We start from the raw sequence: 72,089 nt of genomic DNA on the forward strand, positions 1-72,089 counted from the left end.
AGATAACTGTGTACATTTCTCACTCAAAATTAAAGGAATCCACAAAAAACCTCCAAACACTCACAACATTCTGACTTGTAAATGAACCAAGTATTTTATGCAAACAGTTATGACATAGAACTGGGTATCACGTTAGTTTCTGTATTAAATGCCGCTGCTAAAGAAAACCATTTCAAGGTTGTCTAATAATGTAATTTTGTTTAAACTGTATTAAATTATGTATTTAATATGTATAGTGTAACTTTTTATAACTGTATGTTAAAGACCCAAAGAGAAGCTAGTTATTCAGAGCATATAATTAATATACAATACTTGAAGCAACAAAAATAGCAACGCAGTTGAGAGAAGCCCCTTGGGGCAAGTTGCACACGTTTAAGCAGATTGCTGCAGATTGGATTTGACTCTCAGCCAAGCTTGCAAGATGACAGAGAATTAACCTTTAAATCCCCCTTCTTACCTAAAGAAGCCTTCATGCAAGGATACGTTTATTTCTTACTCAAGGACGCCCTATATATGTCCTTGTACATCTATTATGTAAGTACAAAATGTTTAAAATGTAATTATAGTAAGTAATACTTGTAAATAGAGTTCTTAACTTATTCATATGAGTGCATGTGAAATGTTCATAAATACACTACAACCATCTCTGCTGTTTTGGTGTCCACATCAAATACTTACTAGAAATACTTTCTACGCCTACAGTGAGAAGTACTTACCAACAATATACTTTATACAACATTAATTTACTCAGATTAACATGAAAACTTAATTTTAAAAAGTATGACCCTTGTATACAAAGTAATTTTCACCAGACAGAAAAAATATTGGCATAGTACTTTTTCATGTGCAGTCTGTTTCTTTGGAAACATGACTGAATGAATGTTTAAAGATGTGCTGCAAGTGAAAGAAGATGAATCCAGTACATTTCTCAAGCAATATACAGGCTTTATTTGTAAATTCAGGATTACACGTGAAAGAAGGATTAATGTTCAGTCAATGGGAAGGAGGTCAGAAGCCACAGATCACATGAAAGTCACGTACATCTCCAGCAGAAAGCTGCATGTTATTTTTTACACCAAAATTTTCACCAACCAAACATATTTTTATAGGTGGAATTGTAAGACATATCACATTACAACTAAAATTTAAAAGAAAGTCACAATAAACCAAACTTTTTAAAGGAGTAGGAGAGATAGAATACATATTTGACAAAATGTGATGTTCTCCAATAGCATTTGAAAATATTTACAGAGATTAATACCCAAATATTAAAATCTAAATAGCCAATAAATTTAAGGCTATTAATTCCTGTTTAATAAATTAAAAATATAAATAAAGTGTATGGCTTTAAACTACTCACACAATCTTACAAAAGGCTCCTTTACAAAAATCTGGTAATAACTGAAGTTTGAGATCAAATAAAAAGCAGTGAACTTCCTTGTTGTAATGTTAATAAGCTATATTCTTGTTTGTATAAGTTTGGGTGCCATATATATTTTGCACTGAACTGAAAAATTATTTCTCTTGTTTCAAGAGTATGCAGCCTACTACAAGAAATAAAGTTTTTAGATTTAAATCCTTCTACAAAGAAAATCCACCCAAATGGTCCATATGAGTGACTGTAGAAAAGGTATGCTGGCAGATAGGGGCCTCTGGAAAATTATGACTGGATTTCCAGACTTCCATCTTGACAACTCATGAAGAAAATCAGCCAACATCAAATGCAAGTTTTAGAGAAATAAATCTTGAAAATACTCATGAAACTCCTCTTCCCTGTAACAACAACAAAATATAAACATCAGAAAGTTCTGCTATGGATTTGTACCTAGGAGATAATCTTTGAATAAAAAAGTTTTAGCAAACTTCTGATTAGAATTATGAAAAGTATAGATAATTTTGACTTACTCACTACATTCCAATACCCTTCACATTTCCCTGTGTGAGCTGACCCTTAGGACCTGCCACTAAGATAATAATGCTATAGAGGGGGTAAGGCAGCAGTGCTATGGCCATGGCTTAACAAAGGTTTTCCTCAAGAGTTGTGTATGTCCCCTCTTTAAATACACATTTTTAGGTTCATTGCATGGAAAGAGATTTGACATAACCTTTTATGTGTGAATATTCATTGCAACACTGGACAATTCTGTCTTGCAATTCTGAATGGACCCTGTACACTTCAGTAGCTGCAAGCTCAATCAAACTAACCGTGATTTTTCATCTGCTTCTCGTAGAGGACCTTTCAAAGAGTCAGCTTCTGAAGGACCATCTTCAGCACTGCTGTCATCTGAATCTGTTAAAAAATTTAAAATGTTTACAAAATAAAATTTAAAATAATATTTTTTAAAATTAGATGGTATATTGCTAGAAGCAATGTTTAATTGCAACCATGAGAATAAACAGAACACTTTGCATAAAGTGAAAATGAAAATGTTTTGCAATGCTAATTAGTGTAATCAAAAAGATTCTTAGGTATCACAAAGCAATGTTTTGGTCAAACATAACAACAGCCATGTCAAAAAAATTATCTTGACAACAGCAACATAGCATTTTTTTTCCTAAAACTAAATAATTACAAACCCAGATATACAATATAGTTTCAATTTATGATACTAGATTAATCAATTACCTTACTTAAACAATAGTTCTTATCAATTGTGACTTATCAGTAAATGAAATTATAAAAAACCACGGATTATTGCATAACTTTCATATTAGTGTACAGGAATTTCACATAAGAAACTCCACCCCCCCCCCCCCCCCCCCCCCCCGAATCTTCCAATAAGTTTCCTGACAAAACAAATTTGGGCATGGCCCAAATCATAAGAAAAGTGCTTCAGGTCTTCCTGTATCTAACTGGGAAAGCCTAGGGGGTGAGGACATTCTTAAAAATGTATAGCAGAGCAGTGAAAACACTCAATCACTTCTAGACAGTCTGCAGCAAGGACTGGCATGACCAGGAGATGGGACCTATTTCACAAAAAAAGGAACTGGAGACTGGACTCACTGAGATACAAGCAGTGGCTAAATGCATCCACCTGCAATAAGTAGGTCTCTGAGGTACTACAGGTGGTAGTTGGAAAAGACATTAATTAAAGCCTAGGATTTATTTTAATTTTTTTTTTTTTTTGAGAAGAGTACATATCAGTTTAACTCCCTGAAGGAAAATGTAGCTATTATATCAGAAAAACACTATCCTTACACAGTACAGACTACACAACATGAAATTATTAACAAAGTACCTATTTTTGCACCCTCTGCTCTTTTTTGCAACAACCTGACTTCTCATTTTTCTGATTATTTTCATTCTTATAAACTTTGTGTCAGCCGTGCCCGAGGAGCTGGCGGTGCACAGGGGAAGTGTCTGACCCCGGCTGTGCCTCCCGTCTCTCGGGTAGAGCCTGCCCGCTGAGCAGGGCACGGTGTTGCTTCCAGCTCCTGTTTTTTTCCGTCCCCTGCTTGTGATTCTTCGGTGTTCTGTGCTGTCTTTGACTCTCGGTATGAGCAGCCTGTAATCTTTCATGTCCCTCTCTGTTAAATATAAGAAACTTATCTTTTTTCTGCATCTAGGAAATTTTACCTAAGAAATTTACCTTTTTGACTACCTTTGTTGCAGTCAAGAAAGTTACATATCTTTCTGTGTAACTAAAAGTATTTATACATAACAATATGTCTCCATCTATTCATCTGTTGCAAAACTCAGGTTCAATTAACCTGAGTATTTTAACAACTGAAGTTTTAAAGTTTAAATTTACCTTTACCAGTCTTTTTTTTGGACTTCTTTTTTGCTGAACGAGACAATTTTCTCTTCTTATTTTTTGGCTCCTTAGAGTTCTGTGCAGCTGTGCCTCTTTTCTTGCATGCTTTGACTTCTTTCCTCCTTTAAAAAAGATGAATGTACACCTCCGTTATATGTACTTCTTATGCAACAGTAAATCTGAAATATTTAATTCAGTCAAATATGTGTCATATTTTCAGACACCTATCAGTAGTTAAACAGAAAAAAATTGATTCAGTTAAAAAAAAAAGTGCTATATAGAAATAGAGGAAAAATAATTACTGGGCTGAAATTAAGCAAATGAAACTTCTGTGGTGGTAGGGATGGAATTCTTCCAGCCTGGGGGTTTTGTGCTGTCATTAGCAGAACATCTTAACTCTCAACAGTGACAAGTCAGTGGCTTTATAAGAACTCCAGAATATTCATGCTATTTCAGGATAAATGAAGTTCCTAATCATCTCACTGATGTTTTGTCCCTGTGTGCTGCTCATCATAATTGTAACTTATCAATAATTCAGTCCCCATTATTTTCAAAATATTTCATTACCGATGATGGAAGTTTAGCTTGTGGGAACATTCTGGACATAGTCCTGAAAAAGAGAAAATGAGAACACTGCAGCCAAGAATCTGATAACCTGAAGCATAATTAACAAAAATACAAAACTAGTTAGAGCTAGATCCTTCAACATCAGCAGCTTTTCCTTCAAAGCACTAGTTACAATGTAATTGCACTCAGGATTGAAAAAATACATGATGAAAGTCTCCAATACCAACTCAGATTTTACTAAATGCGAAGGACAATCACAAGTTTAGCACTGGCAGCTCTTCATTAAAGAACTATCAGTGCTTCTCATGTACAGACATCCCATTTATGGATCCTTGTGCACAGATCCAATTCTTCTGCAATCACACTGAAGACGTGTAAATCTCTTACAGCTTTGTCAGAGACCAAGTGCTCCCATGTGGAATGTCTTGTGCACAAAAGGAAAAAGCCCCACTACTCACTCATTTTACATGAAGTAACTGTATAAACTGTACTAAGTTTAATTATCTGATAAACAGATCATCATGTACACAATTCTGAATGAGAAAATCACAGTCGAGACGTACGGATGGAAAATTGTTTAAAAATAGAACTTTGAGAATTCTTTTTTAGAAGAAAACTCAAATATTTAAAATAAAATCAGTAAAGTCAAAGATGTGCAAAGAAGTTGTCTGGTCCAAAGCCCTAAGGACTTCCAAGCCAAGTAACTGAATGAGCAATGACAATGTTGAAATTCTCCTTGCAATGCAGTATTGTCCATTAATCTAGAAATGCTTCTATGTGAAACAGCTTATAGCCAATTATTCAAATTTTATGACATGCTACTTATACAGAATAAAGTTCTTAATCTGTAACAACTTTGTCATATATAATGATAACAGCTGCTCTCTCTAAATCAAGAGCACCATACTACTACCTGTGATTAATTCAACAAAATGATCTCCTATTCTGCCTTTGTCATGAACTCATATTATTATCACTGGGTCTCACTCAATAACATTCAAAGTACAAGATACTTGTCTTCTTTTAAGTGTACATATCCTAGAAGGGCTGACTTACTCAATTTTACAAGTGCATTCCTCTTTTCACCATGTTCAACGTAACCAAAATTCACCTCCCAGCTCTTCAGGCCTTCATTCTCCTCACAGTGTTTATTTCCACAGGAAAACTGACCTGTAAAGAGTAAAAAAACCAGCAAACTGTGGTTCAATGATTAACATTAATAATATGGGGTTGTTATTTCCAGTTCTGCTCTGGTTTTGGTTTTCATTTTCCATTTCTTTCAAATAAAAAAACCCCACAAATCTAAAAATAACATGTAGATTAAGGAAATAATAACAGGGAACAACAAAGCAATCATACTTGTCCAATATTGCCTATTTGCAAAGGAGAAAACATATCTGTGTTTTGAAATGTATGGATGAGAGTGTACATTATGAAATAATAAGCCTAATATGAACTCTGAAAAAATGAACATCACCAGGTTACATCCTATACCCCAAATGATTACTTAGTTAGCAGATGATGATGGATCAGAAGTTGTGATTCAGACATGCATCTTTAATGACATCAAATTATTCAAAGCATCACGTTTGTACAGTACGAAGATGCCCACATGCTTTTTATGTAACTAGTGTACCTGACATACAGGACATACAATTTGTATTCTAGTGAATATCCATAAATACCTTTCCTTTAAGAAAAGGAAATTCAACTTCATTAGAAATGCTATGTCAGCTTTAAAAGCTTCCTTTGGTTCATTATTTGAAAGCAACACTGATTTTAAAACAGATCTGTACATAATCAATTTTGTTTGCACCACTGAAGTCCCAATATTGGAGTAATAAAGATACATGCATTCCCTTTGCAGAGACTGATTTGTATGCAGAGCAGCAGAAAGGATGTGCATTAATAGGCTCACAAGCAGGACTGTTGGTGAACGATTAACCTCAGAAAATTCTGCTTAAGCAGCTAACTGATGGATTGGCAGTGTCCTCAGATACTTCAGTTCTGTAATGAAACACCACTTGCAATGCAAACATTTGAAGTAAAGAAACAAACCAGAACTCTCACTAAAAAAGCAAGTTTCAAATTAATATACATTAAGTATGTTTAACCCCACGTAAGGTATGGCTATCATACCCTATGTCATAGCAATCTCCAATATGATCTCCTTTCAAAACTTATGGCAAAGACGAAAGATGCCAAAGAAACAATTTGGCCTTTTCAATTAGTAATACATCACGTCTTCTTTCACTTATCCTAGCCCTTCTTTTTTGTAACCATGCAAAGATAGGCACCAAATGCAAAGCAACCAAATGGGAGTACTCCATTGCTGCATGCCCTTGTTACCACCTCCAAACCTTGGTAAAAGTGCACCAGCAGTGGCTCTCATCACTACTGTACATCACCACTGACCCATCTACAGCAGTACATACAATAGGTACATACAAGGCTAATGCTAACGCTAATTATCAGTAAGTAGGTGTAGATGTGTTATTATATTTAATTAAGCAATTTCTATGGCTGATGTATATTGTAAAATAGCATAAATGACCCACGGGTGTTTTTTAAAAGGATTTTTTGGAACCACACTTAGCACGTCCGACACCCGCGAGCGGGTTGGCTTCTCGCGCCCCCCTGTGGTGAAAGGGAGGATTTACCCACTCCTGCTCCCATTGCTCGTTTTTCATTAGGATCCCATTAAAAAGCTTGGAATATATAATTCTGCACTTTCCCCCACATTTTAAAATATGAAGTACCACATATTAAACATATAAAGCTATAATTTTTCCCCCACGAAGACATAAAAATAATTTACTTCTCATTTAATCTTAATTATCTTGGTAAGGTATTCAATACAGCATGTAATTTTATCAAATGTAACTATCCATTAATATAATGTGTAGTGCTAAATGCAACATATGACTACAACTACCTTTAGAGGCTTTAACATTTACAGTTCAAAAATACAGTTCATGAATGCATTTCTAACTGTTTGAAATATATTACAATACAGGTGTTTGCAGAATACAGCTGTTTAAACAACTGTAACTGAGTGAAACTCATCAGCAACTCCATGCAATATTCTGGCATGTGCATCCATGACTTCAGAAACCCACAAGTGTATGAGAATCCACCCCAGGAACAGCAATGCTTGACCCACCTCACTTGCTTGCTTGCTCAGCATGTTGAAAAAGCCCAAGCACCTCTGCCATGGAACAAGGACCACTGTGCAAAGTCCCAGCAACACACTGGTAAGACTTCTCACCCAGAATTAAGGTGCTGATTTAGAGGCAGGATTGGGAGACATGATAATCATTCCCACCAAAGCTTTCAAAATCAGTTTAGTCTAAAACAGGTCTCACACAAGAAACTTTTTAATTAAAGTTTTGCAGAACAGCACTGGAGAAACTGTTAATCAATAAATTATATCCTGAAGAAAACTACTGAGAGATTTCAATTACAGGTATCAAAAGCTGCTAATGAGGTAGAAGAACTGCTAGAGAAAAGCAGGTAAAAAGCCCACCCATGAAATTCTACATTATCAAACATATTAAGGTGGTGCTCATTACAGAAGTGACCTTGTGAAAATGAACTATATGCTCTTTTAATTGTAATATGTGCAGATCAGTGTGCAATCTAAACCTATGTAGCATAAAACAGGAAAGCTGAAAGACATGTCAATTTATTGTACATTATTATCTGATAAACTTACAGGTATCATCAAATATTATCTAACAAAATTATGTCCAAAAGCAGCAAGAGGAGCATCAAGAAGAAATCTAACATAAAATGAAAGACAGCATTACCTTTTCCTGAAATTACTTCTTTTTCATGTCGCCATCGAAATCCAAACTGTTAAGATAAGAACCAAAATTGAGTTGTGAATAGTCAACATATTAAGCACTGTAAAGACTAATTTCAGTTGATTGGTGTCCTTCATGTGGCTCATCCTTTTAATTCTGGTCATGAAAATTTAATTTTTTCTCTTTTAATTAAAAATATCTCTCTGCCTCAGCTTGCCAGAATAGTATTTTTTAAATAAAAATAGTTTAAGTATTTGTATTTTTATTTTTACGGGAAGTCCTCCATGCTGAAAAACAATTACAAAAGCAAACATATTAACATTGCCAAGTACAAGACAAGTTGGCCTAGAAATCTGGAAATGAAAACAAAATAATAAAATGTATTTTATTTAATGACCAGGTGTCAAACAGATTTCATTTCTTAGCAAATAGGACACACTTCCAATCTGCTAAGCTACAAAACAAAGTAGAGAGACAGCAAATAAGAAATTCTCTAGGAAAGTAAGACAACAAAGGGAACATTTCCAGTCCAGTGCATATCAAAGTAAAACTTAAATGCAGAGCACCCTCCTGTGCTGCACTGCAAAGCTGACAATAGAACTGAACTATCTGACAATACAGATGGTCATTTATCAGCCTCAAAGTTTGCAGACAAGATGCACCGAAGGTTCAAAGACAACCTTGACCTAGAAAACTCTTACCTAGGGAAAGTGTCAGGAGTAACAGACCCAGCACAAGCAAGAGCTGTCAGAACACTCTTCCACTGTCTCTACAGAGCCTCACACCAGAGGTTCACCTTGGCATTTCTGATTAAATGCAAACACCAGTGAAGACCAAGCCAGACTGATCATCAGCAGGTGAAGCAGCCTGGGAGCAAGAAGGGTGAGTGGGTCTGCAGCTCTGGCTGTGAGAGCACCTGAGAATCTCTAGGGATGAGAGCAGGGGAGTCCTAGCAGTGTGTGTGTGTGTGTGTGTGTGTGTGTGTGTGTGTGCAAATGAGTACCAGCAACTGGAACATGCCTGTGGCCTCAGGGGCTCATCTGATTTCTTCTGAGCTTCTGTTTTTGAGTAGGTGGTCCTGCTTATTTTTCAGATTCTCAAAGGAGATGCTCCCATGAAACCTTTATCCAGTCCTTTGTAAAACAGTGGTTGACTTCAGAAGAAAAGCTCCTAAAGAGATCTGAGCTACAATTTCTATGCAGAGATCTTTAGAAAACCAATCTAACTAGAAGATTTTGGCCAGAAGCAAACAATTACAGTTGTGAAAAGACAGATGAGCACATAAGTGCAAGTCTCAATCTGTGCAATATATGTACTTAAAACAACAGAGAAAACTGACCTCCAACTTTTGCTTTCACACCAAGTAGCATGATACAGAATCACAGAACCAAAGAACAGCTCAGGTTGGAAGGCACCTCAACAGACTACCAGCTTCAACCTTCCATGGGGAAGGGAGCCAGATGAGATTATCTATCACCCTGGGCAACTGCATCTGAAAAACCTCCAGCAATGGGGATCCCACTGTGCCACTGGGGAGGTTGTTCCAGCAACTGAATGTTCTCACTATAAAAGAATTTCTTATATTAAGATGAAGCATCACAACTATCATGCAAAAGGCCAACTAGCTGAGAAGCTTTTATCTACCCAGCACTTCTCATAGCACCAGCACTGCAAAGCAAAAGGCACAGGGGCTAAAGATATCCATCTTCCAGTTTCTGGAGATGCAGAAATAAAAATTAAGGCAGGAAAAATCTGAAAGCACAGACTGTATTCCATCAGTGCAAATGGGATGAGCAGCTTATTTAAGACTTCCAAGAAAAAAGCCTGCTTTGAAATCCTTCTGTACCAAACACGGGCATGGATAAATCAGTCACTGAGAAAAATCTCATACTTTCTTCTATTTTTTCTAAGAATTTCTAAGAAAGGACTATCACATGATCAGAATGTATTTGAGAAAAGAAAGCATATATATTTTACAAATTGCCTGACACAGCACTTATGCTGACATGGCAATTCCAAAAATAGAGGTAATGACTTAGGAGCATAAATGGGAACAGAGAGTGACCTCAAAGGATAGACACACTTGAAGTCTGACAGGGAAATACTGTTCACACAACACAAGAAAACACACACAGACACACACAGCAAAAAAAATCTGGGGCAGAACAGTTTCCCACAAAAGACAGCAAACATATGGAAACTTGGCACAGTAGTGAGAGAAACAAAATCTGTAATCATGCTCAAGGGAAATCAGCTGGGGGGATGGGGGATGGAATGGACATTGAGGGATAGGAAATACCTACAGGAAAATAAAATAAAATTTAATCAGAAAAGAAGGGAAGGCATCTTCAGCATTTTAGCTTTTGTTGATTTTAACTGCATTTTTGTATTTTACTGTCCCAATTGTCTTTAGATGACTGGTCAGCTTTTTTTCTTAACAGAGCTAAGCCCAGTCCTTGCAAATATTTACCAGTGAATGTAATTTTCAATACTATAAAATAGTTGAAAAGAACTATATAGACTGGGTTACTGTGTGCTAGAAACATCAAGACACATCTGAGTTCAGCACCAGTCTTTGGAAAAACACAATAGGAAATTCATGTATACTCTCTGACTAAGAAGTTAGTCAGCCAAAAACTTGGAAAAAACAAAGGCTGTTCCAGTTGAGAAGAAAACCTGGTGCTGGAATTGGGCTGCTCCTCTTGAGAAATTCTATTTATTTACAAGGCACATACAAATCCTGTTTCCACAAACAGAAAAGAACAACCAGCAAAAGATGCTGCTTTAGAATAGACTTTTCCAAAATTGTTTCTGCCAGCATTCAAGTAGAAAACTCTTTTTTAGACTTTTTTTTCAACAGTAACATTCCATGGGGTTTTAGGCTTCATCTACTGCTCCTCTCCAAGCAACCTCTCCAGCCTTCTTTCTTTAACCCCTTTGCATTTTCTGCCTTTCACACACAATGTACCTCTTCATAAAACATCATCTGACAGAAATGTTCCTATTCCCACAGAAGCACATTTTTGAGGCAGTGACAATACTTGGATTCAAACTGCTGCTTGTAAGTAACTTGACAAATTCTCAGAGCTCCCTTTCTATGGAAGGAGTACTAACATTCTGGTTTTACAACATATCCACCATCATAAGGCAATTTTTAAAAAAGGTTATACTTCAAAATCCAAGATGATTTACACTAAGGAAAGATACCTTATTTTCTTTGTATCTGCTGAGATCTGCTATACAGTATTCTTTGAACAATTTGTCATAATACTTCTTTGCAAGCCTCTTCTCCCTGAAACAAAAAAGTAATATAGAAGACAACATAATTTACTTTACATTGTAATGATATTAGCAAGACAAAGATATGTGGTTTCATTGAAAGAACACAAGTTGTAGACCTAGAAATGCAACAGATACACAGTCATTAAACTAAGGAGTAATTTCCATAAAACTGGAAAAATAAATATAAAATAAATCCACAGTACATACTAAACTGTATTTTTTCAAACTCTGCTTTCTTCAGAGTTTTTGAACGGTTATTTGGATCTCAGAGAATCACTATTATTTATTAGTTCTTTCTGTCATCAATTCATGTTGGCATTTGAGCAATATTACAACATGAAAGACCTTCTAATGGTCTTTCATTTTCAAATGCATCAAAGAATGATCAAGTATGCACAGTAAGTCTTGATTAGTAAGGGAAACCACAAATTTAGTACAAGCAATCTAAAAATAACATATCCTATAATAGTTTCAGGTACCAATTCATGTCTGCTTCATCTTCTTCATTCCACAGGAATCTATGGTTTTCTCTAATAACATCAAGATCTGTCTTGTCATTTGCTCTGTAAAAGGACACACCTTTTTTTAGTACAATGTAACATTAAAATGAAAAGCCATCAAATAATAATTTGGTAAGCATCAATATTTTAGAGTTCTGATCTCTACCTCACAGCATAAAGGAATATATTTCTATGAAATAAAACTATCAAAAATGTATTCCCTGGCATACCTGTTTCCAAATAAAAAAACTCACAGTTGAAAAAGGCCACTGAAATTGTGGATGCCTTGATCCTGTCTGAAAACACTTTTATAATCTTTATTGAGGACAGTGATGTTAAAAGGCAGTAATGGATATCTCTAAAGAAGTTATTATTCTGGACAATGGATAGCAATTCTGCACATTCAGAAGTATTTCAGACTGTTATTTTGAAGATTCTGACAGATATTTCTCAATGTACCCTCCATTAATGATCACCTGTCATCCTTCCTTTTACATAACAAAACAAGAATAATTCAGCTCATGGTAAGTTCTTACCAAAAAATATGAAAACAAAAAGAAACAAGACAGTTTTGTGTTTGGGTATCTCCAATTACTGTAGTTACCATTTGTGACCAAAATAATTAGTAATTTGACACACAGCTACATCCATCTCTGCCCCCAAAGCTATGATATATATTCAACAGTTTTACAAAGCAGGGAGTTTTGAGGTCAGGAGGGAAAAGGTTGCCAACAGCTCTCACCCAGATCTTCGGAAATCCTCTATTTTGCCGCCATAGTATAAAATGTAGTCATGCACAAACTTCTTATGTCTTTCATACTGAATAAAGCAATTAAGGATTGTTTCAGAACTTATTTCCTTTTGCCACAGTTTTAAATAAAAAAACCCAACCAAAATCTTTTTATATAATTAAGAGAAAGACTTTTCTCCTCACAAACAGTTTAGTAATTTCCAAAAAACAAAAAAGAATGCAGTTAATTAGGAACTTTTACTTAATAACCTCTCATAGAAGCTAATTTCCAAATACAGGAATTCTAGGCAATTTCATCTTTAAAACCTCATTATTCATTTATAAAACCTTTATCAAAGATGCTCTGTATGCATATACACAGAAACTTGGTTCATTTTTTCAGCTGTGATTTAGACAACAGCCTCTTTGTACTGCAGTTTTAGTTTAAATCAGGTTTGTACTTTTCTATTATAAAAACAATCTGGCTACTAAAATGGAATAATTTGTTACATTTCTACCACCAACAAACAAATAAAAGTTGTATGCTTTAGTTTGGAAATGAAAATCACAGAAAAATATGTAATACTTCTTAGAACACTTTGGCCTCGGTGTGAGGCCAAAACAGAAACATAATTTGAAACACATTTTGTATCACAATTTGAGCAAAATGTGTAATTACTTATTCAGAAAATAAATGTCTTCACAAATAAAAACTTTATATATGGCTTCTTAAAAGATTTTCAATTCACTTTTATCTCAGCAGCAAAAAGAAGCTCCTCGGAGGAATGACTCAGTATCTGGTGCTGCACTATCACTGATTGTGGTAACTGAGAAATCCCAGTATTTTACCATAATGGATAACCTGTGCCCCATCTTCAAACCTGAAAAATGAAACAGAAGGATACAGCATCCATCGATATCAAGTGAAATCTTCTTTTTCTTGCTTCTTCCCTGTTAATAACAAACATGTTCCAATGAAAACTATCTTTCCATTAAGAGGAAAATGTCTCACAAAAGCAATATATAAAAGATACCTATCACATTCTTCAGCGGCAAATTGTCTGTGAACCACACTGCCTTGTTTTGGTTTTTGGAATGGCTTTATCAGAAGGGCATCTTCCTGTATTCTAAAGGTTGGAAATAGGAAGAAAAGTTAGTCAAGAACTTTTCATAAGCAATAAAATTTTCAAGTGCTAAACCTTGCACTATCTTGAGTAACAAAAATTGTTATACAGCTATTTTCTACAAGAATATAATGAAACTTCAGAACCAACATCAGCTTGGACTTTACCTCACTTGAAGAACAAAATCAGAAAGGCATTTGCTTCCAGCTGGCATTTAAAGGCAATTGCTTAAAACAGCAATTTGTAATACTTGTTTTTATTATCACCATAGAATCACAATGCTAAAACCTGGAAGATGCCTCAGTTTCACTCTGATATTTAAAGTCCTTTACAAATCTCAGTTGGACAGGAAAGTAGGAACAGGAAGGACAGTGCATTCACTGAGAGAGACTGACTGGCAGTAACCCTATTCCACCCTTTCATGCCAATGTCTCAACACCTCATTAAACAGCTCTGCCTCTTGTAGTGCAATCACAAGAATTACAAATTTGAAAGTCAATTGCCATGTAATGAACCATATTTGTCAGCAGACAGCTAAAATTATTTTTAGGGTTCAACAAAGTAATAAAAAGTTAAACATTTTAGCTAGTAAAAGGTATATTTAGTTAATTTCATTCATAAACTGAGATGAAGAAAAGATTTTTTCCCATAATTATCAGTGGGCAGAAAGCATGGTAATCAGAAACCTGAAGAAAACAAGCCAGGGAATTTGTTTCTAGCTGTGAAATATAGGACTCTAGAAACTTAAGGTATCATTTACTCAAAAGGATCTGTAAGCACAAAATTCCCTTAAGAAGGGTCTATAAAACAGCAATTTGGAGAGAATTTAAGACTACTATTTTCCTTAAAGTAAAAATAAATACAATGATAGAGCAAAAAAGGAACCCACGTAAGAGCCCTACAGGGAATCAGCAGTTGTGTGCCAGAACAAGGATAACAATGGTATTTTTGAAAGGCTTCTGATGGTTACTTAATATTCCACCTAGAAAGTGGAATGGTAGAATGTGCAATGGCACCTAAATAAAATGAAATCTGAACAAAACCAGTGATTATTTTAATGGAGAATGGCTGTATTTATCAAATAAATTAAATGGCACAATGCATGCTATGATTTCAAAGATTAAAACATGATTTTTTTTCCCCCAGAATGCAATCAGACACTACAAAATCCATTATTTCAATTCTCCTACAAAGGAAAAATATGCAAGAGTCCTAGGACAGTTTTCAGAAAGTCTTCTTAAATAAAGTCCAATAAAAGAGCAAGGGAGAGACAAGAAAAAGTAAGAAAAGTACATGCAAAGTGTAGGCCAAATATTCAGTATGATGCAGAAAGTGTCAAGGTGTTTTGCAGTTCAAAAGCAAAATAAATACATAAACAAATAAATCAGTCAGTTCAGACTACAAAATTCCAGGTCACTAACTGTGCAAATCACTGAAAGTATTGGCCAAGGTCATCTCAAATAAGAGATGTGCAGGTGCATTTCAAGGATTGATCACCAATTCCCAGGTCTCCTCAAAAATTAAATAATAAAGAAGTAGCATCAGTTCTTCACTTTGTATCTCTATGTGTTTTGTATCTACAAAGCCTGCTACCACTTGGCCTTTTTTGCCTTGCTCTCCTAGCAGTTCCATTTGTCCTGATGGATCACAGTGGTGTGAACAGTGCTGCCAAAACCCAGCAGTGGATACTAATGCTTGGAAAAACAAAACACTCTGCTCCAAGAACTGAGGGGCAAATACACACCAGATGGAGATGGCAGAACAGCTCTTAATCAGCTGCCCCTGGAGATGACAAGCTTTGGCAAGCTTGAGATGAGGAGATGCAGAAATCAAAGAGATTGATTTTTTCAAAAACCATTTCAACACCAGACCTTACATGCAACAGCGTCACCTTCTATGCACACTAAGAGGCCATTTGTACAAAATACATAATGCAAAGTGTTAATTCTGTACTACATTACCTTTTAGTCTTTTGCAGAGACTTCTCTCCACTCTCCTCATCACTAAAATCAGAATCATAGCCTCCATGGCCATGTGCCTGAAAATAATAGACCAGTCAATATATCTGCTAATGCAATATGGATATGGCATCATTACAAATCAGCACTGTCCATCATGGATAAATAAAAGACAGAGAGACAGAGAGCAAGCAAACTAGTGCAAATTCTCACATGTCTAAGCCAAACAAAATTCCACAGACAATGCAAAGCATATTCCAAATAATACAGGGCAAAGAAAGATCACTTTGTAAAATAGATCACTTTACAGATAATTTATATGCATATGTCCTCATATTTAATCTTCACACAGGTGCAGCAAACCAGAAGTATGATAAATACCTTGGGTTTTTATTTTCTAAACAACGTTCCTTATGTAAGACAACCATGAATATCTTCCCCAGGAGCTAGTCTTTCAGGGGGCTGGATGACAGCAAGTGATATGTCCACATTATAAATGAAGGAAAATGGGAATAAAAGTTTATTGGGCTGTCATGCAACATTTTAGATCATTAGATCTTACACTGGTAGCTGTAAATCTGAAAAAAAGACCCAACTCCAGATGATGATTTTGATGAGGTGGCTTCTCTTGACATAAATACCTCACAGAAATGCCATGCTGAGGAGTCAGAGGTACCCTCTACTGACACCAACAACTGCTTTGTATTGTGCACAATATGTAAAACACTGTCTTCTCAAACTGTCAGTGAAGGACTCATTTTAAGATTTTCAAAAATCCCTTGCTATTATTATTAATAAACAAATACTGTAATGTTCCTCCCACTCTTCTGGATGCTTCTGAAGAACACATAACTCTCCTACACATATATATTTCAAAAAAAGAAAATCAGAACTTTTTTTGAACTATTTCCTATTTCCCATGAGACATAAAAATCGTCCATTACCAAACAAAACAGAAACAAACCAAAAAAGCAAACAACCCCCCCAACAAAGCCCCAAACCAAATAAACAACTGCAGCAGATGTCTGCTGTAAACCATCCTCATGCACTTGCAAAAAAGCAGCAACAATGTAGTCTCATAGCCAGGTGGTTCTAGTAGTCAACTCGTCACTACTTTTGTTAATGAAGCTTATACGGTTTTTAGCAAATCTGAACACTCTATAAGTATGCAGCAAATATATTTGCTGCACACTTGGCCTCTAAATTTAAAAAATATCATGCTAATCTGGGAATATTTTAAATGGCATTAGTAATGCTTCCCAAATGAACATCAAGAGCTTCCTTCACACTCAACGCCTGGGAAGTCTCAGCCAACACCATGACCATGAAAGCCCCAGACAGATGAAGTACTGAAACAGGCGAGAAAGCTCAAATGAAAGGAGATTCTCACAAAGCAGTTGCCCTTGGATGATATAGCCCAGGAAAGGAACAGACATCCTCACTAACCAGCTCTCAAGTGATTCCAGGAATGATTCAAATAAAAGAAAAAGGGATGCAAGAAAAGTTACTCCAACAGAGTCATACTGTAGGGCTCTCAGAAGCTGGTGACTGCCTTTTGTGAAGCTGACTGTGAGTATAAGGGCAGGTCTGGCTAAGGACTAGGCTGCTTTTCCAACAGGAAAGCTCTTCACAGCTTCAGACATTCTTCTGAATCACTCCAATACCTCACAGATAAAAATTCTGTGAGTGAAAAAGAACACAACCCATGACTGATGATCACTCCTGACACTTGTGGATCACTTGTCTGTTGAGGCAACAGCGGGACAGGTGCTGCATTGATGCTGGGTTTGACAGCAGCAGCTCCAGCAGTGCTGGGTGACACTCACAGAGACTGGGACTGAATGGTTTCTAACCTCACACCTCAGGTCCAAGATGACCTGACTCTTGGTAAAACATGCCTACTTCATTTCAAGAACTCCATCAAAGAACCCCATCCATAAATGAACCTTGCCATTTTGGAAGGACAATGTAAACAGACAACTACAATCCCAGATAAGGAAAATATATTTAATATTTAACTGTAGAAATAGACAAGCAGATACCAAAGCTTTGTGCCTAACCTAGCAGATATAGACATGGACATGCACAATCAACAGAATTTAAAATAACTACTTTCACTATTTAGTAAACCCTTCAACACAAACTTTGCTTTGGCGGAATTTGTGAGACTCAGAATGCTTCTAGTTAATTACTAATACAAATACCAAGTGTTTTCTCAAAACACGAATCTGAAAACTGACTTAAATGGTGCAGTGTATTTTGCTGTTGCGCCAACTTTGATTTTTTTATTCCCAAACAATAAAACAAACTGAAACCACAAAAATAAAACAAGCACAAATATGCTTTGGAGTACATTTAGCTCACACTTAAGTAATCCAAACATCTTGGATTATTTAATGATGAAACAACTGGAGACAGAACAGAGTCCACTACACTCTTGGCTCCTAAAACCCACACAAAACACAACTGATGTCAAACTGAGATACCAACTCTCGACATCAATCCAGGACACTACAGACTGCCCAGCACTGCATCTACAGCAGGTATTTGCATCCAGAGAAGACACCTCCTTTAAGCCTCTCCAATGAGGTAAACACACACTTGTGAAATGTGTCCACTCTTGACCACAACATGTGACTGAACATGAAACAACAGTCAAGAAGAAGAAAGAAGGCAAAACAATCCTATAAAATATTCCCAACTCGTGGTTCCTGACCTCGGGCCCAGTCATGCCACTGTCCTCATAAGCCCATCCTCCCCTTTATCTGCCCAGCACACAGGTCTGTGGCGGTGTCTGCTTACAGCCAGATGTGACTTGGAACAGCCCTGAGCGCTTGTTTTGGTACAAACTATTTGGGGAGGGTATGAAGGAAGCACAGGATCTATAAGAGGACTTGAGGAGCCATCCTTGATGGATAAAAGATGCTGTGTGGAAGGTCAGAATGCTTCACTGCAACATGCTCTTCCCACCTTGATGTTGTCTATGAAGCTTTGCCACCCAACTTCGTGGAAAAACCTGAGAATAAACAACTTGATTCTTCCTTGTAAAACCTATTACAAGGCGTGCCTGCGTATACTATACAGAGAACGGCCCTAACAAAGAGAAAAAAGCACTCGCGAGATATTTCCCCTTTATTACAGCTATGAAAGAAAAAGTAGGAGTAAAAGGTAGCTAACAGCAGATCACGACATCAAGGATTAGAGTTTTGTGGAGCTCCACGGCCAGTCAGACGTCGCTTCTGAAGCAGTTCTTTCTTGCCGGCTATCCTGCAGCGGCCCAGCGCTGTCCCGGCCCGCCTGACCCTTCCTCCGCCGCCGCAGTGGGGCACAGGGACGGGCCCCGGCGGCCCTTCCTCCGCCCGCCCCGGCCCCGCCGCCATGGAGGCCGCGGCCTCCGCCGGGCCTGTCCCGCCCGCCTCTGCCGGGCCCCCTCCATCCCTCCCTCCCGGCCCCACTCACGGCCGCGGAAAGGCGCAGCTGCTCGGGCTCCATGGCCGCGGCGCTGCGAGGGACGCCTCCGCCGCCCGGCCCTGCTGCCGGCCCCGGCGCTGCTGCGCTCCCGGAAAGCAGGGTAGAGGCGGAGCAGGGCCGCACCGCGGGCTCCCTTCCTCCCTCCGTCCCTCCCTCCGTCGCGGGCGGGCGGCGCGGGGCAGCGGGGCGCGGGGGAGGGCGAGCCGGCACGGGAGGGGAGGGGAAAGCCGCTCATCATGTTTAGGGGCGAGGGGAGTCTCCCTGCCCGGGAACCCGGTCAGCGGCCCCGGCTGCCGCGGTCTCCGCCTCTGGGAAGGTAGGACTGTGCCGCAGGGGCTCCGAGGGGCCTGAGCGCGCCCCTCTCCCCGACCCGGGTCGCCCGCGCACCATCCCCGGCGCTCTCGGACAGGGCAGTCCCTGTTGTGGGGGCACGGGCTCAGACGCCGCTGCGGGTGCCGCGGCTCGGTGGAAAGGGTGCCTCGGGAGGGATCGGCGAGGCGGGGGTCGTTGTTCGGGAGGGGACCTCTCCCGCAGAAGGGGACGCTCCGGGCGGGAGGCCCCGGGACGCGCCCTGCGGAGGGCAGCAGCTGCCAGGCGTGCCCGGGAGCTGCGCGCTGCCCCCGGCGCGGCACGGACCGCGATCCCCTCGGTGCGGCACAGACCGAGATCGCGACCTCGGCACGGCGATCTGTAACACTGATTGCTGCCTGTGCCAGCGGCTTCTCTCCTCGTCAGTCGCATTTTGCAGTTAGAACGAAAGGCAGTATGTGACTCAGTTTCCCTCTGAGGACCGGCGGCAACTGGGCGATAAGAATTTGGGAGCCCGTGGGTTGCATCATAAAAAGGAGCTTTATAAACCAGAAGTATTTGCTGATAAAGTAGCTGGGAAGCACCAATCTTCGGCATTAAGTCATCAGATAGAGCAATTAGCTGTCAATGAATTGATAGTTTCCCATCAAACACAACCTGAACTGCTGAAGTCTGAAATGCTGTAGTCCATCTGGACTGTGTTTCCAGTTGTGTTATTGATTCCTGGATAGTTAAACCATAGACACACTTAATACAGGGAAATATTAAAAATTTAGATACTGCTGCTACCCTTGTAATATGCAAGTTGTAAAATATAAGTTGTAGGTGTTGCTTTTCTGCAGTAAGACAATCACACACCATAGCTGACAGTGAATCTCCTTACCTTGGCTAGTAGATCGCTGTTTTCAGATTTTTTTTTCTCCTGACCTAGTGTTTGTGTTACTTGTTATGCCATTATTGCTGTGAAGGAATGCAAAGATGATGCTAAAGTGTCCCATGGAAAGGAACTGAGTGGCACTGTGCATATTTGAGTGCATGCAGTATTCTGCTGAAGTCCTACTGAATGTGGCCCATTTCCTTTAAAGGGCAGAGACTCTTTTGCAAGAATGGAATTATCCTAATTAATAATTTAAATATATCAAAATAAATAATGTATACTCTCAAAGCTGTAATAGCAAGCATCTTTTTGTTGTTCCTATCTTATGGAAATGACAGCCTGCTTTAGTGTGAATGAATCCTGACATGATTCTAGAAACTGGGCCAACATATCATTGATTATGCACTTTGAAGAAGAGTGGGAAAGGTAGAGGAAAGATTTACAGTGCTTGAATCTCTTGGCATTGCGCTGTGGCGACAAAGCCTGCATATAGAAAAAATACAGTTTCTGGGACAGGAAAATTATCTGCAGAGTCCATCTATAGCAGCTGCTGTAGATGCTGAAGTTATGTTATAAACAGCTTTCCTGAGAATAGCAGCTAGATAATTTCATCTTGCTATGCTATGCTTTTCTGATGTCTAACTGCGTTGCTTCAGAACATCACCTGACTGCATTTTATATGTGGGCTACAGTAAGCTACAGCTGGGGAATGGGTTTAGAAATGGCCTCCTAAATAAACTGGAATTTGAAACTGAATGTGCCCTTAGCGTTGGTATATGCATTATACTTTGCTCCAATGGGTGTATCTCCGTAGTTTAATTCCAGCAGCAGTATATTTTGACACCAAAAAGGCACTTCTCTTATGAGTCCCACGGGACTGGAAGATACAGGAAAAAGAACAGATGAGATGGACATAACTCATTACAGGGCAGGAGGTTTTAAGTTCGATTTCGAGGACTGTACAGCCAAACCTTAGGAGCACAGCTTTCCTTTACAAGTAAGTCAATCTGTGCCAATCTGTGCCAATCTTTACAAGTAAGTCAAGCTACCACTGAAGAGAGTATTCTTCTGAACTGGATCTAATGCTTATCTGACCACTCTTGCTGAACAGCAGAATTTAATTTTCTGCCACCCTAGCTCCTGTGACTGTCCTGATGTGGTGTCTGGATGAGTAACCCTGGTAAAGCGAAAAAATGTTAGGGATGGGACAGGAGGGAAGTGGGAAGTGAGCAGCAGCTCTCTTTTAGATCAGGTCAGCAGTAATGTGAAACAATAGTCTTAAATTACAGTAGTCCTGAACTTTGTGGTCCACAAAAGAGAAAACATCATTGTAGCTTTAACTTTAGTTCTGCCCTAAATCTAGAACGGGCTAAATAAAGTATGAGACTATGAGACCTGATGTATCCAGAAAGTTTAAATCAGACATGGTACATATATCATAGAGATGCAGAATTCAGAGTATACCTGACACATACTTACTGAGTTCATAAGAGGTTCTAGTGTAGATTTCACACCTTAATACCTTAATCTACTAACCTGTTAGGTATAAGGGGTTTTTCCTACTATCTAAGAAAAAATCTTGTTTGTTGCTACTTGAGTTAATTCTTAATGCCCTGAAGACATATATCCCCACAGTTTTCCCTTTTTGTAGCCTGAGAAGGTGCTTCAATCTTCTATACAGGTTACATATTGGAGAACTCTTACATTTTATTGCTCTTTTTCAGACTGAGTTTTCTCTATATATTTTTAAGAAATACAAAGTGTAGATGCTTACTCCTTAACAGTATTTAGCCAGGAAGAAACACATCAGCCTTCCTGCAGAAGATGATTGCCCCCTAAGATCTTCTGGTAAAGTTGTTTAAACTCAACAGCCTCTGATCTGTTGAATCAAAATTAGTTTGGTTAGCCAATTAAAAAATTGTTCCAATTTTTAATGAAGCAAATCAGAAGGTTTTGCCAGCAGGCTTGAAGAGGCAGCTACCACTGGTATGGAGAGCAAGGGCAGGGCAGTCACTGACAAGTACGCCCATTGTGAGCTATTGCCACAGACCACATTTGAGTTTGATTATGAGACAGTAATGTGGAACCATCAAGAATGCTAGTAAAACTGATATTTGTCCTGTTTAATCTTTCCTCTTTCTCCATTAAGTCAGTTCTTCTGTTGACACATGAAGAAATTATTTTCTAATGCTATTTGATATTGGCACCTTCCTATCTCCTACATGTCTGTGAAGTAAGTTGCCAAATCATTTATTTTTGTGTCTTTTGTACGAACAGTACTTTGGCATCTGTCATGTTCCTGATTTTTATCCTCTCCTATTTGAAACCCGCTAGTAATTTGTAGAAAAAGCAAGTAAAGCTAAAAATGGACGTTCACGTATGCCAGTAACATCACATCCAGCAACTGTAGCTCTTTTTCATTTAGCTGTACCCGTGTACAATTTCAGGGATGTGCTGTGCCTCCCAACAAGTCCTGAGGAAGGTATACACTACAGTCAGGCAGCTGATTCCCAAGCTTAGCACTTCCTGACAGTCAGGGAAAACCAGTGGGGCTGTACATGAGAGGCAGAGCCTCCGGCTCACCAGTTCACATCACAGGTACTGGTAGCTCCAAACTAGTCATCAATGATATTGTGTAATCATCTAGAGGCTTTGTGGAGATAGCAGGCAGTGCATACCTGGTTTGTCAAATTCAATAAATGGTGTGTTCCACTTTTTTTTCTCATACACAGAATATTAAACAGGAATCTTAACTAGCCACTAGATGTCAATGTTGCTGTGCTAAAGGGCAAATGCAGTTTTATTTGTTTGGCTGATAAAGTAATTTCATCCTGAAAAGAACTTCTATATTTAAAGATATTTCCAGTATAGGGTCAGTTACAAAAAATAATCATGGACAAGCCCATGCTAGGTCCATTATTTGTGTAGTTTTATGATATTTTGAAGTTGCAATTAGCTTTTCTGTGTATAATCATTGTTAGAAAGGTGCCTTTGAAAAATAGTGTCTGATTTGCCATCAGTTTCCTTCCTTGTTCTAAAATCCCAGACCTTTGTAGAAGTAGCCACAATCATTGTATTGCATTTCACTTGTTAATAAGATAAAATAGAGATAATGAATAGATTAGAATAGAATAGAATAGAATAGAATAGAATAGAATAGAATAGAATGTATATCTAATCTTATTGTAAGAGTTTTTGAATTTCCTGAATTCCAGGTATCCATAGACGTTTTCCTCTTAATTATTTCTGTTTAACACCATTGGATATCAGTGTATGGAGACAGAATTTCTAGAACACCAAGACTTCCAATATGATAGGCAATTTGAAATTTTGGAAGTGTGTACGTCTAAAGGCAGATCTGACAGACAATGGCATTTTAGAAGGATACACGAGGTAGAATTTGACCCATGGACCTTTGTTATTCCTGGCTCCTCTACCTCCAGGGTGAACTAATCACTGCCAGTCTCCACAACTACTTACTGCCTGGTGCACTGAAGGTGCTGGTTGTATTGTATTGTCTGTCTACAGAGCATTTATTTTGAGACCAAAGTTTGAAAATTGTTTTCATAAACAGTTATGGAAAACTGAAGAAGACAACAGCACACATCTTGAATTCAGATTAGCTTGTTCTGCTGTTGGGATGAAAACAAATCTCAAAGGCTCATATTAAAAATATAGTTGAAACCTCCTGTTGATCTGAAAATCTCCCAAGAAGTCAAAGATGTGGAAATTGCACCCTCATTCTTAGCTGATTAACTTGGTAAACAGAATCCCTGTTTAGGCCACAATGTTAGAAAATAGAGCCTAAATAACCTGATTTATTCCCTTAGCTCCACCTCCTATGATATATGCATATAAGGCCTCTCAACTTCATACACAATTCACAAGATTTTTTTTATTACTGTTGACAGAAGAGCAGCCTTAGTCTTCATTATCATGGACTGAAGTAGTTGAAGTCCTGCCCCGCAGTTTATTTGATGGTAGCATTACTTCCACTCTTAACATGCCAAAGAATCACAGATACACTATGGAGGAACTATAACTGTTTTAATTCCTAATACCTATTTAGTTTTATTGCCTATGAGTACAGAATTATGTAAGAATCTTATAATAATATCTTGAAAACCAGATTGCTCCATTAATTCATTTTGTTGTAATTAAGGGAACACTCAAAGCATCAACTTTGTTCCTAAAACTTCTGTGTACTTCAAAAAATTTAATTAAAATAAAGTTTTCTGCAAGTCTTTGTTAAGATGTATAGTGTAAATAATAGCAGTATGATCATGTAAAGACTAACTTAGTTATGGAAATAATAAATCAGACTTTGATAAAAAATAATACTTAGAATCAACCCCCCATATTATCTTTAAAGCTTGGGCTTATTTTTGCAAAATGTACAGAATTTTACTAAATAAATCCCCTAGAGATATATTCTGTAGACTCCTGTCTAGTGTCTTTAATCATCACTGCTAGTTCCACATTTGTTTTGTGGCAGGTGATTTTTGTCTCCAGAGCTTAGTCTGGCAACTCTGCTCAGAAAAAAGCTCACTACCTCACTATGCATGTAGGCATGCATAAACTTGAGCAGGGATTTCAGCCTATCAGGAATTTAATTTAAAAGTAATTATCAGTATGTACAAAATACTACTTCTTAGTTTTATCAACCTGCACTTAAGTAAGTGGAATACAGAAACTAACTCCTCTACCATGTTCCAGTTTTCATTTTAGAAAGGAGGAGATTTTAGAAGTTCATTATGCTTAAATACCCTGAAGTATGAACTATTTCCTAAGAGAGCAAAGAATGCCTAATCTTACTTTTATGGCTAGATCTGCTTTGGTGGAAAGTGACTGATGGCATCCAATTACGTAAATACAAGAGAAAGGCAAATTTGTTTTTCCAGTTTGATATCAGAGTTATTATATAAGATTAAAAAATCATAGAAAATAATAAGCAAGAGAAGGAAAATCTAGTAATGTGGAAATAAATAAAAGAAAACAACTGACAAGCAATGTGCTTATTTTCCTTAAATTACATTGTTTCCCACTGGATTTTTTGGAAGGGGAAAAAAGAGAATACATGAGCAAAGTTACAGTTTGAACATTGCATTTTTAAACCATAGTGGAAAAGATATGTGTTCCCTCTTTTCCCAAGGTGCATTTTTATCCATAATGTCTACCATGTTTATATATTCATAATACGAGAATTGAGGAAAGGTACAAATCATTGTCAGGGAATGTTTTCTGAAGTCTTCTGTATAAAAAGGTGGCAGACAAGCCACTGTCATCTGAATCATGCAAGCAGTTAAGCACTGTTTTGTACCCAGCATTCTATGTAACCTGGAATAGAAAGGTCTGAGTCTGAGATATGATGTTAATAGAGATGTACAGTCTCATTCCTGCTAACACGTTCCAAAAACACATGTTTTTTACACATGTGTTTCATCTTTACTTAGAAGTTGAGCTCTTAACTCAGCAATCCAGAAGGCCAGTTGTGAAAACTGTACTGTGGAGCTGCTCAGATGAATTCATCACAGTGTTTTCCACTGGTTGTCCTTAAGCAGTGAAAATAAATCAGAGATTATTTGCAATATACAGTGCTGCAGGCAGGTGTTTGGAATCTCACAGTCCAATTTAAAAAAAAAACCTAAAGTATTAGAGCATAATATAATGTAGTGATGGCAGAACTGGCCATCACTTTATCTTACTAGTTCAGTGGGATTACATAGTAAAGCATTACAGTAGCTGCATGTAAAGGCTGTTAGTACCAGGTTGAGGTGATCAGTACCTGGTCCTTCAGTGAAAACTGAAGGATACAGGGATATAAAAATGCTGCTCTGAGCACTGAAGTAGGATGAATCAGTTAAAAATTCCTATTTCACAGTTTTTGATGAACGTGCTTATAGAGTACTGCTGTGAGACCTCATTTAATTAATAATATCATGAGCCATTCTGCTAGAACTGAGCTTTTATTAGTAAAAATATACTACTGATCGCCAGGGTTTGGAAATAATAGAGATTATATTTCAAATTAAATACAATTTTAAGTTATTTAATCACTAGTATCATTAAGACATGAAGTACTGAAACACTATCAACCTTTCTATTGAAAGTGTTTCCAGGACACTATTCATTCCATGGCACCTAAGTGGAATGGGAAAGATAATTATCCTAAATGGCAACCATTAGTCTAACTTGGTTACAAATATCAAGTTATGATATTTATAGCCAGCAACACTGAGCTGTGCAATATCCACAACTCTAGAAGTAAAAATGTCAGACTCAAAAAACACAGAGGAAAGTTATCTATTTCAAGTAAAAATAAATATTGCAGCTTGTACCCTAGGGGAGATCCTGCTACTTGCTGAAACCACATTCAATTTGCAAGTGTAAGTCAAAATGTTAACAGTTACATATCTAGATGACTGCCTTTCTTGAATGGAAACAAAACCACATGGAAGATAAGGGTCAGGATGTGAAGTGAGATCTGAGTGAAAAACATTTTCTTTAGCATTTCATAAAGCATTCTGTCAAGTTTGCATTACACTGTCCTTAAATATTCTGCTCATAAAAGATGGATTGTGTTATTTAGATTTATATTAGAGTCTGTTTTAATACTTTTTATCAATCTTGGTTTAGTAAATCCATGCCACTCTTTTCCTGTAAAACTTTTATTTGAACCTCAGCCTTAACAGAGTATTTGGCGGGTTTCTATAATATGAGTCTGTTAATGAAAGGAAAATACTATTCTGACTACCTCATTTATCTTAGATATCGTCATCATCCAGCCACAAATGTTAAGAACTAGAAAAAGTAAGACTAGAGAAGCACTTTGATATTTTCTTACTTGAAAACATCAATACCCACAGAAAAATATGCCCATACAACAGAATACTAAATTATTCTCCCAGTTAAAAAGAAGCTAGTATATGAATATTAGCTTCATAATTATATGAATACTGTTGTACTGTGATCTAACACTACGGTGTGAAAAACAAAGCCTTAAACTTATGATGACATTCATGATTTGTATTGATTTGCAGTTCATTCCAGCCTTAAGAACAACACAAATACCCCACCCTTGTAGCCTCAGAGCCTTTGTGAAGGGGCATCACAGCCCTGGTTGCAGATGCCCATCACATGCATCCCCACGGATCCTCAGCAAGGAGGGATTTAGCTGCCTTTGGAACATCACCCATTCTGAATCTATAGCAACCCTCCTCTAATATGCAAAGCTATTTTTAGCATCAGGGCAGCCTTGAAAGCAGCAGGTAAAGCATGAAAAGAATGAATAAGTGGTTTTGGTGCTCGCCTGTGAATAGAAGCTATATATAGCTCCTGAGAGAGATCTTAATATATATGTGTATATATAATGTGCATATGAAGGGATATCTGCCTCCCTGAGAGGGAAGCAGGGGTGTCAGAAACATAGAGTAGGCTATGAACAAATTATTACTATTTGTGACCTGAGCTGTTATCTAAAGTAATTATTTCCAATTGTTCTATTTAAGAAAATAAATTGTTAATGGAATTGGGTATCTTTGATCCAGTCTTTATTTGCAATGAATGTATAGGCTTAATTTCCCTAAGTGAAGAGAAAATTGAACAGCAGGAGACTATTTGCAGTTCCAAGCTCTTTTCAGCCATTACTTGCTCCAAGAAATTCTCTAGCGAATTTCTCAGGTCTCCCTTTCCATGCCTAGGAGCCAACATCTCAGTTTCTGTGATGTTAGCTGTTCTCTTGAGTTCTCAAACCTGTCTTTTTTTTTAATCCTTGTCTTTTACTCTTATATATTCATCCATTTGCTTCTAAAAAAAATCTTGGGAAAAAAGGCCACATGTGCCTTTGTTTAATCAGTACTGTGTGCCATTTATTTAGCTGGGGAGCTATGCTGCTTCATGAAGGAGCTGATTACTTCTTACTGATGTGTTATATTGAGGCTGGGAATTAGGCCCTCCAGTTTTAATGACTCTTTGCCTAAATCACAAGGGCAGCAACAGTGGAAACTTACAGATGCCTACAAGTGATTGGTGTTGTTCAAGGTAGGGAAAATCCTTTAGCTTCTGAGCAGTCATAACTAAAATGTGTATTTCTCTGTTGCTATGAAAATTATATTTAAAACTACAGTCAGTTTCTTAGATAAGGATGTTGTGTTGGTTTTGTTCTCCCACTGCAGAGGGAAAGAGCCAGCAGCCAAAAGAGCAAATCTTTTCTTAAAGCTGTACTAAATATGTAGCATATTGGCATATGAGCAAACAGATGAAATGAAATTTTCAGCCCTCTGAAGTCTCCTCTGCAGGGCAAATATGGTTTGTAAGAAAGAGGGACTTTGGAGTTCAGCTTGGTGCAGTACTTGATGGAGAGTCAAGTGCAGCGACAGCATGCCTGCATAATGTAGGGTGGCAGATTTGGTATTTACTTAAGGTAAAAAGGATTAACCCTTACTGAAAAAGTTAAGTACTTTTCCAAATTTCTTGAGTTGCTGAGAACAGTTAAAACATCAGTAAAATACATTTGTGGAGCTATCACCAACAACCCCTTAAATTGTTTCAGTGCCGGTCCAAATCTCTGCTTTGTAAAGCATGTTGATTAGCAATGATGAAACAATAATATGTGTTTGATGAATCACATCCTTCCTATTGTGTAGTTCCCTATGTCCATGGCACTCCAGCAAGGCTTCTACTTGAAGTATTTCTGTGACTTCAGTGGCACTAAGATTTCTTCCATTGTTAATCATTCAGGACATAGAAACCTGGTTTTAACAAGTAAAGACTTTCTCCTCGAAAGCCTGTTGTCTCTGCCGTACAACAAAAAAATTTTCTATGTACACTTAAATAAATAATATTTTGTTACTTGTTTTCTGTCTGCAAAATGACAAGGAAAATTAAAGACAAGTTTATAAAGATTAGAATAATTCTTCGGGGAGCCAATGCCATGAAAAAGTACAGAAGGGCATATAAGATAGCACAGGTCAAGGAAAGGATTTTGTAACACGCCGTCTGTTTTTAATTAGCATCTTGGCACACTGGAAGAGCTCAGACCTTTTTCCATGAAGAAATGTATTATAGACTTTTCTAGCTGCCAATTAAATGGCATTTAGCTACACTGACAGTAGTATGTTGTTTTGGGTCTGCAGAAAGCGCTTGCTCATGCTAGAAAATCTGGGACATTTTGTTTTGTATAGAGGGTTCTTATTGGACTGACTTTTCTATCCCTTCTATTCTGAATGTAGGCATGAAGGAAACCTATGAATAAATACCAAATTAGGAGTGCAAGGAGCTGGCAGAGGGGATAATTATGAAGTGTCAGTGTGTATACACCTGCTGAAAGTCTGTCCTCCAGGTAGAAGATAATTTTTAAACAATGCTAAATACTGGGGTGTTTTATGAGGTTCATATATTGTCCTGTTTGGTAGAGACTGAGGTACTTTGTCACCAGTTCTGTCCTATGATTCATTTAAATATGAGCATTTGTAACATGAAACTGCCCCTCAAGTGTGCAGCTCCCTATGCATTTTCTCTAACAGTGAAACCAATGCTCTCTGCCCACTCCTGTCCTCAGCTGCTTGTTCTGGCTCTGGCAGTTTTAGGGGGGTTGGGGGGTGGGTTTGAAAGATTTGGGCTTGTTTAGGGTTTTATTTGTTTTCTAGTTCTTTTGCCAGCTAATTTATTTAATCCAGTTTAAAGAATAGCATTAGAACAGAAACACCAGCAGTGATCTGTGGAAGAGAGCAGAATCAATAGTAATTGCAAGAGTTGGGAAGAGAGAAACCATCCTATTAAGGAAAAGTGTTGCACAGAATATGTTCTTAAAATCACCATGCCAGTTCTGAAGAAGGTGGCAATTACAAATTAAGCATAGATTCTCTCACTAGTATCATAGTTTTAATGTCTGGTAGTGCTATGTAGAGGGGAAAAAGGCAAAAAGTAACTTGCCTATTTAAACAAGACTTCTCTTTGCTGAGAGGTTCATTTACAGGACACTTAATCTTATAGTAAGGTGTATGCTAGCTGGTGAATGTGATGTCAGTTCCACTGAAATGGATGGGCATGTTCACTGTGTCAAGTGTGTCCCCATTTCCACCATGGGAGAAGTTGATCTTCCCTGAGTAAACTACAGTCAAATTTTCATGAGAGTTGTCTTGAAATATAGAAAAAAAAATCCAGATTTCTGCAGCAGGTGGAAACCTCGTGTTCTTTTATATTGTCTCCTTTCCTACACTTCCCCCTGTATTAGTTGTGGTATCAGTTCCTGCTGTGAACCATGAAGTGGCACAGCTTCATACATCTTTGAATTGGGCTCTGGTTTGCTCTTGAGCTTGTATGTTTGCTCTTTCATTTCCCCCCCAACTTTAAATATCCATTGTTAGCATTTTCAAGGCCAAACACAGACAATAGAAGCAAAGCAAGAACTATTTGTGTAGGTCTGGAGAGAAATGGCTGGTTATCAGGAGAGCAGTTAATGTGATGCTGCTGGGTTAGGTGCTACAAAGCACACTGGTTTATAATAGAGCTTGGAAGCAAACAAAGCATCGAGAATCATAAGAATGTTGAAAGGTCTCAGTTGCAAAAAAATAAAACCTAATAGTAGATTCATTTTGTCTGGCTTCCCTTTGAAAGAAATACACTCTGCATCTGTTTTCTTAAAGAGAGATCATTCAGATATCAGTACATCTCTCCTGACATATTTTTCGTCATTGGTCAAATTCTGGTGTACCTAAACCAGCAAGCAGTTCCAGAGACACCTGCACATTGACTAGGACACGCTCAGTGGAGCAGATGTTGTGACATCACTATGGAATTCTGGCCATGAGAGCTCACTTCAGAGGGGATCACTTCCTGGTCCACAGTGAACTGTGAACTGGCTACTTTACGTAAGGGAAAGGAGACCACCCTCCAAGTCTTTCTTTCCTCCGAAGCTGGCAGCAGTTAAGCAGCCATTTCCTTGGCTTTTTGACACAGGGACTGGCCTGCTTGTTCTGCTTTTAATGAAAATGGTATAATAAAGAAGGATACCCATAATACGAACCTGTATAGACAGGATAGGGCAAAGTCAGCAGAACTTTCCAAATAAAAAGGTTTGGGCAGTCTTGTGATCATTCCCAAGCTTGTCTGTGTTATGAGCTGTTGTAAAGGCATCTCAAGTTTTATTATGCCTAACCTGCAGAAGGCCTCTTCCTGGCAGTGACTCTTGGTGCCAGATCCACCAGGAAACATAGTCTTTTCAGAACTGTTTAGAATTCACAAGACTTAGTTTTGTTTATTGAAAGTACAGCCTCATTCTCAGCTGCTTTAAATTTGCCATTTGCTGCAGAATTTCTTAAAAGGGTCAAGAGAGCCAAGACAGCAAAATCTCGGACTCATGAGGTATTTGTAGGAGTCTTTGACCTCAAAATCCTTCTGCTCCAAACACAGTGGTAACATAGCAATGACAATGTTTTATTCTTTAGGAGACCAGTGAATACTGGGTGTGATTTGGGCTATTGCCATATGGTGTAATATTATGGGCTACACACCAAGTACAGTAAAGTCTCATCATCACCATCAGTGGATTTTGGATTAGGCTAGGTATGCGCGGCAGCTCATTCTGAACAGAGAAAAGGCAGCACAGTTTTCTAACAGCAGGATGAAATCAAGGGTAGCTTTAACAGGATATGGATCTGCAAAGGGAACTGTACTGAACAGGAAGCTTATTCAAATTGTGTCATATGTTGGTAATGAAAACATTCTAGTCTAATGCAAATATGCAAATATAGTCGTTGGCATGGAGTGAATATCTTGAAAATATTAAATATTTTTAAAAAACATTTTTGCTCTAACTTTTGACCATTTGTGTCTGTTGTCCTCAAATATTTTAGCAAACAGATTTACTTGTAGAAGTATTAATATTTTAACCAGATATTGGAGAATATGTGCTAAAAATGTATGTAATAATAATAATAATAATAGTAATGAATATTTTTGCTCTAGAAAGGAAGCCATGGAAGTTGTGCTATGTGTGACCAAAGAACACCAGCAGTGGTGGGTGGTGACTACCTCTAGTGGCAGCAGGCAAAAGTAGCTTTAATTTTGACTGTCATATACTTGCACCAAGATTTTTACTAGATGGTTGATTATAACCAAAAATTGCCGTCAGCAGACAATTTGGATACATTGGAAGAAACAGCAATTTGTTTCTTAACACGCAGAGCCACTGCGTGGGAAGCCACCGGTGCCTAAGGCGTACTTGGCTCTGGTTAATAGCGGAGAGGTGGAACATGACGGCACATTGGTGCAGGACACGCTGCGGCCGCTCGCCGTGTGCCCGCTCGGTCCCGCTCGGTCCCGGCCGCCGCCGCAGCTCGGGCCGGCAGCGCCGGGGCCGCGGGGCCGTGAGGGCGAGGGGCGGCCCTGGCGCAGCCTCGGGCCCGGCCTCGCCCCCGCCCGGCCAGGCCGCCCAGCGCGGGCGCCGCCCGCGGCCGCCGCGTTGCCGGGATACGGGGCCGCGGCGAGGCGGAGGCGCGGGGCCCGCGGCCCTCAGCCGTGACCCCCCGCAATGTCCCCCTGCAGTGTCCCCCTGCCCAGCCCCGAACGCGCCTGACCGCCGGCCCCCTCCGCGGCACGGCAAGGTGCGGGGTTTTCGGCTAGAACGTCAAGTGATGGGAAGCAGAGCGAGGAACGCATCCGCAACTCCCTCATCCCCCCTGCTGGAACCTTGCAGAAAGAAAAATAAATGAGTTTCGAGCCCCATTGTGCCTAGTCAGTACCTGAAACAGCCGGGAAAACAAGCAAGGGCCGAGGGGCAGGCGCTGGTCCGTGGGCGCAGCAGGCGGCTGCCCGCTCCGCTGGCCCGCACACAAACAGCCATGGCATCGGCAAAGGGTGAGCCAAGTGTCGCCGGGCTGCAGAGAAGCTGTGCCACTAAAAATCCACGAACCACTTTGGTTTTAAACTGCTACATGGCAGGAAATGAGATGCTGAGCTTGGCAGAAAAGGACCCTGGAAAATGTGATTATGCCTCTCTTTTCATGGGACTGTTATAAATATTCATAATATTGCAATTTTGGAAAAGCGGTTGTTTTGGCATGTGGTTTGGAATAGAAAACTAACTTCCAGGCGCTTCTCTGCATGGACAAAACTGGAGTCAGGTTACTGCTCTGCTGCAGAATGTGCTTTTGTTACCGAAGAAAATACTACACTGCAAAGTTTTCAGGAGGTTCACAATGTGGTTGGAGTATTAATTAAAGAGAAATGCCTAGGTAATTGATGGCGGATTTCAGTGAATGAGCCAAAGGAAATGAAACACAGGTTTTCACCATCAATGGCAAAATATTGCCATGGCAATGGGTGGCTTTGCCAGGAATAAACAAACAAACAACAAAAGGCCTCTTTCAGGAAAAAAGAGAATTTTCTGTTCTCACCTCACCCTGTCTGTGCCATTGGACATCTTGGAGGGGAGAAGATGGTGTAGCCTACTTATGCAAGTCCTACAAATCCAGCTTCCCTCTCAGTAGGTACAATTAGATCATTTCCAGAGCAAGAAGTCACCTTTATACTGGGGGATGGGAAGGCAACAACATTTGCTTAATAATTATTTCAGTGCCTTGGCTACTGTAATTATTTTCCATTTTTTTACTGGAGGTGGATAGGCTCGGAAATAACCCAGGTTTTTGCCACTCTTAGCTGGTGCTGCTTCAGGGAGGGACTGCCGACAGGGAAGGTTTTCTTAAGAGCAAAAACATGGGCCTGCAGTTAAATTAATAAAGACCTTTACAAAAACACAACAGAGAGAGCAAGGCAGCTGAGAAAGCACGAGCTGCCCTTTCTTCCCTGAGCTCAGATGCCTGGCAGGGTGTGCCCATGCACAGGCACTGCTGTCCTCTCCCAGCATGGCCTTTGAAGGTGGCCATCTGTCTCTGAAAGCTTTCTGGACATTTCTGGCTGCAGCAGTCCCTCAGAGGATGCAGTCCCACCACCTGGTGTGAGCTCTGGGTGTCATCCCTGGGAGATGGACCTCAGCCCCCACCCAGTCAAGGATTCAGCAGTGCTGGATCCTTGTAGCCTTAGACTGAATTCCTTGCAGTTTTGCAGGCTGTTGTTCTGCCCATAGCCTGTCAAATCCCAGGTGGGCACCTGGATATGCACTAAGGCCTTGCTGGGATTGTTCCTGAGGAATATAGACATGGCCTGACGTTGATCTTGTGATTTTGTGGCTTTTTGTGGCAGGAGCAATGAGCTAGAGCCAGGTGGCCTTGTGAAACCAAAGGAGGGGTAACCAGAAGTCAAAAGAGATCTCCTCATCAGGAGATCAGGTGTCCCCTGAGGAGGAGACAGCATCCATGTGAAGGAGCTAATAGTGAGCCTGACTGTGTTAAATGTTTGTACCAGTGGGTTGACCCCAGTAGTGTTTGTAAGCTGTCTAATATAAACTATCCAATGGGGAAGCGTTGAAGTTTGCAAACTGTTAAAGTTTGCAAAACTGATCTAATAGCAATATTATATTGAACAAAAAACATCCTGTGTGGCTTCCCAGCTATTTGGCATTGTTAGCTTTGTCTTACAATTCTTAATAAAGTAATACTTAGGTACTGCTTAAGTTTCCAATAAAATATTTAATGTATTTTACTGTAAAGTCTTCAGGCTGAGGACTGTATCTCACAGAGCACTCATACCACACCTAGCACTCATTTGATTGCAGCCTCCAGGCAGTATTGTAAAGGTTCATTATTACCACCAAGATCTGTCCTTATCCTGTCACTCTTCAAAGAAGGTCCATTCTTAACTACAGGTTTAACATAGCTGGTATTTAAATGACAATTTTCTTTTTTTTTTTCATCAAAAATAATCAAACCAAGAAAATACATTTTTTAACTTGAACTTTAAATTAATGTTTCTCATATAGAACTGTGCTTGATCCACCTATGCCTTCATTTAACCAGCTCAGAAAACATGCAACAAATAAGAAGCATTCTTTTTCTGAGGGAAAAAAAAGGGAAAAAAGAGGAAAAATAAAAAAGGGGGGGGGAAAAAGAGCTGTATTTGGGATCTATTTTGCATGAGAAAATATTTTGTTTAGGAGTGACAGTCAAAGGCATTCTCTCATACATTGTAATATTTTCCATGTGTGGCAGCTTGTTTTTCAGTGGTACAAATATGTGCAATAAAGGCCGAGGATAAAAATGAATCTAACAGTTTTTGCAGCAATGCTTTTGATGGTTTCATTCGATTTCATTTTCCTGTGGATACTGCCATTAGTTCTGCTGCTTGCAATATGTGAAGCATAATTCTGAAAGGTTCATGAGGTTGTAGGGATCCAGTAAGAGATGACTGATTTCTCCCCCACACACATACACTCCACCCCACACCCACTCACCCACCCACCAGCAAAACATAATGCTGTACTATTTTTGGAAACAGGGAAAGGGCCTCCCTGTGAAAACAGAAAGCAGTGTATTTCTCAGTTACATCACTTTGCAATCTAATGCTGTGTTGTGCTCAGTGTTTTTGTGGTGATGCAAGTCTTTTTTTTCTTTCCTTTTTTTTTTTTTTTTTTTTTTTTTTTTTCCCTTCAGCCGGTTGGATTTTCCCCATCTTACAGCACCTCGCAGGTCTCTTCTCTGAGCAGTACGTTGCCTGAGTGAGTGGAAACATACAGATCAGCTGCAGGTTTCTATCTACAAAAACAGAGTGAAAGAGAAAGAAAAGGGTTGGGAAAGCAGAGAAGCAGAGACAAATATTGACCTGGACTTAGAGAAAGACATCCAATGGCTGAATAAAGAACCCTGTTCATGTTTTGGGATATTCTTTCAACTGGCTGGAACGAGAGCGGATCAAAAGAATGGGAAATGCCAGCAGACCCTTTAGAAGAATTGCTTATTTCTTATGCCTTTTATCTGTGCTTTTGCTGACTGAAGGGAAGAAACCAGTGAAGCCAAAATGTCCTGCCTGGTGTACTTGTACCAAAGATAATGCTTTATGTGAAAATGCCAGATCTATTCCTCGCAGCGTTCCGCCTGATGTTATCTCACTGTAAGGGCTGTAAGCATTTGGTTATTTAATTTATGCTTTAAAATGAACTAGGATGTGTGGTGTTCTCAGTTCATACTCCCTGCTTGCTGCAGGGAGTACCTCCAGCATTCAGAATCATCAGCTAATGTGTTAAAATTGTGCTGCATCCTTGAATCCTGATTTTTATATCTCTTTCATCTGTCTGTCTGTCTGTGTATGTGCACACATCTCATTTCATACCTTCTTGTATAGTACATGAAACCTGTCATATTATATTTGGGGGGGGGGGGGAAGGTAATTTTTTTTTACTTATATAAATAAATTTCTCTGTGATGACCAGATCAGTCTTATAACCATGGATATATGAGGCTACATTAATGTATGGTTGTTTTTTTCTTCTTTACAGATCCTTTGTGAGATCTGCTTTTACTAAAATCCCAGAAGGGAGTTTTTTGCTCACACCATCTCTGCAGCTTCTGTGAGAAATATTTATATGATACAATTTTTGTTATGAAGTGTATATGTATTCATAAATATTTCAGAAAGGGTCTTAGTATTAATTTTATAAGAAACAGCAGCAGAAGATTTATTAGATCATAAAATACATTACTTTTGAGCAATTTGAAAGATAGTGCATGTTTAATTTTTACTTAGTATATTGCAAGGCTGTCTGTTGTCAGTACTACAAATGCTTACATGCTGAAGCTTTTGGTGACAGAATGCATGTTATCTTAATTATACTTTAATTAACATTACAGTGAGGACTTAAGTATTGCAACAACTATTTTTGTTTATTTCCTGCATTCCTGGGACCTGATCCCAGTGTAAAGCTGTCCATTTGCAACTCCCATCGACTGTGAGCTCAGAACCCCCCAGATCAGGCCCATCATTGCAGTGGGACAGGTCCTGAAGTCCTTTTCCATGTAAAATTGCCATTGACTTCTGTGGAAGTTTAGTCACTTCAGTGGGAGTTTTGCCTTCATAGTACCTGGATTTGACCCTGCTTGTCATTTTATGATCTTAAAAGTAATGACAATTTTCTTCCAATTAAAGACTGAAGTAGTTATTTAAAAATCAAATACTGTGATGAGGTATAGACGGAAAGAGAATATTTTGGGATGTTTAACTGTTAGCTGCATTTCAGCATAGGATTTTTACAGGCTCACAGGCTTTCCTAGAAATGTGGGCATACAATTATATAATTGTGAGCTATACAGAGGTAGAGGGGGTGTAACCTGAACTGTTTATAGTGGATGTGCTGCCAGCCTGATACACACCCAGATTTGTCTCAGAAATCCTGCAAGGCAGACTCCCCAGTGTGATCAAAACCAGAATCGGATGTCTGTCCCAAACCCACTTCCATGCGCTCTGGATGTGGTCAGAGGTGTGTGCTGATGGACTGGAGCTGTCTGGCTGTTACATTAAACTGGTGGCATACCAATAGCTGAAGCCCTGACCCTGGCTGTACTCTGCTACCTCAAGTGGAGCTGATAAGGAGTTGCAGACATACTGTACAATTTTGGATACAGGGTAAATAGGTAAATGCAGTTACTATGGAAACCTAAATGCTTTTCCATGGTGCTTTATTCCAGAGAAGCTTTTTTCAGGTGGTCACAGATCACAAAAGGGACACATTTCACATAATTGCCACAATGGGCCTTCCAAATGAGAGGGGGGGAAAAAAGCAGCAGCCCTGGTGGGGCTTGTATCTGAAGAGAATGAGTAGGACATCATCTCTCTTGGCTACGATACACCACCTACACTTAGCAATCCCACTGCAAAGCAGGCGGATTTGGGCATGGTAGAGTAGGACAGACACAGTCATCTTATTTTGAGTTATTATAGTGCCTGGCACAGTGGGCTTGGACAACGTCTTATGACATTTTGGTAATGATAATAATTTCCATTTCTACTGTACAATGAAATGCACGTTCTGTGCTGCTGTTCATAAATGCTGCAACAAAAACTATGACCCCAGAAAAGCAGGGTTTGTTCCACTGTGGGCTTTGATGAGTGATGTGTTTTCCAGATATATTTTTAACATGGTAGTTGAGCTGCTTGCCATCCTTGGAATTTCAGGCTGCTGATCTAAGGCAAATGACTCCTTTAACACAGACCATAGGAGCAGGATTGTATCTGTGGGGACAACACTCCGGTTTGTACGTGGGAAAGAAAAATTTTATCTTTGGCAGAAGATAGTAAGGGGAATAAGAATATGGAACACTTACGTTAATTAAATATTTCAGGAATTTTTAGCTTTGCATGATTATAGATGTATTGGTAGGTTTAATTTAGCCAACAGCAAGATTTAGCAGCTTGTATGTATTTCTATAATAATAGAAATGCATATAGAAATAGTCTCCAGCATTACGTTTTTGAAGTCCAAATGTAATTGGATATCTCCAATACAGCAGTCACAGATGTCTAAATATGGTGAAATTCTGCTGCTATTATTATTTACTACTATTTTTAATGTAGTAGCCCCAATGGTCTCTGGAAAAATCATGGTCTTGAGCTAAACACTACTCGTAACTCCCAGTCCAGGACAGCTTTTCTTCTTGTGTAGTATGGACGGCATGCTCTGTGCTCTTCGTGCGACAACAAAAACACAGAGAACCTACACAGCTATGGTGAAGTGCCAGCAGGAGTGTTCCCTAAATGCAGAGAAAACCTCCCAGCTCTCATCTTCAGCACTTTTATCTCTGTGTATCAGCAACATGCTGAGGGTGCTCTTATAAACTGAAGACATGAAAGCCCAAAGGAAGAAGGGAGGCAATCATGGCATCAGGATTTGTACCTGCTCGCACTGTGCTGTTGCTGCCAAGTGACACAGTCCCCAGCTACAGCGCCATACCTTCAGCCTCCAGCCCCAGAAGCAGCAATTATGGTGACTGAGGACAATTTGGGGCAAAAATACTTTGTGCATCAAATACATCTGATGTAACCATTGGGAAGGGGTATGAGTTGGAAGTCAAATGAGCTCACCAAGTGCAAGACCTATGCTGTAAGCCTGGCAATCTCTAAAATGGCAATACTATTTAAAGAGATACCACCCTGTTCTGTAAATTATTGAGTGGAGTGCAGAAAAGGAAAAATTATCCAGTAAAATCATATCAGAAAACTAAAATTAGTTGCAGGATTTAATAAATTGGTCTTCTGGTTCAAGAATTCTATTTAAATACTTGTTTTCTCTAAAACTGAAGTATTTATTGGTTTTGACAAAAAGGAAGAATTTCCTGCTTGTATTTTTTCATACATTTCATATAGGAATGTACTGAAGGTGGAAAAAGCACAATCTGAAACAGCCAACTGAGAAAATAAATTACCTACAATTTATTCTGAATGTAAACATCAACATAAGAGATTAACTCATTAAGTGGATTAATTAGTACTTGGAAATCTTGCATTCCTGAATGTCTAAGGATACCACAGTATGAATCTATTTATCCATCAGGTCAATTGATTAAAATATAGATGTGCATGTAGTATTCCACTGGGGTGAAGTTCATCGTGCTTTATGATGTCCCACCACATTAAAAATGTAGCAGTCCAGGGCTAGATTATAATGGACAAATGCTAACATGGCTGATAAGCATGAATAAAGCTGGAAAAATCAATGCTAGTCCACTTTTAATGCTTACAAAATTACATAAAATTAAATGTGCTGCTGGTATTTTTACTGTTAGATGCATATGCTAAGAGTACCTCCAAGAGGTTTAGTGAGGTCTTAAAAATATTTTTGATTTGAACACTGACTGAATTTAAGAGATTTTTCTTTTTTTTTTTTCCCCAGTAACTTTCAATACCCTCAGGTTAAATACACTCAGAAGTTTAACTTAAAAGTTAAAGGATTTTCATTCCTGCCAGTGTTGCAAATTCAACCTGATGTCAGGGTAACCAGCAATTTAAACCAAGACAATTTAAACCTCTGTAGTACTTGAAGATTTCATTGTTGTCCTAGTATATCTCCAAAGGCACTTATACAATCCCATTGTTTTACTGGCATGATAAACCCACGTTTACATCCCATAGAAGTCAAAGGAATTCTATCAGATGGCCCCAGTAGACAATTGTTGGATCCTTCCCTTTGCACCACACTGTGGTGCAATATTTCAGCCTTATAGTCCTATAGTGCTTGCACAGAAAAAAACATGAAACCAGGCAGTGGAAATTGGGCCTTGCTGAACCATTTTCTAAAGCTGCTGATAACCTAATGGTCTTTTGTTTTGCATTTCCTTATGCAGGTTGTTTACGTCCAACACTTTTGATGTTATCAGTGATGATGCTTTCATGGGCCTTCCTCATCTAGAATATTTGTGAGTGGACAAAAGTGTATTTCCTGGCATTATTGAAGAGAGTGGGTGGGCTTCCAATTTCCAGGCATTGCTTGACCAGAATCACTTTATGACCCATTACAGGTTCATAGAGAACAACAACATTAAATCAATTTCAAGAAATACTTTCAGAGGACTGAAATCTTTAATTCACCTGTAAGTAAAGTGATTGAACATATTACTTTGCATATTTAATATAGTAACTGAACCACTGTATTGTTTCTCATTTTCACATATAACTGTTCATAGTTATTTAAGTGGCATTAATTGTAATTTGATTAGAATGTGTTAATCTTTGTGTTTCCACCAAAGACTTCCAAACTGGTATGTGTAGAAGGCAAAGACACAAACAGCTTCCAAGCACTGCATGTTTGGCAGTAGTTCCCTGACTTTCTCTGCTTGGAGCACAGGGGATTTCCAGCTGAGCATGTAGGAGCAGGGAGAAGTATGAATTGGGAATCTTGGCACTGGATGAGGTCAGTCCCAGTTTGGGACTTGAAAAGGAGGAAGGTGGGAGCTGTGAGTAGGAATGTGAGAGGCTGAGGAATGGACCCACACCTCTTCTCAGGTACCCCAGTCTGACATGCATCCTGGAGAATATTACAGCCATTCTTGGGACAGGTCATCACTCTCTGTGCCCTGTTCACTTATGACAGTAATAGTATACAGAAGAATTTGATTAAATCAAACTTGAAAAATCCCACCCAGAGCAATTTTGGAGACTTGCAACAAGATATTTTTGTTATGGCTTACTGATCTACTTCTTCCATTCTGCACCTACCTTCCTCTGCACCCTGTCCTCTCCTGCATGGGAGCAGGAGCATCCCACAGTCAGGACCTGTCACACACTGGCACTGGGATGTGCTCACTGTTCCTTGTGTGCTGCTCAGCCCTTTGGCTGTCCCTGTCCTCTGACCTGCTGCAGCCCCTTGCTGCATGAGCTGGGAGGGAAATTGCTCCAAGGCACTCTGGATGCCAGTGTGCTGTAGGAGCAACGCTCCCCATATCCTCAGCAGCAGGAGCATTTCTGACATTGGCAACAAATACCTGCAACATTTCACTGCAAACAAGAGTAGCTTCCTTGTCTCTGAGCTAGGAAGACAGTTTTTATACTTTTGTCTCTTATCTTACAGCAAGTTTATCTTGTAGCAATAATTTAATTTAATGAGGAGTACATTTTTTTAAAAACAAAATACACACTATAAGAAAACAGGAAAAAAAATACAAAACAAGAAAAGGAAAAAAATCTGTAGTGTGCCTGGCATGGGTTTATACCCAGTTCTCAGCATCTGCATTCTGAAGCATGTCATGTGGTGTGTGTCATAGGCAGGGGAGGGGATCCTGACCTTTTGGCCTTAACATGATAGCCTCCAAGAGGGTTTTGAAACAGGGCCCTTTAACTTTCTCTTTCATATATTTTGACAGAGGAGAGAAAGCAAACGTTCCATTTTAAACAGTTAATGCATAAATATAATAGTTGAATTGCAATTCACTACATCTTCACCACCTAGTAAATGCACCATAAAACACTTTATGCTTTCTCTTTTGGTCAGGACATGATTCACAGCTGGCTGGAACTAAGCCTACTGTGACTGCTCATGTAGATAAAGTTACTTATGGAATGGCTCTAGGTCTGAGGAAGAGGAACGAGAGAGGAGAGGGAAAGAGGTACATAAAAGGGCTGTGCACATCCCATAACAATCCATATTGGAGGTACAGGCAGAATTATACTGTTGTTAGAAAAAAAGATAGCTGGATAAGGCTGGTAACTGGGACCCTATGTTCAAAATATTTACGCACATGAATAGCTTTATATTCACAAGTGGGTCCAGTACATTATTTATCATATTCATTTACTTATTTAGTAGCTGCTGCTGCCAGTGAACAAATTGCTTTTCTAAAACAGAGGAAGGCACAGTTTCTTCTCCACAGGAAGGCTACCATCTTGTCTTGCCTGTTACATTGGTTTCTGGGGATGCTTCAGGAGTTTCACAAGAGAAAACATATACAGAAGACAGATCCACATTTGAGGAGCCATTGTCATTTGCATGCACATTTTTGGGACATAGATGTGTGCATCATACTGCTATTGTCCATGGAGCACTATTCACAAAGACAATGAGAAATTTGTGGCAAATAACTGCAAATGCACCACTAGTTTAATCTGCTTGAAGAACCACTCCCCATCTTTTGGGGGAAATTGCATATACACATTAAGAATGATCCATTTGGCACCCTGAGGCAATTTTCATTTAAGAAACAAGAGAGTACTTGTGTACATAAAATATATTAAAAAGAATCATAGTAAATGAGCATGCAAATAAGTTCTATGAAGTTAGGTAAGATGAACTTTGTCCTATTTATTCTATTTACTTTCTTTTCACAACATAAATTTTGGAATGCAGTAAGCTATCCAAACATTTTTACTTCTATAATGCAATTAACTTCACTAATTACAGTGTGTCCTTATTGTAAAAGAGAGACATGTAGAATTTATTATTGTGCAACAGGACTTATTTGCTGACCAGAGTACATTTAAAAACAGAAAAATTTTTAAAAGACTGCATTTTTTTTTACTAATTTACTAATTTAATGTCAGAATCTTACAGTTAGCATTGGATGGTAATTTCTATGCACAATGGGTAATTTTGATTGCATTTCTCTCAAAACTGGCACCATTAGTTTACCTGCATGCTTGAGCCAACCTTTACTCGCTTATTATAATCCAAATACCCCATACAGGACCATCTAGGCAAGACAGTGTTTTGTAATATGTATGTTTTTTAACAGTGGACCATAAAATGCATGATTTTCAATCAAAAATTGGCAAATGGATAAACCTTACTTAAATTTTTCTGTCAGTCAGGTACCCATGGCAGCGGTGAACTCCTCCTACTTCCAAGTACACCCTCCCTTTCAGTTTGCTATATAATAACATATAGAAACAATATAGGGCATTAAACTTGTCTCAGCTTGCAAGTCCACACAGCTTTCTCCATGTGGGTTATCTGATTTTTAAAGAATTGCTTTGGAGCATGAAATTGCACATAAATGAAGCACATGATACATTCACATACAGTGTTACAATCAGATGTACTTTGAAAGTTGTGAAGTCAGAATGAACTAATGGAAGCATCCCATATTTACTGTTCCTGATCAGACAAACACTTATTTTTAAATGAGGCAGTAGACCTAGTACATGTGGGCTTGTTCTTGTGTTTTAAGTATGTGCCTAAATGTCTTTGCTTGGCTAGAGAAATTGTGGTTGATAAATAACATTTATGTTTACAAGTTAAAACAGAAGAGGTTCCAAGTCTTACTAGCTACAGATTCTAACTGGGATCTTAATCAAGAATGATTTCTTTCCATTTTTGTTTCTTCTCATAACTAATAAATAATTCTGTTAATTGGAAGAGGCATAGACTATATCCTACAACATGATTCTTTTTCTGTCATGCCCTTTGTGACATCTGAGACCTTTGGCAGGCTCACAGAGGCAGTCAGACTGAAATGTAATATACTGTTTGTTCAAAGCCTGCTCACATTTCCTTGTGACTTTTACTAGCTGGAATATTCACTGAATTTAAACAAGTTTTCCCAACATTGAAAACTGGGAATTAATAATTTTTTTTTTGCTGGTGTAATAAACATTTACACAGGCACATGCCAGGAAAGCAATTCACACTTATCAACAATTTATTGCCTATTACTGCATATTTTCAAAAACTATGAGCTAAAGCTAAGCCCATCAGCCCATATTAGTAAGGTTTTCCTTCTAGAAGAGGTACAAGAAAGTGGGGAAATTGTAGTGATATGAGCACCATGTATTGGGATCTTGTAGGGAAAACATCAGTAGATCCAATCAAGACTAATTATTTTAAATGGTGTTGGCAAAACACCAAAGGTGATAGCACTTTTTACTCTGCTAAGTGAATTATTCTAAATGCTGCAAAGCTGCTGAAGAGTGAGAAAGCAGGAGACATGGCATTTTAGTGGAAGGAAAACTCACAAAGCAAATGAGCTATTCTTAAAAGCAATCTTTTAGAACTAAGTGTTGGAGAATGCCAGTGTTCTTTGCCATAAGTAAAAACCCCACACAGTATATCACAATTTGCAAAAATGTGTAGTTTCATGAACAACTAGCACTAATACTGAGGTGTTTTCTTTTACAGGAGTCTTGCAAATAATAATCTCCAGTCACTTCCAAAAGACATATTTAAAGGCTTGGATTCTTTAACAAATGTGTAAGAAAGCAATTATTTAATATTTTAATTATAATAGAAGTATAAAGAGATTATTTTAGAGGACATTCTGAGTAACCATTCACACCACTAGCCAGTAATGGGTCTTGTTAGTGGGTAGAGACTACACAGTATGAGTAGGCTTGGGTTTTTTTGTCTGCCGGTGTTGGGAATTTGTGATGGCTTTGAATATTCCATCAGTTATGAAGATCAGTAATATTGTTAGTAGTTATGTAATAAAGCTGCATGTTCATTAAGATTTCGTGAATAAGAAGGGAGGATCCTTAGGGATGCATGAGAGAGCAAGGCATGCAGGGAAGGTAGAAGATACTTAATGGAGTAACATCTTAATGTGGAAAAAGTTCCTGGGAAAGCTAACTTTTATCAATAAAGCATGGGTCTAAGTAAGTATCCCATACTAAATCTAATTGCAACCATATCAAAACATCAAAATATCAAAATATCATTTATTTATATATATTTTATATATATATATATATATATATATATATATATATATATATATATGTATGTATGTGTGTATGTATGTATATGTGTGTATATATATATATATATAAAAATACCAGTAAAAATCCTGTTCCATCTGATCTGGTATGATAAGCTCAGAAAATCCTTTGCCTGCTCCCAGTGTTAGCAGGTAGGCTGAATCCCTGGAGCAGAGCTGCAGCAGTGAGATGTGGCCATGGGCAGTGGATCTGGAGCATTACTTGGCAAGGCTGAGCATGGCCAGGTGGTTACACAGTCTGGTCCTGGCGCTCGCCTGTTCCTGTACATACAGTCACAAATCTGACTGAAGACAGCTGTAAAGGCCTTAAACAGAATTCCTTTGCTTGTATCTCCTGAAGACCTAAATGAGTGTAGCTAAAGGAGATAGTGAATACTGATGGGCTGACCATCAGGTTACATTAATTCCTTTTTTTTATCCAGAATTATTCTACTTAGAAAGAGTAATGCAAAGGAAACAGGAGTCCATTAGTATGGGAGACTTTTATGTACCTGTAAACTTGGAGAAATAGATAAAAACTTCTGACTGATCACCAAGTTAAGGTCTCCTTGATTACCTTAATGTAATTAAATCTGTATGGGTTCTGGTATGTAGATTTAACTATGGGTCAGGATAAATTAAGTCAGGAAGGCCTCAAGTAAGAATAAGCAAGAGGGCACTTATTTAATAAAAGCCTGTTTTGTTGTTCTCAAGGAGAAATACATTAGCTGACTATTTCTTTTCAATGCATGATTTTTTTGTTGTAGAGATCTTAGAGGCAATGCATTTAATTGTGACTGCAAACTCAAGTGGTTAGTGGAGTGGCTGGGCAGCACCAATGCAACTGTTGAAGACATTTACTGTGAAAGCCCACCAGAATATAAGAAGCGCAAGATCAATAGCCTCTCTCCAAAAGAGTTTGATTGCATTATTACAGGTAATGTGCCTCAAATTATTTAATCTTCCTAAAGTCAAAGCTGTAGATTTTCATTCTAGACCCCATTTTTGCAGGAATGCTGCATTCTGGGTGGAATTTCTACTAAAATCAATATGAACTTTGCTGGTCTAAATCTGACATGGGAATCATTTGGGAGCAGGGTCCTATATTTCAGTATCTACTCAAACTTTAGTATGTTACATAATGATTTGGAAAACTGGGACATAAAACAGTACCTCTTTTTATTGAGAAAGATTGAAAACCAAATTGCAGTTCTCCTTTATCAACAGAAAAATTCTACTAGTGATGAAATACTGTAATTTGTAATAAATTGGTATCTGATAAGCAGATGTTTTTTCAGTACAGTATGTAAAGTATCTCTGTAATTATCATCTGTTGTGTACAATTTGCAGAATTTGAAGTTTATCAGTCCCTGCCATACCAATCTCTGTCAGTAGATACTTTCTCATATATGAATGATGAACATGTGGTTATTGCTCAGCCTTTTACTGGAAAATGCATCTTTCTTGAATGGGACCATGTGGAAGTGATGTTCAGGAATTACGACAACATTACAGGTATGAATACTGCTTGACAAATAACCTTACAACAAATTATCCAAAAAGTGATACTAACCCTGTCTCTTACTTTTCTTTTTATAGGTACTTCAACTGTTGTGTGTAAACCTATAGTTATTGAGAGTCAGCTGTATGTCATTGTCGCACAGCTGTTTGGAGGCTCCCACATATATAAAAGAGATATTTTTGCTAATAAGTTTATAAAAATTCAAGATATTGAAATCCTTAAAATCCGAAAACCCAATGACATTGAAACTTTCAGGATTGCTGAAGACTGGTATTTTGTTGTTGCAGACAGTTCAAAGGCTGGTTTCACCACGGTTTACAAATGGAATGGGAATGGATTTTATTCCCATCAGTCTCTGCATGCCTGGTACAGAGATACTGATGTGGAGTATCTTGAAATATCTGGCAAACCACATTTAATTCTGTCAAGTAGTTCGCAAAGACCTGTAATATATCAATGGAACAAAGGAACAAATGAATTTGTTAAGCGGTTTGATATTCAAGATATGGAAGATGCATATGCAGTGAAGCATTTCAAGGTGAAGGAGGATGTGTACATTTGCTTAACAAGATTTATTGGGGACTCTAAAGTAATGAAATGGGGTGGTTCAGCATTTCTGGATTTACAAAGGATGCCATCCCGAGGGTCAATGGTATTCCAACCGCTTCAGATAAATAATTATCAATATGCCATTCTTGGAAGTGATTATTCTTTCACTCAAGTCTATTACTGGGATGCGGAAAAGGCAAAATTTGTGAAGTTTCAAGAATTAAACGTGCAGGCACCAAGATCTTTCATACATGTCTCCATCGATAAACGAGATTTTCTCTTTGCTTCAAGTTTTAAGGGAACTACTTTGATTTATAAACATGTCATAGTTGACTTAAGCGCATGACACTCATAATTCTGAGATTACATCAGACTTTCTACCATAAGCGGACAAAATGAACTAAATGCATGATGACTCTCTTATCTTACTTCCAAATGAATGCCTTTAAAAGTTGAGATTGCTAGAACAAAGTATTACTAGTATCTTCATCTTTAATTGTCAAGTCTAGTGGTGTTGGAAGTTGCATTTTTTAACAAAAAGAAATTAAATTAACTGTTCTTTGCATCCACAATATGTAAATACATGTGCAACTGCATCTGTTGCTATAAAGAATATTAAGATGTACTTTTCCATTTATTTATTCACCTGTTTGAAACAACTGCCAAATAAAATGTTTACATTTTGTGTCTTTCACATTCCAAATATTATTTGCAGGTGATACTTTTTATTTGTGTATGTATTATGCACATATAAAATAAAGCCAAGAAGGCATATTGCCCAGTGCAGTGTTGTACTGCATAGAAGATGCATGAAAGATCAGGTGGGTTTTACTAATAACAAGAAGTTCTTGATAAAAATACTGCATTGAAACACAAGCCTATAAATGATCACCTGGGCAATCCTTGCACTTATTGGAAACTTCACTGACTTAAACAGACCTCTAAGCAGAAAAAAACCTTTCAGTTATCTAGATGTGCTTGTAGGATGAAGGGTTCAGTTATACACATCTAATTGTAGGCTAGGCCTTTGTACTGTGTGTAGCTGTTTCTAAACATCTACAAAGAGCTTGGCAGAATAAAAGACAAGGTAAAGGTCTGTGTTTGTTCACCTGATGCTGAAGAAGCACAAAACAAATATCTTGTACAGCACTGGGGCTGTTACTATGCTGAAAGCTAGAAGAAAAGCTTATTTTTCAGCTAGCATTATTTCTGTAGCTGAACTGTCACACATCACTTGCATGAATTCAGTGTCCTTGTCAAGTCTTTCCACTGTAATTGCAATTATTTAGTCTTCAATGAATTTATTCCTTATTTTGAATGAAGCTAGTGAATGGGAAGTAATTTTTTTCCACTACCCTGCAATGAATCTTAGTACCAGGTAGTTCTGAAATTCAGGGAACTTTGGATGTGTAGTCAGTTTGTATAGTGTATGCAGCTCCAGGGAAGCTAACTACATCTGTTAAATTGTGCCAAATCTAAATGTGGCATGGAAATCTATTACAAGCTCAAAGTTAAAATAGTCTTTTGTTTGTATTCATCTAGTGCACCATTTGAGAGAAACCTACACTGATGCAGAAGATGATTTGGTGCAGCTCAGGAGGAAAGCTCAAGTTTATTTTAGATACCTTTGCATTCACTTAAGTTACCAAGCATTGTGCTTCAGTGCCATCTTTAAAATAGAGACATGAATACTGTGTTCATTTCTAGACATTTCTACCACTCACAGATGTTGACTGTGAATAAAACTATGACTATGAATAAAACTAATCATACTGTGCATGTCAGCTAATCACATGAGCTGATTAATGTATATTTAGGAAGTCAGTCCTAAACAGTATGCCTCTGTAATAGATAATGGAGGTTTTTTTATATTTAATGTTATTTAAAATCAAAAATTCCAACCTGAACAACACTACTCTAGTAAGTTAATTTTTCTGGTGTCTTTTTATCCATAGCTGCATATGCTCTGCTAAGCATTTGGCTTAGTAACTACCTATTCCATAAGTATTTACAATGTGAGTAGAAAGATTTTAAACTATGTTTCACAGCTGAAACTTCCCAATTGTTTCTTAAATACATTTCCAAATATCATCTTAATAAATACTCTCGTTTGGCAGTTTCCTTTGTATGTCAAACCATATTTCCTTTATATAGTTTTAGCTGTTACATCAGCATGATTTCAAACCCCAGATGAAGCCAAATAATAATTTTTTTTATTTCTCAACATTGGCTGCATATCTGTGACTGCCAACTCAGTTTCTTCTTCAGTGCCCTTTGCATGGGAAAGGAATGAAATATAAACATGAACTCATCTCCAATCTACCAGCAAACTATTAAGTGTTTTCTATTCCTCTTGTCTTCTGTTTCAATCTTTTACTTAAGGTCCTATTGAATTATGTGCACTGGTTTTTATCTGATTTTTCCCATTATACTTGCCTACATGCACTCTCTATCAAATTATAAAGATAATGACTATGCATCCTTCTCATTATGAACATATTATAAACATCTGGCTGAATTTAAGTGGAGTTGGAGAAACTTGCTAATCTGCTACCAACATTTATTTACAAACAGCATATTGCCTCACAGTGTACCTTGAAAAAGTTACATTTCATGGAAATATATTCCAGAACCAGCCAGCTGTGCTGGCTAAGGCCTATGCTATCATAGTGCTATGATTGCTCTCCTGAGTTTTACCTCATTCTGAAATGATGTGACAAACTTACAGGAATTCACTGTTACTCCTGGGTTTAAATGAGGAATTTAAATGCCTGCAAGGGTGTGAGTCACTAGAATTTTACATTCACAATACATATAAAACTCACCATGGTGCTGTGGAGGGTGGCAAGGGATCAATCTGCTGGAGAACACAACTGCAGTACCAGTTTGGTTGTTCCTTCAGAAAATTTTTTCCTATAGTCAAGCACTAGTGATTTGGGAAGTTCTTAATGCCTATGTCATTTTTGGAAGGTCAGCTAATTACTATAAAATGCTGAATCTAAACCTGTTTTCTTTTGAAAATCCCTTTCTCTAGTCCATTATGTCAGGTGGAGACTCACAGGGACAACAGCCAGTTTCTTACTGTGTGACTAGAGCATTTCTTTGTACCACATAAGGAACTGGGGTATTTTTAGAACAGGACCCATAATCCTTAACATAGGAAAGCATAAAGGCTCATTAGGTGGCTCCCTGTGCTGTTTCTTCCTGATTTCAGAGACTGGGCATTTTAACAGCTCATCTGAGCATAAAGCTAAGGCCTATTCCATCCTGGTTCTCTGCTCAGTACTCCTTCTAATATCAGTGGAACAGTCAGAAAAAGAACTAGAACAGAACCTTTCATCATATATACATTGATACTTTTTAAAAATGCCATTTTTTTCAGCAAAGTCTATGTTACTTGTGGCTGACTGGTTGTCTTCTGTAGTTTTAATGGATTTTCGAAACTCCCTAATTGTTTTGTTTATGACTGACAGAGTATGTAAGGTACTTAATGTATTACAGAAGACAGTATTGAAGGTTATTAATGGATACTGCTGATCCTTGATGCTGCTTAGTAATGTTAATGTCTAAGATAGAAAAAAAGAACATTAATGGAATACTATTGTATTCCTACAACTACTTCATTAGATTTTTAATAGACCCCAAATATAAAAGAATATGCAGCTCTGTACTTGGGAAGAGATATATAAAATACATTCAGAATACCTGATACTATACCATGTGTAACTTTTTTTGTCTATTGCAATGCCTAGGACTTGAAGTTTTTTTTGTTTCTACTTTATTTGAAAAATATTCCAAAAAGCACTCTTCCTACTAAGAAATAAATTCAATAAGGAAATATCTTGTTGTGTAAGGTAACAAAACAAACAGAAATGCATTGTTGGTTTGTACTTCATTTTAATTATAACTTCTCCTAAATATTGAAATTTTTAAACTTTATTTGAAGGGGTTGTAACAGCCACTTGAAGTATGCTTGAGGATGGGAAACAATTATTAGCATAGTTAATGATGTGTGATATGCTTTGATATGTTCTAGTGGGAAGCTCACTAACAGCTGTATTTATGTATATACGCATTAAAATATATTGTGTTAGCATTCAATGAAAAATAAAGACTATTTAAACTATAGAAGTAACAAAAAGTCCTCAGACTGACAATAGCACCAAGAGAAAGCAGAGAAGTCAGCATGCCCAAAATGTTACAATTAAGAACAGAATATAAGCACTCAGCAAGTTTCAAGAGAGTGGAAGTTTTCCCTTTCAAGGAAGTCTTTTCCTTTCCATGAAACATGTAATGTGTTTCCCCTCAGTGGGGAACCCTGAAAATCCAGATAATCACCCAGTTCTTGCAAAATACAGTAAGAGGCTTACAAACTTAATGCACTACGTCCATGATCCTAATATGTGGATTTTTTTCCCTTTTGACACCTCTCTGCTACATCAGTCTCAGCCCTGGTGGCACAAAGGGAGTCGTGAGCACTCCACTGCCCACTGAAAGCGCCAGGGCCCTGCCAGACAGAAGTTAAGCCAGGCTCAGCAGATGGAAAATGCAAACCCAAGCACTCAATTCACTCAGCTGTTAATGCCTCCCCCACTGCCTAGCAGGTTTTCTCTCTGATTTGTTATACATATTGCCAGCAGTTCCCACTACCTTTCATCTGCCTGCAGGCCTTGCCCTCTCCTTCCTGCTGATCTGGAGACCTAAGTGTGGCAGTAAAGCTGTGATTTAGACTCCTATTGATTAGAATGGCTGAATGTGTTCTTGTGGCTGGGAACTCACCGATAAATGTCGAGGTCTTGGGGAGTTCAACTCCTCCAGACCGATCTGCGGTACACTGCCTGACTTACTGCTAATGGCAACTTTTCTTCCTTACTGATGACTCTGAATTCTAATGGCTGGTGTTACAGGCATGTCTCTGTTTATAGTTCACTTAAACAAAGTGCTCAGAGGCAAACCTAACCCTATTTCTATTCAGGAATTTTCCTGAAATGAACTGGAACTACAAAGACCTCCAGTGTGCTATACAGAAGTGGTGTTGTATTTGTGCTTTGAGACTCTGAATCGCTCCAATTAGTTATGGTAGTGTAATACTTCTGTCTTCAAATTTGTTACAGTAGAAAGCAATTTGCCCCTAAATATGCATATTTATATTCATATAATTGTTTATTTATACTCCAAATAAACGGAAATGGATGATAGCAATAATTACATTACTGTTCCAAATCTCCCATTCATCAAATCAATTTCTGAATTCTCAAAAGTTGTTTTCAACTCAGCCTTACTTTATTCTTCCTACTGAATTATTTCAATTGAAAAAGGACTTTCTGACCCATTCTCCCTTCCTGTTCGAAGGCCTGGATAGCAACACCAGTATGTTAGCAAGTTGTCAACCTGCCCAGATGGTGAGCATCCAAAAATACTGAAAGAGCTTCAGAATAAACAGGCTGATCTGCTAAGAATACATAGTCCTTCATTAAAAACCATTTATGTGCAAAAGAACTAGAAGTAACAAATATTATACTTATTTTTTTTAAAAAGCTAATGGGATAAATAACCAGTGGAATTTCAGGCCAGCAAGATCCACATTTCCCTGAAATTCTAAATGAAAATGGAAGTGTAAAATTTCAGGGGAAATTAGGTAACTAAGCAAGTGGGACAGGATGACTAGTGAAGTTGAGAGTCCAGAAAGGCAAAATACTAAACATAGGAAAGAAATGCTCACAAGTCTAAAATTAGCAGTAAAGAAAGTCAACTTGACATTGTTGTGAACAACTCAGAAAGATACTGATCTCAATGTACAGCAACAGGAAAGAACAAATAATGCTACCACATGTACAGGATAATAGGGAGACTACAACAGTACATGTCATGGCAAATCACTGCTGTTGCCTTATTTGAGATACTGCATGTAGTACTCATGTAGTCATCTCAAAAAACTCTGCAAGGTAATTAAGGACTCAGAGAGATGTGGAAAAATTTGCTGAAGGAAGCACTTGACACTATCAAATCCCAAGCCATAAACCAAAATACCTTCCCCCACAAATTAAACTGTGGCATTCAATGTCATAGGCAGTGACATAGGTGACAATAATACAGCATTCAGAAAGTCAAACATGGATAAATTACATTAAAAAAAAATTCTATCACTTTAGTACTGAACAAAATTGCTCTTTATTAGGGAAAAGAAGAGTCTTTGCACTTCTGTGAGAAACATCTGGTTGTAACCGTTTGGGATGAAAAGCCAAGCAGCTGAATAATGACTGTGCTCCAGTATTGCATTTCCTATTTTCAGTTCTTGAGACACAGTGCTCAGAAATTAGCTCAACTTTGTTGCTGAGGTCCACAAAACAAAATATATAAGATTTACATATGCCACAGCCATTTAGAAGCATTTACAATACTGAGAATGTGAACATGGAGAAAATCTGTAAAATACCAGCAACATAATTCCCTGAAATTATGTCAACATTTTAAAAAATTTGGCAAACAATTTGCAAGCACTTGAGAATGTAATTGCACAACTCAGGCTGACTTCAGCTATGTAAGTCATGACAGAAGTAGATTCCCATGGGAAGATCAGAACTCAGCTTTTTATAAGCCTATTATTAAGCTTTGAGTATTAGAGCTGTAGGAATATTAGTAGCAAAGTACCTTATGATTAAGCAGGTAATAGTACTGTCCTGTGAAGGAGTAATTTCTAAACCAAAGAAACAGATCAACTTTTTAATTTTGGGAAAACTAACAAACAAACAATTCCCCTTGTCACAGTTTCCAAAAACCTGTGTAATTTGAAACCCTTATCCTGCCCTCTTTTTTCCCCCATATACAATAACATAAAGATACTGCCCATTCAGGAAAATCACCATGCCTATGTTGCTCCAAAGTGTGAAACAAAGAAGAAAAATGATAAATCTGGAACAGAAAATTTAATTGCACATGTGAATATGTAAATTTTCTGACAGACAGACTACTACTAAAAAGAGAGCATCCTTTTAATGTTTACACTTGAAGGCATTAGCTACATGGATTATAGATTGCAATCACAAATAAAAATCCTCTGCTTCTAAATAATTCATGTTCACTGACACAAGTCCAGTCTTAAATCTTATCATTAACTTTTTCTTAGCATTATTTAAGATAACAATGAGTCCTTAAAACTAAACTCACTTCAAGGCTGAGACCAAGAAAAAATATGTGGTACAACAGCTGCTAGAAAAGCTTTGCCTTTTTATACAGGGTTCTGGACTATATCAAACTGCAACAGCACTATGCTAATCATATTTTATTAGCTTGAACCAAATTGGAAATGAATGTTTGTTCCAAAATTACAACTCATTTCAGAATTTCTGTAAAATGATTTTGAGAGCAGTGATGCAATCGGAGGATCTAAGAGTAAGAAAAATGGAAGCTAATTTCTACTGTTTATAAAAAAATCTTATGGGTGTGGTTGTGACTTCATCCAAAAGTTGTATAAATGCAATTAAGCACAATTGCAAAATAATAACTTAAAGAATGATATGAACTGCAAAAACCTGGCAAGACTATTACAAATAAATTATGCCATAGAGATATCACTCTATACAGCCAGAGCTCCCTTGAGCCAGTAAATTGCAAGGGTCCTTCCTTTTCTGAGAATACCTGATAGCCTTCCTTGCTCCTGCACTCAGAGCAGGCAGCCAGAAGCTGCCCTTGGAAGAAGAGAACGAGCTCCAGTCACGCCTCAACAGAAACAATTTCCTTGAAGTACAGCCACAGACCAGAGGCGTTCCTCTCAGTGACAAGGACAACTCAGCAAGGTCTGGAGGGCAGCAGCTTATGCATGTCAGAACATTCCCACTTTTGCTGGTATTTCAGAGGGAGTAATCAGCTTGTGTGTGTCATCAAACCTGAGCTCACTTAGCGTCCACTTGCTGGGAGCCAGGAACAGATTGCAGAGGTCAGCACACGCCGCAAAAGCTTGGTCAGCCCATTCCTAGGGGGCTGCCACTCTGGCACTGTTCACAGGATCTGAGCTAGCTGAGGTTACAGGGACATAAAAATAACCATTTGGAGTTAGACCTGGGCTAGTGTGCTCCAGTGTCCTGCCTGCTTGGTGATGCTTATTAGAAAACCCAACAATATGGAATTACAACACTATGATTTCCCAGTATACCCTCTCAGCCTCCTGCAAGAAAGGAAAACAAACCCTGCTTCTTTCCTTAAGGAGGCGATATTGTGGACAGCAAATGCCCAGAATAGGTACATCCCTCATGCAAGGCAGCAGCAGGGTTTTTGCTCTAATGAGGAATGCTCTTCTGCATTGCGGCTCCTGGAGGTAATGAAGGAGCACTGACTCAATTAAAAAATCATGAAAAAAAAAAAGACCCCACTTATGTCTGTGACTCTGACAAAACAAAAGGGCTTTCAAATCTGTATTGAAGGTTTTCTTTCCTTAACAAAAGCTGGAGCTGCATTTCAGATCACTCCCCTTTGAACATACTGGTACAAGCAAACTGACAGGAGTGAGCTTGTTGGAATACGGTGAGAGGTGCACAGGCTGAATGATGTTGGTGTTTCATATGTTTGTCATAACTCTATATATACATACCAACATAAATATGCTTTATATTATAATGTAACAATAGAATAAATCATTCAGATATATAAAAATATATAAATGTGTTATAGAGTCCCAATGCACTAGTACTGAACCGTCACCTGTGAGAAGGTTATTTACATTTTATGTAATTTTTGTTCTGGAGAAAAGTAGAAGCTAATGAAGAATAATCTCCTTCAAGTAAGGCATATAAACAATTGCTTAATAATTCATAGGAGTTGCTAGTAAGGAAGCATCCCCCTTCTTGCCCTGCAGAGCAGCCCCAGGCAGATAGCTTACAGAATAGGAAACATACTGTGTAAGTGCCAAGAAATGCAGCTGATTGAAATAGTTCTCTCCTTTTCCACGAAGAGAAACTATACATTCAGTCATTTCTACTGCTGTAAAAAGTCAGTTAAAGTGACAGTGACAAAATATAATTGAACAAATTATCTTCCTCTCAAAGTCAAAAAAGGGCATTATAGAACAGAACAAAAGAAGCAAAAATGGCAACGGTGAGCAATTTCCACTTTCCTTCACTCCTCCTAGGGAGCTCTGACCCTCAATGGCACTCAAGCTGTACTTCTGTTTTCTGATTTTTGTACTGTACTGCCAGAAATCTCTGGAAAGTCACCACCACAAACTTTAAGATTACATAATATTTTATATCTCCTTTGTTTTTTTTTCTCTCCATGGTGCTTCATGTTATGAACAAGAAAGAAATACTCCCTCTTGTCTGCTCCTAATTCTCTAACTGAGTAACTTAAAAGGAGTATGTATTTTATGATTGCATCATTTCTACTCAAGCAGGTTGCAGAATGGTAACTGATAACCTTCTGCCTATTCCTGTTTTTTCTATCTGTGTTTCAAAGACTATCTGCCCTTCCCTCTTTCAAGCCCTTTGGCTTTAGTAGCTGCGTGGAACAAGCTTTTATAGTAATTTCAGTTATACATAGTGGCAACTAAATAACAGGAAAAATTATTTCCAAGATTTCCAAGAACCTCTCCAAGAGAGAGGTAGAAAAAAAGAAGCGTTACCAAAGAAAAGCTACCAAAATTCCCAAACATGTTTTTTTTGAAAGATCCAGAAATTGGGATAGATTGGGGAAAGAATTTTAAATGAAAAATATGTTTGGGACTTATATTGTTGAAACTCCAAATTTAGATATTTCAAAATGAAGCACTGTATTTTGGAAAGATCTAAATTTAAGAAACCACTGGGAGGAGATGCTTACCAGAAGAAGAACCTACCCAAGGCAGTACATGCATAAATTCTAGCATGCTCATTTCTTCTTTTTCATAATCATATGCCATCAATTTTTGATTTTTTTTCCTGGATTCCTTTTAAAGTTTCTGGTATTTTCCTTCTTTTTTTCCACTGTGCATCACTGACTGATCTTAATCTTTATGAGTAACAACTTATTCAAAGGGAACCGATCTTTACTCAGTTTTATGGCTAATCTGATAACTCATAACTAAAAATAGTACTGACACATCAGGAAGTGCAGTGAGGCAAAGAGAACATGCCAAGATTGCATTCACTGCATAAATGGCTCCAATAAACAACTGGAATTGTAAGAATTCCTGTCCTGGAAGTTTTTTATGTATAGTGAGTACTCAGATACCTCCAATCCACGAAATGAGACAATATGCCTGAATAAAACCCCACCCACAATTCTTTTGCCAGAAAGGAGACTTTTCTAAATTCAGACTTTCACACTGGCTGCCTTGCCAAGTTTATATTGAAAATATAGATTCTCCTAAAGAAGTAGAAATAAAAACCTTGTGTATGTTTTATCAAGCACTGCCAGTTTGAAACATTAGGAATTCTGTTCATTACCTGCACTGTATCACTGCATAAACTAAGAACATACCTGACATGGAGGAGTTACACCTGAGAGAAAGGCACACAGGCTGTGTAAATACACATTTATTGTTAAAAACTCCTTTCACTGAGAATAGCATGATATACTTGTAACAATCTATAAAACTTCACTGCAGTACAACAGCAAGTGCTGCTGCTTCCTCAGAGTAGCAGGCCAAGGCCTGAATGCCACCCATCACCACAGTGCTTACAAAACTTATTACAGTTTTGGCCTGTGGCAAATACAAATGATCCACAAACCAGTGCACTGCTGTTCGTTTTCTTTTCCAAAAGTGAGTTCTTTCCCAAGAGTGAGTGAACTACAGTTCACTCTATTGGTTTGCTTAGATGTTTGTTTTCTTTGGTGGAAATAAAATGAAAGAAAAAGGAAGAATAACACAGATTTTTCATTAGGTGAGTAAAAGAAAATATGTTTTCGTCCAAGATGTATTGGAATAACAGCCTTTTCCATGTGCTTAAAGAGAATTTAAAAATTGCATAACTTTTTAAAGATCACCATCTAAATTTGCATAAGCTCTGCAGACATTCATGTGAAATACAAGAATGAAAACACTGTGGTCTTCAGAGTACATAGAAATTATTTTTAATTTATCCTTCCAGGAATACTAGCTACAGAGACTTGATTGCTTAGCAAGCAGTGCAGTTAAGCCATCTGAGGACAGAAGCATGACCTTTATGTGACCAAAGTCAGCTAAGCAGTATACCTTTAATACTGGATTGAAAGCACCCTAACAAGTATAGAAGCAGAATTCTAATATTGTCCTGCTTATCCATTATTTTTCAATTCTTCAGAAGTAAAGAAAATAAATTCTTCCATTCTGGAGACCCCAGAACTTTTTTTACTTCCTACTTCTACTGAATTTACCTATCTCAATACTTTCGGTTTCCTGAAGAGCAACTGCTAGTAGTGCAATCTGGAAAATGCAGTTAAAAAGAGCCTCAGGGTATCTCCCTTATATTGACCATTACTGCAGGATTCCCTATTATTTCAACGTTCCACCCCATCTCCTGTTTTATAATACTATTCATTACAACCACCAGCTCAGGAAGAAGAAAACTGTGATACTTGGAACATACTGTGACACAAGATTAAAATGTTTGTACAACAGTCCTATATATACATGCAGAAGCAATTAGTGGTGATGGCAAAACCTGGGCTCATTCACCATCCACCTTAACAGGGAAGCTGAAAAGTACAGGTCTCTTCTAACACCTGAGGAGGACATGAAACCCACTAAGACAGACTGGAATTTTGATGGGGAGGCAGGAGCTCATACGGATCACATTTTCACTGTGCTGAAAGACTACAAGTTTTCATTCATCTTAAACATAACTTTTGTTTTAAAGTTTTTTTTTAATGTGTTTGAACACAGGAGCATGTTGCCCATGGAGGTGGTGCAGTCTCCATCCTTGGAGATATTCAAAGTCCCAACAGAGAGAGAATCTTGAACTCTAGCTGACCCCACTTCGAGCAGGGGAGGGTGGAGCAGATGACCTCTCAGGGCACCAGATGTGCCATCAGTCTCAGCTATTCTGATTCCCAAACAGCTCTGGGTTGGACAGAAGTTTGAATGAATGACCAGGACAATGAAAATCCTTGGTGCTGCAATAATCATCTGTTTTATGGCACTCAGGTGCAGAGGTAAATGGTTATTACAATGCACTTAAGAGTTGGATCCATTTCAGAAGCTGAGAAAGTAATGCTTATCTGTTTTTTTGCTAAATCTTTTCAGAAGGAAAGGAAACCATGCAAGTTTATTATTTATTTTGTTACTTCACATTAGTCTGTATTTCTTTGGATGAAATTTTGCCCGACAACTTTAAAAAATTGGTTTTACAGAATTGGCATTTTTACAGAATAAGTGTCATTGATATGGACTACTATTTTGATTTAAATCTACTACTTTTATAGCTTAAGCAGTACCTAACAGTGCTGACACAGCTATGCTCAGATGAAACTGGGATAGATGTCACCAGGGTGTTCCACATACCAGGAATCTTGATGCCTTTCCTGCTGGAGCTCTGCAGAGCTCTTAGTGCTGCCCTCAGGAGAGGTGAGTAAGGGCCACCTCAGCCCTCAGTTTATATTATTTAGTTCTCACTAAACTTCCAAGAGCAGCAGTGTTCCAAAAAGCTTATTAGAATATATCAGCAGTGGATAAAAGAAGTTTTGTGATAATGGATAAAGTTATAATCTCTTAGAAAAGTCCCATGGTTCTCCACAAAACTTACTTAATTGCTTTGTCATTTGTGCTTGTTAGTGTTTCTGGAAAGCCACTCTGAGGAGTCAGAAACAGCATTTGCAGGGGGGGAGATGGAAACCAAAGGGTCCCTTATGAGGCACACAGACCAGCGACTCATTACAGGACTTTCAGTACCTGCCAGGCCTGTACCTCAACCTGCAGGGAAATACTGGATTGTTCCTGGCATTTACAGTGACAAAACCTGTGCCTGAATTCTAGATGACAATATTCTTCCTTTGGAAAGAGCAGCCTCTGAAAGCTCTATGTGTGGAGAGGGGTGACTGTGCAGGAGCTGGCTCGCTTTCTGCACTTATGGAAACCAAATAAATGCATTTCTAGCTGGTGCTGCAGTTACATTTCAATGATCAAATTGCCCATGCTTACTAAAGCCTTTTCTTATGGAGTTTGCACTCAGCAAAGACATTATAGGTGATGTGCTGGAGAAAGGAACAGCCAGTTCTGGGCACAGTATCACAGAGATGAGACTTAATCTGTACTTGAAAAAGCTGCATTAGACATTGACCTGCACATTTATGCAGGTACTTAATTTTCCAATCTAGGGCAGCATGCCTGCAAATTACATTTGCCTGCTGCTTAGTTTGGGCAGCTGCAACTGCTCTGTTTCCTTGTTCAGGGAAGAGGGTTGTACTTTACAAGGAGAACTTGGAAGCTCTCAAGCTGAGACAAGCCTGGCAGTTTGACCAGGAGCAAACAGAACACTTCATGTATCTTGGCATAAACAAACACTGCCCTCAGATGTTCCCTTTCAAAACCAGACACGGAGGGGTACGGAGGGGGTTGTTGCAGTCTCTTTGAAACTCTCAACAGCTCAGCACTTGGCACTTTAAAAAAATTTACTATTATAAAATAAATATATAATCTACACATTTTAAGAAATAGCCAGAAATTGTAAGAACTCATTAAAATTTGTTCTGTGTCTGTACTGTGGACCATGTTTAGGCTCTGGTTTTGTTCACTGAAGATGAGCTAGCCAGCTGCTCCTGCTGTTACTGACTCCAAAGGCGCCTCACCCAGCGACTGTGCAGCCAGCCACAAAAATTGGGGCGTGTTCTGCTGCACCCCCAGGGCCCAGGGGATGGGCCAGGTGTTCCCCTGAGACACCTGTGGGATCAGCAGCCTGGGATGGCTGCTGAGAGAGAATCCCCACTGCTCTTCCACCAAAACTCGTCTGGGGAAGGACAGCTCTAACTTTGTGTTGGTGATTCACGGAACAGCGGCCTGTGAAAGCTGCCTTGAAGTGCAGGGAAGTGTAAGTTTCTTCAGAAAGCAGCAGGCTGCCAGGTTTATTTGCACCTTTCTCTCTAAATTAAACTCCGATTAATAGATAAGTGCATTAAGAAAAAGTAACTTCTTAATTAAGAGAAATTTGGGAAATTTTGTGTCTCCAGAGAAAATATTAAAGCTTTCAGTATAGACTTTGTAGAGAGCTATGTTGATAGGAAATGTAACACAGGTTGTTCATAAATACTGCAGCATATATTTAATTATTTTCTTGGTTTATAGCAACAGAAGTTCAGATAATGTAAATATTTAGAAATAATTCTGATTTCAACACAACCTTATTAATTGATTTCTCTTATTTTAATAATTGATATAGCACATCTAATTTTTAGTTAAGAACAATTTGTGAAACAATTCTGGTCATATTAATCAACTGCTGGCTCAAGATAATGAAATACTTACAGCCTCTGGTGGGTTAGCATGGACTATAAAATGTGCTAAATTAGAGACACCAAAAGCTTGAAATAGCTTTTATGAGGTAGCTTGAGGGAAAACCTAAAATCGTTTGTAGGAAATAGCTTTTATCTACCTTTTGGCATTCATTTTGCTAAAGCTGTAGATTACATTTCCCTTTGTTAAGAATAAAGAAATAAACAGGGATTAATTTATGCAGCTAAGAGATTAATGTGAGCACAAATCTTTCCTTTTAATAGAAATTCCTCCCATTTTAATTATTGATAACAGTTCAACTTGCTCGAAAGGGGAAAAAATAGCATTTTAAATTTATTCTGCTTCTTTTACTCTGCACTTTTTTATGGGTGAGGAAAAAGGACTACTCCTGTTTTTCTCTCTACCCTTTCCGATTCCCCTGTCCAAAGGCACCGGCAGCATTGCTTTCTTAGGGAAAATATCCAAGGAGGTGGCTACATTTCTGTACCTCACTAACAATCCTGACTGAACTGCCCACCAGGTTCGCATCTTCATTTTCACCCGGAGCAGGCAGCAGCTCTGGCAGGGAGCGATGCGCTGTCCCTGCTCACTGACACGGCAGCACTGACGGGGGCACCGGGGCCATCCCGGCTCTTCCACGGGGCGCGGAGCGGGTCCAGGGAGGTCCCACGGTGACAGCCGGGCCAGGCGAGGCTGCGGCCGCTGCACTATCTCGGGGCACTATCTCGGGACAGTATCTCGGGGCAGTATGTGGGTGCACTATGTGGGTGCAGTATCTCGGGGCAGTATGTGGGTGCACTATGTGGGTGCAGTATCTCGGGGCACTATGTGGGTGCAGTGTCCGGGCGATGGGCCCGGCCAGGCTGAGCTGAGCTGAGGGGTCAGTGCCGCGGGCACACACAGCGCTGCTTTCACTTTGGGCGCGCAAATGACGCAACGACGCCCCCAAAATAACTTCGCGTCACCTTTCCCCAGTGTTTTATCTCTTCTGCTCGCAAACAGCCGCGGCCTGCGCGGCCCCCTCCGCTCTCCGGCGGGGTCAGAGCTCCCCCTCCCGAGGCACCACGGCCTCGCTGCTCCCCGGCACCGCTCCCGCTGCCCTCGCCGGGTGTCTCTCCCGGGGACGCCAGGAAGGAAGCGGCGGGGCGCTGCCTCCTGTCCCGGCAGGGGCGCTCCGCCGCCGCCCGGCTCGCAGGCAGGTACCGGCCGCGGGAGGGCCGGGCCGCCCGGGCGGTTCCAGGCGGGGCCTGGCAGGGGGTGGCGGAGCCGGGACCCGGTGCAGCCTCCCCCGCGGGTGCTCGGCGCTGCGGGCGGGCGGGGGGAAGGCGGCGGGCGGCGCTGGGCGGCCGCACCGCATGCGCAGGAGGGCAGGTGTCGCCGGCAGCCGACGAGCCGGGAGCATCGCGGCAGCTCCGCGTCCTCATGGTGCTGTGTCAGGGCGGAGAGGGCGACGCTGCTCCGGCAGCGGGCGGGCAGGAGCCGGAGGTGCCGCCGGGCCGGGAGGACGGGCCGGGTGCGGTGCAGCCGTGCCCGGCGCCCGGCGTCGAGGCGGCGGGTGCCGAGGAGCGCCGCGCTTGTGGCTGCTGCTCGGGCATGTCCTGGCCGTTCTGCTGCGAGGCACCTGGTGAGGAGAGAGAGTCGGGCAGGGGAGCAGCGTCGTCCCGGCAGGGCTGCCCGCTCTCGGGGTGACATTGCCGGGCCACGGGGGATTAAGAGGCGGCCCGAGGGCATCGGGCCGTCCGCACGTGGCGGCGGGGCGGGGAGCGGCCTCGGGCGGCTGCAGAGGACGCCCGGCATCGGTGCCCGCCCCGCCGGCGGCAGGAGCCGCTTCGCCGATTCCGAGCTGTCCCCGGCGGCGGCAGCTCGCACCTGGTGCCCGCGGGTCACCTGCGAGCGGGTTCGGCCTCGCCCTCGTCCTCCCGTCCTCTTGAGCGGACAGGCCGGCCCCGGTGAGGGAATCAACTGGCCGGCAGCACGTCCTGCTCCGTGCCCCTGTGCCTGTGTGCCGGGCGCGGCTCGGCCGGGTGCCCGGTGCCCCCCGCCCCGGGAGCGGGCACAGCGCCGGCACCGCTCACCCCCAGGGCCGGGCGGCTCTGTCGCCTTTGTGAGAGCCTCGGGAGCGGTTATTCCTCGGGAAAACAGTACTTCCTGTTTTTAAAGTTTTAAAGACTTGACCGGTTTGGATAAATAGAGGTGCCTTCTGCCTGTGTGAACTTCTGACACTATAAATGCATTTGAGAGCGTGCTTTAGGTGGTCCACGTACTTGGGACTGTGATTTCTGATAAAGCCACAAATTGATAAAGCCACAAACGTGTTGGGAAATATGTAACATGTAGGTTTAAAGTGGAGTTGTCTTAAAACATAAATGCCACCTTAAAATAATTTCTGAAGTTATCTGGAGTACTTTTTTTAAAACAACTTCACTGAAAATGTGTTTGCCATTAAAATGACTGTAATTGACTTTCCAGCAGAAAATAGATATGTTGGTGAGCTGTGAGAGGCCAGAGTCCTTCATCAGTGAAATTCACATTAGTGTCACTTACAAACCAAAGCTTGGGGGGAAAAAACCCAGTGTTTGAAATCCTGAGAAACTTTGATTAATTAACCAGAAAGAGTACTTCGGTTTTGGGTTGTCTGCCTCACAAAATTGTTGACTGAGGTGATGACTGAAGACTATGAATCACCCCTAGATCTTGTCTGCATGACCATGATTAGTTCCAATGCAGGCTGTTGTGCTCCTGGCACTTTACACAAGTCAAAGAGAGCTTTTCTGCTTTTTATAACTTGGGGAATCTTCTGCCTTTCCTGAAGGTCTAAGACAATCATCATCTCACTGACTATCTTTCCCAAAGCCATTACTCTTCTGCCTCTCCTGCTATTCTTGAGATTCTTGTATGTGAGAAGTGTGATTTTTTTTTCATTGCATGCCTTTTGCAAGTGTAAAACTGTTTGCAACAAAGTACAGCATTAAAAACTCAATTAGAATTTACATCTAAAACAGGTCACAGTGGGGGGCATTTACCTATGACTTAAAACAGAAGTGGAAGATTGTTTGAAAGTATTATGTGTGGAGATGGCCAGGAAATAAAACTGGAAAACTAAATCTGTAGCCAGTCAAAAAAGGAGGACTTGGGTACTGCTTGAAATCTTTTGATTTTCAAGCTGCTACATTCTTTGAAACAAGCATGAGTGCTTGACTGTTTTGATGGTGTTAGGCTGGTATTTTGAGGCTTAATATTTTGTGGGGTGGGAATGTTATCTTAATGTAACTTCTCTCTAAAACTTACTTTGAAATAAGTACTCTTCAGAACTGCAGTTCTTGTTTTTGGTGGAAGAACTTAGATCATTTTATTTTTAAAAGGAAATAAAACACTTTCTTATTGCGCTAAGTTCATGCTTTGGCAATTCAAGATGTTGATGGTTTAAATTCTAGTATTACAAGATTCTAAAGATTCTGTTTTTGATAGGCTTGGTCTATTGGGTAGCTAACAGAAATTAGTTCCTTCTGATTTTTGTTTGTTCCTTACAATCCAAAGTTTAGTTTTGGATATAAGATCCTTTCAGTACATTTTGCTTTAATTTGATTGGTTTTCCATTTCAGCGCTTCCTTTATTTAGGTTGGCTTCATTCTGTAATAATCAGAGAAGCTATCATGCCTGAGATAAAAGTTAATAGTTCTGTTTGTGCTGTGTTCATCCCTAAGCCAGCCTGGGTTTGGATTTCCCATTTCAGTTATAAGCCAGTCTGATTCCTCTTGTTTCAATATTAGTGACTGTTAATTTTGAAGTTCTGTTATGTGACTGTGTGGATTAAGCTATTACGTAGTTCATGGACACTTTTTAAACACTTTGTTTCATAGCTAGTAGGTGTCCTGGCCCAGTGTTGGTTTGTGGTAGTTTTTATAGTCAGTTTTATGTAAGAGGCTGTTGCTAAACAGAAATATTTCAAGTAGAAGCTGTAACTCTCAGCTGCAATGTGGCAGGATTCCTTGAGAAGTAAACCTTTTGCCTACTTCAGGTTGTGGTTGCTGTTGTAAAGCCTGGTCCCTAGGACTCCTGCCTGGAGTCTTCCCTTCTAGGCAGTAAGTAAGATGCACTTTCTCTGCCTTGAGTGCTGATCTCAAGGAAGATCAAAATGGTTTGTGACAAGTTTTGTTAATTTAAAAAAAAAAAACCTCTCAAAACCATACTTAGTTGCTAAGCAACTCGCAGCAGTAGCCACCTGATGGTGTTTTGGAGGATCCATAAGGCTCACAGGCTGCCACACTAATGTGAGATGAGGCACCCTTTTAACAAAACACTGCCTCTGGGACATGGAGTTCTTGCTCCTATCTTTAGAGGGAGTTGCAGAAGAAAAGGTAGCTCCCAGTGTTTTATGCAGGTAGAGAAAAAAGAAAGAGATAGTGAGGTGACATCCCACTCAAATTTTTAGATGGGTTCTGTTTTCCTTGGTGTTCACCTCTAGGTTCAGTGGAAATACTGTTCCTTTTATGCAACAAAGCAATAATAAAAAAGGCTGATTTCTTTGGAGATTGCTGCTGCTGACTTCAACACAGTTCTCTGTCTGTCTCACAGTTCTCCCTCTCCTTGCTTACTTTTTTTTTTTTTTTTAATCAGTGTGGAGAAAATGAGTGGAACGAGGAAGAGTATGTTGTTGAAGAGAGCCTGAGGCAGTGACAAAACTTGAATAGAAACATTAGACTTGGGAAACTTTCAGGAAGGGGAAGTCTGATAAATAAGCATAAACTAAGGTCTTCATGGAATTATGATAAATACCAGGCCTTTGATGTTCTAACATTAGTTACTTAAATTTATTCTGCTTAAAAATCTGTATTTGATGCCTATTTGAAGAAAATATTTGGATTCTTACAGCGAGATAAAAATGTTATCGGTCTTGGTCAAATTTAGGGTGATTTAGTTGCAAAATAAACATGAGGTATAATAAAAATGAACTTCTGTACAGAGATTTTATATTGTGTATTTGTGAGAAAGGAAATTAACTTTTGCTTAGGAACCTTAGTTAACTAAGAAGCTGATTCCCAAGATAATAGTTTCAGAGTCTGACCATGGACTGTTTTGTAGTCAGTTACATTTGTTGGTTCCTGGGCAGAATTGTGACTAGTCCCTATATAAATCACCCGTACTAGTTGATATCTACAAGAAGTTAAGTCTGCTATCTCGTGTAGAACTGCAGTGTTATGTATCTCTGTACACTGCAGTGTACAGAGCTCTCTGATCAGAAAAGTCTTCTAATAGATCCTTATTAACTGCAGTTTTATCTGTTTCAGGGGCAAAGAAGAAAGCTGCGTGCCCAGGACTTGGTCTGTTTTATACCATACTGTCTGCCTTCCTTTTCTCAGTGGCCTCTTTACTTCTTAAAAAAATAGAAGACGTACATTCAGTGGAAGTGAGTGCATTTCGATGTGTTTTCCAAATGGCATTTGTTCTTCCTGGTTTAATATACTACAAGTAAGTGTAAAAATGTTTAAATTTCAAGTTATTTCTTAAAACTAGATCTAGAATTATCACTCACTTAAATATGATTGCAATGCAGTGGTATTTTAGTTTGGACGTCAGTTGCATAACTGCATTATTTTAGATTAGTTGGTCGTTTCTTAATATGATTCAGAAAACTGAAAATCCTTGACTCCCTGAATGGTAGAGGCTTCTACTAGGATTATTGTATCAAATGCTTTGATTTCCACAAAGGGGTGATCTTAAAAAAACAGAAGATAATTTGTGGATACTATTAAGTTATTTTGGAAGTGAAAAATTAATCACTAGAAGAACAGGTTCTGAACTCTGAATGTGATTGGGGGTCATGATGGAAATAAGCTGGTCTGTGATCAGACAGTTAAGAATATTTGGGTATTAAACTCCTTTGACTAGAAAGGTATATACCATACTTAAATATGTTTGGATGTTAGTCATGAAATAAGCAAGGTAGTGACATTAATATAACATTTCTGTTTTTCAGAACAGGGTTTTTGGGACCAAAAGGTAAAAGAATTTTTCTTTTCTTCCGAGGATTCCTTGGCTCTACTGCAATGGTTCTTCTCTACTATGCTTACCAAGTCATGCCACTAGCTGATGCCACTGTTATAACTTTTACCAGTCCTGTTTTTACGTCATTGCTGGCATGGATCTTTCTCAAAGAGAAATACAGCCTTTGGGATGTTCTGTTCACTCTCTTTGCAGTCACCGGAGTGATTCTTATTGCCAGACCACCATTTCTGTTTGGCTCACGTGTTACAGGGATTGAAGGAAGTTACTCAGATCACCTTAAAGGAACTATAGCAGCGATTGCAAGCACGTTATCTGCAGCTTCGACTATTGTTATACTAAGGAAGGTGGGAAAGTCTGTGCATTATTTTTTGTCAATTTGGTATTATGCAGTCATTGGATTAATTGGATGTGTTATAGCATTGTTTGTTTTGAATGAATGGCGTTTACCACATTGTGGTAGAGATAGGGTTTTTCTAATATTAATAGGCTTGTTAGGGTTGGGGGGTCAGATATTTCTCACAAAAGCATTACAGATAGAGAAAGCTGGACCTGTGTCAATAATGAGAACAATGGATGTGGTGTTTGCTTTTATTTTACAAGTTCTTTTTCTCAATCATATACCAACTTGGTGGACTGTGGGTGGTGCCCTTTGTGTAGTAGCCAGTAGTTCCGGAACCGCCATTCGTAAGTGGAGACACAGTGTGAAAAAAGCTAAACAGAGGGAAATCTGACAATACAGACACCAATTCACTACAGAAACAAGCAATCTTGAAAGAAATATAAATACAATATTTATTTTTATTTATTTAAATATCCCATTTACCAAATTGTAGTACCAAATTATATCCAGTAAAATAAGTTGACTTTTTTTTTTAACCAAAATCGAAGATGTTTTAGCAACTGATGAGGTATATACTTTCTTATATTTAGGTGTGCTAATATGGGCAGTAGAAAGATACTTCAAAGATGTTGCTTCCTTTCAGAATTGTACAATATTTATTTTCCTAAAGTTCCTGGCTCTCCACTTAGACTCTATTTTTCAGAGCAGTGGAAATAAGTCTCCCAGACTTAATAATATTCTGTGCTTGATTACCACAGGGATTGCAGTACAAAAGTTGGAAGAGAATTAAGAGTTGATAATCCTTAAACAACCAGCTCTTATAGAATAGATAAAACTTGTACTTCTATAAGCTTTCTAATTATTATTTTGCACAAAGAGATGCCAAATCTGGATTTAATTCGGATTCTAAAAAAACAAAAGTGATTTCATTTTTCCAAGTAATATCAAGAGAAAATTAACTTGGGAAAATTACCTATCAGCTTTGCTTTTTTTAAAAAAGTATTTTAAGTGTTTGCACTTATTTCACAGACATAGTGAAATATCCTAATCACCTATTTTTTTCACAAGTGATTTTCCCTGTAAACATATCTTTAGTTGCTGCAGTCTCAGTGATGAGAGACAACAGTTAATTCTATACCACACATAAATTAGCCCTTTCTTCTGGTAGGGACTGCTGCGCTGTAGCTGCACTTTTCTTTATTCTATGCAAAAGATTATATATTTTAGGTATTTAATATAGGTTATATTTTATGCTGCTTATGACTCTTTTCAGATCCTTCTATACAAAAGTTCTTTATGAGACCAAGTTTGAGTCTCCTTTGCCTTCATAAACTTAGAAGGATTTACATTAAAGCTTTTGCCTGTTTCCTAAGAATGTACAAGAGTGCAATGTAATTGCAGTTTCACAGAAAATGCAGGCTGGCCAAGGTCATACAGAGATTCTACAGAAGAGATTTGAGGAAAGCTTGGTGGAAGGGTGACACTATGCATACAAATCACATTCAGGCATCCACACTGCATCAGACAGTCCTAGTGGGCAACTTCAGTCCCACTTCTCATGCTGGCCCCTTTGAGTCTGCATTTATCACTTCTCTTGCACATCTCATTTTTGTAGGCTTTATTTTGAATGCAACAAATACTAAAGAAAAATAGTTTTATTACTGATCTTGGTGTCTTTCACATTTCAGGAGGACTAAGTGTTTAGTATTAGGAAGTGGAATTTTCCCAGGTTGAAACTTTTTGGTCTTATCTCAGTAAAGTTTAAAGAAAATTTTTATTGGAATCTTTTTGGTCCTTTGTATCTTGAGGAGGTTTTCAGTTACTTACTAAGTCTAATGTTTTTCTAAAGAGAATGCTGTCTTCTATACATTTGATAGATGTTTTTTTCTAAATCACTAAATGTGGTGTACTTTTTTTTGATTTATAGATGTCTGGTCACATGTCTTTTCCTTTGCCAGTTAGCGTTGCATCCTGTCAGGGCAGATCCAGGGACTTCAATCCCAAAGGCATGGAATGTAAATAGTACTTTAGGGTCAAAGTATCATAATATACTGAGTCAGAAAGGGCCTGTCAGAATCATTGAGTCCGACTCCTGGCCCTGCACAGGACACCCAAAGGGTCACACCACATGCCTGAGAGCATTGTCCAAATGTTGCTTAAATCAGATAGGCTTGGTGCTGTGACTGCTTCCCTGGGGACCTTGTTCCAGTTCCCAGATATCCTCTGGATGAAGAACCTCTTCCTAATATCCAGCTTAAACTTCCCCTGACTCAGCTTAAGGGCCTTTACTTGAGTTCTGTCACTGACTACAGGGAAAAGAAATCGGCACCTGCCCCTCCACTTCCCCTTATGAGGATGCTGAAGACCTCAGTGAGGTGTCCCCTCAGTTTCTTCTTCTCCAGGGTGAACAGACCAAGTGACCTTAGCAACTCCTCATAAATCTTCCCCTGCAGACCCTTCACCATCTTCATGGCCCTGCATTAAGCTCTCTAATTTTTACCTTATGGCACCTAAAACTGCCCCCAGCACTCAGTGCAAGATGCAGAGCAGAGCAGAGTGGGACAGTCCCCTCCCTCACCCAGCTGGCCATGCTGTGCCCGGTGCTGTGCCCGGTGCTATGCTGTGCCCAGTGCTGTGCCCAGTGCTGTGCCCAGTGCCGTGCTGTGCCCGGTGCCGTGCTGTGCCTGGTGCCCCCCAGGACACTCTTGGCCCTCCTGGCTGCCAGGGCACTGCTGACTCTTACTCACCTTGCCATCCACCAGGCCTCCAAGATCCCTTTCTGTGGTGCTGCTCTCCAGCCTCTCATTCCCCAGTCTGTCTGTTGCCCCACCCCAGGTGCAGAATCTGTCACTTGACCTTGTTAAACTTTGTATGTTTGGTGGTTGCCCAGCCCTCTAATTTATCAAGGTATCTGCAGGGCCTCCCTGCATTTGGGGGAGTCAACAGCTCTTCTCAATTTAGTGTCATTGATACTCCCTAATATTCCTTGGAGTCTTGCATCCAAGTCATTGATGAAGATGTTGAAGAGAACTGGGCTGTGTCTGGAGCCCATTAGAGACTGGACCCCTGATGTCACCCCATTCTCTGTAACTCTCTGTGCCTGACCCGTGAGCCAGTTGCTCACCCATTGTGTAACACAGTTATCCAGCTGTGTGCTGGACATTTTGTCCAGAAGGATGCTGTGACAGTATCAAAAGCTCTGCTGAAGTCCAGAAAGATTATGTGTACTGGCTTTCCTAGATTGACTAGGAGGTTTGACAATCAAGACTTGCCATTCATGAAGCCGTGCTGGCTGGGACCAATGATTTTGTCCTCCAGGTGTTTTTCATTACCTCACAGAAAAACCTTTATCTATGTATCTGGATATGAGGAGCTGTCTTTGTCCAAGTTTCGGTAGGTAAAACCTGCACCCTGAATCTGAATGTTTTTATGGATATGAGAAGATTCCATATGAGTGGTAGAACTGGTTCCTGCTTACAGCTGTCTGTTCTCTGCTTTTCCTGAGCACTGAAGCTCAGCTACTGCTGACAAGGTCAGGAAACTGCTTTATTATCTCTTAAAAGCCTCACATAATAATAAAATTCCAGTTTGGCACCCTTTTTGCTTAATACTTGAAACTGAACTGGGATTGTTTTTCTGCTGCTTAACCATCACTGGCATTGAGAGCAGCTTTCAGGGGAGGGAAAGAAAACAGACTGCATTTTTTACTGCTTCACTTCATGTGTAATATGCATGTGTTTGAATTGCCACTTATAAAGGTGTGGTTCCAAAGCTGTTCAGATTGATGCAAACTTGGATTGTCAGCTAGCCCTGCTCTCTCCTCTTGGCTCAATG

At 39.1% G+C, this 72,089-nt stretch overlaps 3 protein-coding genes across 5 annotated transcripts; 2 read left to right on the forward strand and 1 right to left on the reverse strand.

Annotated features, from left to right (window-relative positions):
* Positions 1-924: 924 nt before the first annotated feature.
* Positions 925-19,293, reverse strand: LOC132076388 (protein FRA10AC1). The gene is made up of 13 exons (XM_059477439.1): positions 19,182-19,293; positions 15,726-15,802; positions 13,675-13,767; positions 13,546-13,591; positions 12,653-12,729; positions 11,890-11,973; positions 11,336-11,420; positions 8,132-8,177; positions 5,379-5,492; positions 4,323-4,365; positions 3,753-3,877; positions 2,206-2,290; positions 925-1,773 (listed from the first exon to the last, which is right to left on the reverse strand). The coding sequence occupies exons 1-13, from the start codon at positions 19,212-19,214 to the stop codon at positions 1,731-1,733; spliced, it is 951 nt and encodes a 316-aa protein (XP_059333422.1). The 5' UTR covers positions 19,215-19,293; the 3' UTR covers positions 925-1,730.
* A 133-nt stretch (positions 19,294-19,426) lies between these two features.
* LGI1 (leucine rich glioma inactivated 1) lies at positions 19,427-48,217 on the forward strand. 3 transcript variants are annotated; one of them, XM_059477010.1, is made up of 9 exons: positions 19,427-19,509; positions 35,928-36,384; positions 36,770-36,841; positions 40,608-40,679; positions 40,782-40,853; positions 44,870-44,941; positions 46,211-46,380; positions 46,794-46,958; positions 47,043-48,217. In XM_059477010.1, the coding sequence occupies exons 2-9, from the start codon at positions 36,194-36,196 to the stop codon at positions 47,858-47,860; spliced, it is 1,632 nt and encodes a 543-aa protein (XP_059332993.1). In that variant the 5' UTR covers positions 19,427-19,509; positions 35,928-36,193; the 3' UTR covers positions 47,861-48,217. The 3 variants fall into 3 exon arrangements, with proteins under 3 accessions (XP_059332993.1, XP_059332995.1, XP_059332994.1); XM_059477012.1 differs by lacking the exon at positions 19,427-19,509 and having other exon boundaries at positions 36,211-36,393; XM_059477011.1 differs by lacking the exons at positions 19,427-19,509; positions 35,928-36,384; positions 36,770-36,841 and adding an exon at positions 38,622-39,367.
* Positions 48,218-63,264: 15,047 nt separating this feature from the next.
* SLC35G1 (solute carrier family 35 member G1) lies at positions 63,265-70,738 on the forward strand. Its single transcript, XM_059477217.1, is given in 4 exon segments — positions 63,265-63,296; positions 63,298-63,533; positions 67,198-67,378; positions 67,887-70,738. Coding segments are annotated over 4 exon segments (1,209 nt in total). The 3' UTR covers positions 68,647-70,738.
* Positions 70,739-72,089: the final 1,351 nt, after the last annotated feature.

Source organism: Ammospiza nelsoni, chromosome 8, assembly GCF_027579445.1.
Source record: "Ammospiza nelsoni isolate bAmmNel1 chromosome 8, bAmmNel1.pri, whole genome shotgun sequence".
Taxonomy (NCBI): domain Eukaryota; kingdom Metazoa; phylum Chordata; class Aves; order Passeriformes; family Passerellidae; genus Ammospiza; species Ammospiza nelsoni.

What these genes read in the sequence shown, in the direction of transcription:
- LOC132076388 (XM_059477439.1), bottom strand. Translation starts at nt 19,214, where the DNA reads ATGGAGCCCGAGCAGCTGCGCCTTTCCGCGGCC. An exon ending in GCAGATACAAAGAAAATAAG is followed by an intron (nt 8,178 to 11,335) that starts GTATCTTTCCTT and finishes TTATCTTAACAG; the next exon opens with TTTGGATTTCGATGGCGACA. An exon ending in AGAAGTAATTTCAGGAAAAG is followed by an intron (nt 5,493 to 8,131) that starts GTAATGCTGTCT and finishes TACTCTTTACAG; the next exon opens with GTCAGTTTTCCTGTGGAAAT.
- LGI1 (XM_059477010.1), top strand. Translation starts at nt 36,194, where the DNA reads ATGGGAAATGCCAGCAGACCCTTTAGAAGAATTGCTTATTTCTTATGC. An exon ending in CTTCCTCATCTAGAATATTT is followed by an intron (nt 40,680 to 40,781) that starts GTGAGTGGACAA and finishes GACCCATTACAG; the next exon opens with GTTCATAGAGAACAACAACA. An exon ending in CTGAAATCTTTAATTCACCT is followed by an intron (nt 40,854 to 44,869) that starts GTAAGTAAAGTG and finishes TTTCTTTTACAG; the next exon opens with GAGTCTTGCAAATAATAATC.